A 71135-nucleotide genomic window follows, 5' to 3' on the forward strand; every position below is an offset into this window, starting at 1 on the left:
TGAATTTTTTAAGTATGAAATTATGCATTTTCTTGTAACATTGATGTAACTTTTAATATTTTTCTTTATTTTCATAAGAATTTACTATAATGTTTTTTCCTATATTGAAAAAAAGTTTAAAACCGGTACAAAATGGAAGGTCATATAACTCTAGAAATATATTAAATTACAGGAAGAAGGAAAAGTCAATTAGAAAAAAAAATATTAAATCCTTTTCATAAAAATAATAAATAAATAAATTACATCATCCCGAACCATAAAGGAATACAGAAACGAACAGCTCGACAACTCGAAACACTTTTTTCTTCTTCTTCTCTTTCCTCCTTCAATTCCTCTGACTGTCTCAGTTCGCAGAGATTCACTCTTAAACGAACTCCAAAATCTCAATCTTTATGTCGTTTTAGTCCCCACGATGCGCCAATTCCTTCACTCCCCATCGCCATCGCCCGCAGCTAGTCCTCAGCCTCAACCCCACGTCAGCAGCCGCTTCCCCCACCCTCTCGCCGCCGCCTCCGCCACCACCGCCTTCTCTCTCCTCCTCTTCCTCCTAGTCTGCTTCCGTAAAATCACCCGGAAGCGGACTGCCCCGGAATCCGACTCCAAGCCCCCCCACCGGTACGCCTACTCCGTCCTCCGCCGAGCGACCGACTCGTTCTCTTCGACGCGCCGACTCGGCCAAGGCGGCTCCGGGTCCGTGTTCTTCGGCACAATCCCACACACCCACCAAGACGTCGCCGTCAAGCTCATGGACTCCGGGTCGCTCCAGAGCGAGCGCGAGTTCCAGAACGAGCTCCTTTTAGCTTCCAAGCTCGATTCACCGCTCGTTGTCTCGGTGCTCGGATTCTCCTCCGACCCCAAACGGCGGTGTATGGTGCTGGTTTACGAGTTTATGAGGAACGGGAATTTGCAGGACGCGCTGCTGAAGAGGAAGTGCCCCGAATTGATGGAGTGGAGGAAAAGATTCTCAATTGCCATTGACGTAGCGAAAGGGCTGAGATATCTTCATGGGTTGGACCCGCCGTTAATCCACGGTGATGTGAAGCCGAGTAATGTGCTGCTGGACGGCGGCTTCGCTGCCAAGGTCGCCGATTTCGGGCTGGCGAGGCTGAAATCGGAGAATCAGGTAGTGATTGAGATTGATGACGCGCCGAAGAAGGAGGAGCTGGAGAGCAATGGCGGGTGCGACTATGGGTCCGTGGTGGAGGAAACTGAGAGTGTGATGACATCTGGGTTTGATGATTTGAACGTGGGTGTTGATCAGTCACCGGAGGATTTAGCGAAGGGTCCTGTTTCGGTTTCACCGGAGACTTCGGTGACACCGCCGTCCCCGGTGTCTCCAGAGGGGAATTTGGAGGAGGGTGGGAAGCAGAGGGTGAATAGGGATTGGTGGTGGAGGCAGGACAGTGGGGTGAAGGACTATGTGATGGAGTGGATTGGGAATGAGATTGGGGCTGATAGGCCGGTTGGAACTACTGCTTCCGGTTCAAGTAGCGAAATGGTTGGGAAATTTGAGAAGAAGAAGAAGAAGAAGAAGAATACGAAGAAGAGGTTGGAATGGTGGGTGTCAATGGACGAGGAAAAGAAGGCGAAGAATTCTAACAAGGAGAGGAAAGGGCCTGCCAGGGAATGGTGGAAGGAAGAGTACTGCGATGAGCTTGCCAAGAAGAAGAAAAAGAAAGATAAGAAGCAATCAAAAGGAATGAGCTTTGATGAGAATGAAGACAATCGGTGGGCACACGACGAGGAATTGTATGCGGAGAGTAAGAAGAAGATCAAGAAGAGGAGTAGGAGCAAGAGTTGGGGGAGTGTGAGTAGTATTGATTGGTGGTTGGACGGAATGCGGCATAATACTAGCCATGATTCCGGGGAAATTCCAATGGGTGGCGCCATGAGTAGTACTCCGAGCATGAGAGGCACAGTTTGTTATGTTGCCCCTGAATACGGCGACGGTGGTGATCCGTCTGAGACGTGGGATGTTTACAGTTTTGGAATTTTTTTATTGGTTCTTATCGCCGGAAGGCGCCCACTTGAGGTCACAAATTCACCACTATCCGAGTTCCAAAGGGCGAATCTGTTATCGTGGGCGCGCCATCTTGCCCGTGCGGGGAAGCTTGTTGATCTTGTTGATAAGTCCATTCAGTTCTTGGATCAAGAACAAGCGATCCTTTGCATTACCGTAGCATTGGTTTGCTTGCAGAAAGTGCCTTCTCGCCGCCCTTCAATGAAGGAGGTTGTGGGGATGCTGACTGGTGAGTTGGAACCACCCAAATTACCGCGTGAATTATCCATTTCGGCTAAGTCACGCTTCCCATTTAAGTCTCATACACATGTTCGGTGAGTTTCTAATGTATGATTTTGTGTTTCTATCATTAACATTAGCTGGTATACTGCCATAGATCATTGCTTCATCATTTTTTGTGGATGATTTATGTGCTGAAAGAAAGGAAAAGGAACAGTTTTTACTTGTATTAACTTATGATTTTATCAATGAATTTGAATTATTGGAATTTCTTTCATTTGCTCATCTTTTACTGCTATGGCCTACAAATCAAAATGTTTTTGATTTCATATGTAATCATAATTTGGTGTAAAGATAGAAACATCGTCACTTTGTCACATTCCTCTTGCACTGACTTAGGAACTCTGAGTACACTTTTTCCGGCCCGTGCTTTTAGCAATGAGGATGGAAACACTGTCACTTTGTCACATTCCTCTTGCACTGACTTAGGAATTCCGAGCTTACTTTTTCGGAGGTGCACCGTGCTCTTAGCAATGAGGCCAGCCCTACTCATTTGAATCAGTTTCCTAGAAATTGAACTGCTAGGAGTTTACTTTTTTGGAGGATGGAAACAGCATCACTTTGTCACATTCCTCTTGCACTTAGGAATTCCGAATTTACTTTTTTCGAAGGCGGCCCATGCTTTTAGCAACGAGGCCGGCCCTACTCATTTGAATCAGTTTCTTAGAAAACTGTTGCTTGATGAAATTTCTTTAGTTGACCCCTCCCCCATTAAAAAAAAGGAAAGTAAAAAAAAAGAAAGCAACTTACTTTTTATCATCATTTGAAATTTTGGCAAGGGTACTTGTGATTCCTGTCTCCAGCTTTCTGTAGGTTGACCATGCCTTTTACGAACATTCCATTTTTCACCTTGGTACTTGGCAATGATAGGGAGGGAAAATTTTTGGATAAACCAGGGTATTGGAAAAAGGGCGACACAAATTTTATGATGCCATAATGTAGTTTTGCTCTGTTCCTAAGATGATTGCAATAGGTATTTTTGCGCGCAGCTCCATCAGTTGTGCAGATAAAGATTTCTAACTTAAACCATAAATCTGAAGTTTGCTGTCTCTGTGTTTCGAGACCATGTTCTTTTCATTTAATTACCAATGTGTTCTTGTCGATGATATTCCTTTAGCTCGACTGTCTGGGTTAAAACCTTGAATGTGATATTTTAACGTGTAAAGACTTTTCGGTGAAATTCCTTCGTCTACAACCAATTTATTCCAGGTTGAGTTTTGTTACAAGCAGAAGAGATTATTATAGCTTGTGACTCGGTTGTGCCATGCTGGTATATTTTTATGTTCTCTTGTACATGTTACCGGCTTTGTCGCACATGATACTTGCAGTTGTAGACAACTCCTTGCAGAAACAGTTCAGTAATCTTCCCATGGCCCTTGTACAGATCATTGATAAGGCCATGGCCATCTCTTTGGAGAGGGTTAAAGGTTCAAAAGTCAAAAAATGACATGATTTGTCTAAAAACTTATCTTTCAACTGATGGATGGGCTATAATTATGTGGAGTCCACCAGATTATTATTTGGTCAAAGGGCATCAGGCTGGCTAAATGTAGCCCTCCTCTTAGCCATTTTTAGGTGCTTAACTCATCAGTTACAATAATTTATTCAATTTAACAATTATATTTGAAAACATCTAAATGTAGTTTAATTAAATTAACCAATAAATAAGTATAAACTTAAAACTAATAAGTTATTGAGTGAGATATGTTTAGCCCCCTTCGGTTGAAAATGGTATATGAGTATGGTCTGACATTGTTTATTTAAAAATAATTTTTTACAAGGTTATAATTCTGGACGGGGTTATATCTAGCCCTTTCAGTTGGAGATGGCCTAACATTTCACATGCTACAGCCTTGGAAGAAACATTGATGCTAACAGTTTTAGGAGACCGTTAATTAACTTAATTTTGTGCTGCTCGATAAGGAATTGTTCTCGCGTTTCATCTCTATTTTATATGCAGATTAGTTTCTGTCACTACGGAACAGACTGGTGTTCTAATGCTCCGTTTTGTAATTTTTTTTTTTCCGAGTGATCCCGATTTTTTGGTGACTTCTGATGTGTGGTGAAATATGTGGGAAGGGGTTCTGAGTCGAGCAGATTTGGAGAGTTCTCGTTGTCTTTCAACCATGACGAGATTTCGGAGTAGGCTTTCTCGAATGTATCATATATCGACTGATCTGAGGTGCTTTGAGAAGCTAAAATAACAGTGGAGCTGCGCGGTGGCATTCAATGTTAGCCAAGGAAGCTTTGGGGAGGACTTGCTGATGACTCGCCTCGAACGACCGATGTGTATGCTGGAAGCAATGAACTTTTCTAGCATTGCAACTCTTTCGGCTGATGACTGAATGGAAGCCCATTGAATGGATTGGGCCCGAAGTTGGCAATTCAAATAGGGGCTAATGGGCCCATTGCATGTTTGATTTTGTAGATGGTGATGATGGGTCCTTCATACTTGTAAACAGCATGTCCCTTAACATACCTTAACTTATAGAGACTGAGTTAGGGATTTTTTTTTTTTTTTGTTTGGTTGAACAAACAATATTATCTACACTAAATGGGAAGGAGGTGGGTTTAGCCTTACATTGAGCTAACAATAATGTGATTCAAATTCGCCTTTAGAGAGAATCGAGCCTAAAACTTCTCACTTACGAGTGAAGAGGAATACCACTAGACCATAATATTCGACTCGAACCTAAGACCTATCACTTACAATTCATTACTTAGTCGACTCGATAATTCTTTGATTTGTTTAATCAAAATATTATTAAAAATTTAGACAATCAAGTGGCGTTCTAGGATTCATACAACCAAGCGTAGTGGCGTTCTAAGTTTCATACTGTGCACAATGGTATTCTAGCATTCATACCTAATGGAAAACTTGGCGTAAAATTGAGTGCAGTGACGTTTTAGGTTTTATACAGTTGATCCCACATGGTGGATAAGGATTGGTGGTTGTTGTATTATTAAAAATTCATGAATAATGCTAGGTAAACCAAATTTTTAAACCAAATTTTCAAACCACATGATGTGTCACCAATAGAAAATAAGTACATTAATCAATACTTAAGTAATAATTCAATCATCAGCAAACGCATCTTGTAGGTTACAAAATTTGGTCTCCCTAACATTACCCAAAATTTATACAATCAAGTGTACTAGAGGAGAAAATTTGTGTGCACAAATTACTTTCAACATGTAAATATTACATAAAAATAGCTCTGTGATATATTATGAATTGAAAGTTAAGATCAGCATGTTTGGAATTTATATTCGGTTGAAACAAAAATGGCATACAATAATCATTACTTTGAGATAATCTTAGAGACATGTCCAGCATCCATATGCAAAACTGGCTACGACCTTGCATATATACATACAGATGAGACTGTGCGAAAGACGTGCGATAATCTTAGATATGTCAAATGGAGAATATTTGAGCACGCAAAACATAGTTAAACTCAAAATTACATATACATACATATACACGCTCAAAGTGAAGTTCTTCTACAATGACCTTTGCATCCCCTCCATACCTTTATCTTGTAAAAAAAAGTTCAAAAAGCTTCATCAATCACATAGGTTTTGTTTGCCTTCCATATTCTTGTAGAGATAATTGAAACAATATCGGTAAGTACTTAAACCAAATAACACAAGGTTACCTGTAAGAATTTACGTTTGCATCATCACCGAATCTCAAAAGAGAAAATTAGAGCATTTTCCCTAAGCTTTGACCCAATTGAAATTTTGAGCTAAAACACCGTAAATTTTAGTCCCTAAATTTTGTCTCAATGTGGAGCAATGGTCATTTTTTGTAACACCAGTATAACTTATGTTCAAAATAAAAGGGTTTTAGAGGGGGTGAGGGGTAAATATAAGGAATGGAAGTTCTAATAATGGTCCAAAATGATCATTGCTCCGCATTGTGACAAGTTTAAAGAATCAATCCTTACGGAATTTTAGTTTGAGAACCGAATCTCCAATTGGGTCAAGTCTAGGGACTAATGCTCCAATTTTCATCTTTCTCGGGAACAAAAATAAGATTGGAGCACCATACTGAGGAGTCCAAGGCCAAAATGAAGGAACACAAGTTTTTAGTTACCTGGATATTCATCTAGATGGTGGAAGCACTTCGGCTAGTTTCTGTTCCAGCGCAGAAAGATCGATACTCTCCAGATCATTCACCTAAGATGTATGCAGTAAGAAGGATTGTAGTAATTTTAACGAACACGGCAATTTCAAACATTCTTATACACAAAACCCCAAACAATATATTGACCAATAAATTAGGAGAACTTGATAAAGTACCTCGGACTGGATCGTATGAAGGAGTCTGTCATCTACTTTGGAGGAAACACAGCTCACAACACAAAGCCCTTGTTCAAGAAGCACTTCCAAAACCCTAGAAATAGAGAAGGGTAACCCTTCCTCTCCAGATCTGAAGCCGATGGTAGTACCGATCACGATTTGCACCCCACCGGAACATGGGTCGACTTTGAAACAGCTCAGCAATCCCCTATAGGAACTTTCACCACCATGGTCATCAGAACTAGTACTAGAGCTACTTAGATTGGAAACCTTCTTCAGTTCAGCTCTCTTGGAGTCTAACCTCCTGATTCTGTTCTGGATGTGCTTTATATAATTCACAGCCTCGTTCGTGTGGTCAGATATCGAACGCTTTCCCTGCTTTCGAAAAGAATATATGTAAGTAACCCTAGTCATCGTTCTTGCAGCTAGCCACATGTTTTTTGTGTCTCTGTGTGCGTGCGTGTGTGTGTGTGTGTGTGAGTGAGAGAGAGAGAGAGAGAGAGAGTACACCTTGATAAATTCAGGAGGAAGTAGGGATCTAAGTGAAGCATGTAGGGTACCCATTTCTTTCCGTCTTTGCCTTTCATTTTCCCTATGCATCAACGTTTTGTTCTTCTTGTTATGATCATTAGAATTGTGATCATCATCCATCATATAGTCCAAAGTAACCCCTAATTTCTCAAGCCGGCCTTTTCCCCTGTCGCCATACCCACGAACTCTATGATCTTCTGAAATTGTGTGATCTTGGTGATGATGAGGATTAGATGAAATCTGGAAGACCAGCTTCTTGCTTTGGTGTAAAGGAAACATCACCAAAAATTCAGATACATTGAACAGTCTTTTTTCTATGAATTTTGCAATGGAGGATTAAAGAACTAGATATGATCAATCTTTGATGGGCCTAACTAAGATGCCAAAGATTCCTTTCTTTCTAGTTTGACACTCACTCTTCAGATACAAGATGACTGAGTACAGGTGAGAAAGAAGAAGTGACCTCACCGGCCCCTTTAAAAATTTTAAATTATGCTCGTTGGCACTGTTCTTATGCACAAAAGTAAATTGCATTCACATTTGGTGGATGTCATACCAAAATCACACATATTATAAAGGGACACTTTGGATGCGGTCCTTACCTATCAATGTTTTTTTACTGAAACTTTGATGGTTTTTAACTTTTGATCGAAGTCCTTGACATTAATGTAATAATGTATTTTTATGTAGGTTATTATATTTTTAAATTAAAAATAAAATTTGTAGTTATTTATACTAATGAGATTTTAAATGAAACCCATATTTTATGGGATTAAAAATATTAAACATGAATTATACTTTCCAATATAGGCCTAATTGGATAAATGGTCCCCGTGGTCATAAGGTATTCGGATGATAGCCCCTGTGGTAAAAAAATTCGGATTTAAACCCCTGTGGTCTAAGTCTGTTAGGATTTAAACCCCTGTGGTCTAAATCTGTTAGGATTTAAACCTTTCTGTTAAATAATGCTGATGTGGCTGCCACGTGGCTGCCAAATGGCTGCCACGTGGCAAAATAATAATTTTTAATTTTTTTTTAAAAAAAACCTGAATTAAAAAAAAAAAAAAAAAAAAAAAAAAAAAAAAAAAAAAACAAACAAACCGGATCTGCAAGAAGAAGAAGGAAGAGGGAGAGGGAGGAGGGCGCGAGGAGACGGCTCCGGCGAGGGGGGAGCTAGTCTCCGGCGGGAAGAAGAAGAACAAGAAGAAGAAGAAGAAGAAGAAGAAGAAGAAGAAGAAGAAGAAGTCGCGCAGGGAGACCGGCGGGAAGAAGAAGAAGAAGGAAGAAGGAGAGGGAGGAGGGTCGCGCGGGGAGAGGGCTCCGTCGGGGGGGGGGAGCTGGTCTCCGGCGGGAAGAAGAAGAAGAAGAAGGAGAAGAAGTCCGGCGGGGTGGGGGAACGGGCGGAGGGCGGAGGGCGGGGGGGATTTTCTGGGTTTCTGCGTTTTTTTTTTTTTTTTTTTTTTTTTTTTTAATTCAGGTATTTTAAAAATTATTATTTTTGCCACGTGGCATATATGTGGCAACCACGTCAGCATTATTTAACCGAAGGGCATAAATCCTAACAGACTTAGACCACAGGGGTTTAAATCCGAATTTTTTTACCACAGGGGCTATCATCCGAATACCTGTTGACCACGGGGACCATTTATCCGATTAGGCCTTCCAATATATTGTGTGTGTGTGTGTGTACATATATACATGGGTACGTTTATCAAAACTAACCAAAAAATTATTGTACCAAAGCATGGGTACATTTTTCAAAAGCACAAAAAAAAAAGCCTTAATAATATTATTAAATTTCTTCTATTAAACTTGACATGGATACATTCTCAAATCAACGAAATAGAATGTATCTATATAAGGTTTAAAAATGGATTAGAGAAAAGATTGAATGAAATTTATATAAAAAAATGAGTACATTTTAAATTAAAAAAGGGTACATTTTTAACAAAATGGTATATTTAAGAATGGATACATATAAGATTAAAAAATTGAATTTTTTTTATAAAAAATTAATGGGTACAATCTTATTCTAATTTATTTATTTTATTTGGGAAATGTTTGAATTGAAAATTAATTAGGAGTTTAATAAGGGTGTGAATATTAAAACTCTAAATCATTTTCTTTTTTTATAAAAATTATGTAACTTACATGTAATTCATTAATATATTAATCCTAGGAACTTTGATCAAAATCTAAAAACTAATAAGGTCTTAATCAATGAACATTAGAAACTAGGGATCGGAAACTAATTTTTCCTATTATAAAAATGTGTTACTTGATGAGTGATCATTATATCTTAGTTATTAATATTATTATTTTTAATTAGAAGAATTTTAATTGATCCATTCTTTTTGGAAGATAAGTAATTAAGTATGTAATACAATGTATAATTTATTAATTAAGTAATTAAGTACGTAATTTAATTATTAAATGAGGATAATATTGTACATGAATGCACTTGAACAGTACTTGGGGAAAGGTAGCAAATAATACAGCATAACGTCCAACAGTATCAAGAAGAAGATCTCCTTGGGCTCTACTTTATGAGTTGGCCGAAGGAGTTGTTGATACCGTGCATTTTGAAACAAAATTATTTTTATTGATGGTCCAAGAAACAGCTAAGCTGCTTCCCTAATTCTTTTTCCTGACAAAATCAAGCATCAAATCTACTATAATATGTATTTTTAGTGGTTATAATTGCGAGCTATAGATACTTATGTTATGTGAGGGAATAATCGTTATGAACCACTTAGGTTGCGATTACTGCTAATCAATTATTATTAATTTGTCCTTAACAAGTACATTGTACAAGAAATTGTACACGAAAATCTTTACTAACCTTATCAGGAGGCAGACAAGCAAAGGTTTAAATAATTTTGCTTCGAGCTCACTAGGACTAAATACTTTTTAGGTTTGAAAGCTGCGTACACAAGGATAGTTCATAGAGAGAACTAATTAAAAGAACAAAACTTTGGAAGTTCATTGTCATTAATTTATTGGTTTCTAAACAATGACTACTATTTGGTTATGGGCAACCAAGGTATTAAATATCGGTAATATCGGAAAGGGTAAACTGTCGGTTTACCCCCTGAACTTTTAACTCACTTTCGATTTCCCCCCTGAACTTTTCTATTGGAAAATTAAGGACTCAAACTAATTTTTTTAGCCAATTTGCCCCCTACCGTTAGTTTTTCATATATTTCATCCATATTTCCGTTAAGTGAGACCATGTGCATACCATGTGAGGATAGTTAAGTCATTTCACTCTAAAAAATGATTAAAAACTGAAAATAAATAATAAAAAAAAATTTCCCTCTATTTTTTCCCGCTAATTCATATCCTCAATTTTATTTTTCCCTCTCATTTCTATGCATGAGAAATGACATATGGTGTTATTGTCTTCATACGTAGCTAAGTTAATCTTTTTCTTGAAGCATGTACTACCATTTTTATTTTCTCTAACAAATTAATAATTTGACAAATGCTCATGGTGTTATTGTCTCCAAAGCAGTACATTAATATAAGAAACATGTCCATAAAAAAGACTAGGGTTTCTTATATTAATGCACTGCTTTGGAGACAATAGCACCATTAGCATTTGTCAAATTATTAATTTGTTAGAGAAAATAAAAATGGTAGACAATAACACCATATGTCATTTCTCATGCATAGGAATGAGAGGGAAAAATAAAATCGAGGATAGGAATTAGCGGGAAAAAATAGAGGGAAAGTTTTGTTTTTTTTTTATTTTCAGTTTTTTAATCATTTTTAAGAGTGAAATGACTTAACTACCCTCACATGTTGTGCACATGGTCTCACTTAACAGAAATATGGATGGAATATATGAAAAACTAACGGTAGGGGGCAAATTGGCTAAAAAAATTAGTTTGAGTCCTTAATTTTCCAATAGAAAAGTTCAGGGGGGAAATCGAAAGTGAGGTGAAAGTTCAGGGGGTAAACCGACAGTTTACTCATATGGGAAATATCGGTAGTTCGAAAACACGGAAATATCGATGGAAATATCGGGATAATATCGATATCGATAAAAATTACATGGAAACCACGGAAATTGTAAGAAAAACTTGGAAATTTTTATTGAAACTTTGCAGGATGTTTATTTAGTCAATTATCTATTAGTTTATCACAAAAAATTGGAAGGAAATGCATTGCATGATGGATTTAACATTATCAAATTGATTATATAGCGAGCTGACAAACATTGTGAGTGTAGAAAATATGTAGTAATTAATGAAAGAAGTCTAAACACACCATAATCATTTATATATAATGAATTAGTACAATATTTTACACTTTAGTACCACATAGAGTTCCTATGAGGTTCAAATTTTTCACTATCTTCATCATCTCTATGTGTAGAGTGAGTGTATTGTGAAGAGTAGTTATCAAATGATAAATCCCCAAAATAGTTTTGCATGTAATTGTTAACATGACACCCATATGGATCCGAGATTGGTTGAGGTTGTCCATAAGCAAAATCATTTGAAGATTGAGTCTGGGATTGTTTCCATGAGTCGCTCGATTCCATTCCAACAGGAATGGGATATGAAGGGTAGGGAAATGGTTGGTTATGAGTCACCTCTGCAACACACACACACACACACACACACGATGCAACACGCACACACGCACACACGCACACGCAACAAGCACACACGCACACGCACACACACATACCTTTCTGGATCCTTCTCTCTCTCCCTCGGTCTCTCCGTCTCCTTCACACGCACACGCAACAAGCAGAGAACACAGAGCCTTCCGTCTCCGTCTCTCCCTCGGTCTCTCCGTCTCCTTCTCTCCCTCGGTCCGGTCTCTCTGTAGTCCGTCGCTGGGTCACCTCATCACCTCAGTCTCTCTCGAATCTCGATCTTGATCTGGATCCTTCCCTCAGTCTCTCGAACTCGATCCTTCTCCGGTTCTCCCCCCAATCTCTTCTCTGCAACTCCGCCGAGTTGCTTGGGGCCTTTTTACGGTATCTCTACACCCTGGGGAACGTGATTTTGCTGTTGTTCAGCTCATACCCACCACCTGTGGTTTCCTCCTCCCTTTCTCACCTCCCGGCGGCGGCGACAACGACGAATATTGCGATAATATCACTAATATCGATAATATCGCGATATTAGCGATATTATCGCGATATTTTAAAGATATTTTAATTTTACTCAAAAAAATATCGGCCGGTCAAAAAAAACGATATTATCGGCGAAATATCACCGATAATATCGATTTTTAAGACATTGTGGGCAACACATACATAATTGGGTCAGCTAAGTGCCTAATAGGCTACAAATGATTACAGCTTAGTTATAGGCAACATGCCATGATTAATGGTCAATTAAGCAGGCTGGGTTTTCTCCATGTCTCCACCATGGGCAATCAAATGATCAAAATTTTAGAAAAAAATTAGTATAGTTCTCACTACGTCATATGATATTGTCTATTCACTTAATTAAAACAAGTAAACTTGTTTATTAATTTACTATATTCTAATTAAGTTATGGAATATCAATAATCCCTATATATTTTAATACTTGAGTTACTAATACTTAGTAATGGTGTGATTTTTGCTCTCAATCGTTTCTATAAGAGGGAGAAATTTTTCATTGTGCTTGAGTATAGGTGGTACAACATGTGTCATTATATAAGTTTAAAAAAAATCATTTTTTAAGTTATTAACTTTTTCGACAAGTTGATGGGATGAGAATGAGGATCATCTTCAGATTCTCTTTGGGATGAGAATAAGACGGTACTGTTTGCTTTAAGTTTATCATCAAATCATAGTTACCTTACCAAACTATGGATTATCCAATAAATAAAGAGTACTGTTATCATCACACACTAATTTTTAATTTTCATATTTCTCTTAATTTTTAGCTGTTGTATCGACTAAATTGAAAATAATCAATAATAAAAAATTAATAAGTCGATGTAAAAGATACAAAGAATTGTGTGAATAACACTATACTAAACAAAACATGTCTTTTTTTTATATACATCATGTGTTACCATCTAGGGCCAAGGTAATGCTTGTACATATCACATCTGCATTGCTTTTTGTAGAAAATAAAAATATAAACAGAGAAAGAGGAGAGAGAGTGATAGACTTTATGAACTTACAAATATTGAGATGGAAAATGCTTAGGGCTGGTTTGATATTGCTGTGCTTTGAAAAAAAGCTGCTGTGAGAATAAGCGGCTGTGCTGTGAGAATAAGCGGCTGTGAAATAAAGCCAGTAGAGTGTTTGGTAAACTTTTTTGTGAAAGTGCTTTTGGAAAAAAAAGCAGGATGATAGTGTGTCTTTTCATTAAAGGAGCACTGTAGCTCCGTGTGCTTTGAAAAAACTGGCTTTTTTTCAAAGCAGCAAATAGCAGCTTCAGCTTTTCCTTTGATTTTCAGCTTATTCTCACAGCAGCTTCCAAAATAAGCCATTTTTTTTTCAGTTTACCAAACACAAAAATGACCCTCAGCTTTTTTTCACAGTGGCTTTTTTTAAAATCACCTCAATCCCAAACGGGGCCTTAGTCACGTGACCTAGTACACACTATATATCCCTACCAAAGTAAGCTTTAGTGTCCCGTATTGCAATCCCTAATCCCTCAACTTGAAATGGGTCCTGATCATGATGTCCTCAATATAAATTCAATCCGATGTCCCACGTTCATATGGTTTCGATTACTTGGAAGATTCCCCGGTATGGTCACAATTGGGCACCATGTTGTGAGCAAATTAAAAGCAAATCGTTAGCTACTATCAAGCAAATATTGTCATTTAAAATGTCCGTGAAATACTCAGTACTACGATCTAGTATTATTCATCTTCACTTGTAAGTAAGAGATCTTATATTCGAATTTTATAGATGGCGAATTCGATACCAAATTAGATTGTCCATAGTGTGGCTTAGCCGAACTTCTCCTTCCTTTAGTGTAAAGTATATCGTTGTACTAAAAAAAATTGTCCATGAAATACTGTATATTATTTAATCCTCAAACATGGATTATTTATTGTGGATATGAACAAATGGAGATATTAGAGCATTCCAAATGGTAGATGCAAAATGTCTTGAAAGTAACATTTTATATTTTTTTTTGCCGGAAAACTCTCTAATGAAGAAGATGTAAATTATTCATCTTTATCGGCAGATGTAAATAAAAATTATATTTACACTTTTTTTACACCATTAGGAGGTGGATTCGCTAATCAAAGAGAAAAATAAATGAGATTAAATATACATTTTTCTCATTGGAGTTGAACTTATATATTAAGGTACCGTTTGGTACGCAGACAGGACAGAACGGGACGGGACGGGACGGGACGGAACAGGACGGAACGGATGATGTAAATATTGAAAAAGATAAGGAGAAATTTTGTCATAAAATGTTATAAATTTGTGTTCCATGGATGTGGAACGGGTCGTTCCAGGGGGAAGAGGTGGAACGAAAAATCAGCCAAATTTCGTCTCATGGGACAACCCGTTCCACAGTTTTTAGGCCCACCAAACGTGGGACGGAACGGCTCGTCCCGTTCCGTCCCGTCCCGTCCCACGTACCAAACGGTACCTAAGCATCTCCAAAGTGAGATATAAATGTGATTATTTTTCATCTCAAATTTGTAAATCTTCATTGAAGACAATGTCACATATAAAAAAACAGTTGAGATTTCCGTTATAAATACATATCAATCATCATAATTGAGGCGCTACCCTTCTTACACTATTTTTAAGAAAGAAAAATTAGGTTCCAATCTTTGGTTAGCAATGCTGGATGAATTAATTTTATTGATTTTTAGTTTTTGATCAAAATCACTAGACTTTGTTCACATCATTTTTTTTACTATTGATGTATTTCCATGTTTGGTATTTTATTTTTGGGAAAATTAGGTTTATATCCTTCTTTTTGTTACTCCATTGATTAAAATCCTATTCATTTTCAATTTTTGATCAAGGTCATTGGGTATTAATAACATCATTAATTATTTGAATAATAAAATATTTTTATTTTTAAATATATTCATTTAGTGTTAAAAATGTTACAATTAGTATATTTATATTTATGACTAAATTTTTTATCATATATTTTTATTTTTAGTTTGTTACTATTTTTAATTGCAAATATTTTTAATTTGTACCAATTTTCTTTTCATTTTTAATTTGTACCCATACATTAGTTTCTTTTTGTGCCCAATTTTTTAAAGTTTTATTTGTATTTATACTTGTGTGTATACCGTCATGTGACATTGTATATTTAATCAATGATAGAAAAATTACATATGGTATATTTATGTTTTATGCCTAAACTTTGTATCATATATTTATTGTAACATCCCACATCGCCCAGGGAGTGATCCTTAAATGTATATTCTCATCCCTACCTAGCACGAGGCCTTTTGGGAGCTCACTGGCTTCAGGTTCCGTAGGAACTCCGAAGTTAAGCGAGAAGGAAGCCAGGTCACTCCCAGGATGGGTGACCCACTGGGAAGTTGCTCATGAGTTCCCAAAAACAAAACCGTGAGGGAATGGTAAGCCCAAAGCGGACAATATCGTGCTACGGTGGTGGAGCGGGCCTGTGAAGTGATCCGCCTCGGGCCGGGATGTGACAATTGGTATCAAAGCCAATCCCTAGCCGGAAGTGTGCCGACGAGGACGTCGGGCCCCTAAAGGGGGTGGATTGTAACATCCCACACCGCCCAGGGGAGTGATCCTTAAATGTATATTCTCATCCCTACCTAGCACAAGGCCTTTTGGGAGCTCACTGGCTTTGGGTTCCGTAGGAACTCCGAAGTTAAGCGAGAATGAGGCCAAAGCACTCCCAGGATGGGTGACCCACTGGGAAGTTGCTCGTGAGTTCCCAAAAACAAAACCGTGAGGGAATGGTAAGCCCAAAGCGGACAATATCGTGCTACGGTGGTGGAGCGGGCCCGGGATGTGGTGGACCCGGGCCGGGATATGACAATTGGTATCAAAGCCATTCCATGGCCGGAAGTGTGCCGACGAGGACGTCATGCCCCTAAGGGGGGTGGATTGTAACATCCCACATCGCCCAGAGAAGTGATCCTTAAATGTATATTCCCATCCTTACCTAGCACGAGGCCTTTTGGGAGCTCACTGGCTTTGGGTTCCGTAGGAATTCCGAAGTTAAGCGAGAAGGAGGCCAGAACACTCCCATGATGGGTGACCCACTGGGAAGTTGCTCGTGAGTTCCCAAAAACAAAATCGTGAGGGAATGGTAAGCCCAAAGCGGACAATATCGCGCTACGGTGGTGGAACGGGCCCGGGATGTGGTGTACGCGGGCGGGGATGTGACAATTGGTATCAAAGCCAATCTCTGGCTGGAAGTGTGCCGACGAGGACGTCGGGCCCCTAAGGGGGGTGGATTGTAACATCCCACATCGCCCAGGGAAGTGATCCTTAAATGTATATTCCCATCCCTACCTAGCACGAGGCCTTTTGGGAGCTCACTGGCTTCGGGTTCCGTAGGAACTTCGAAGTTAAGCGAGAAGAAGGCCAGAGTACTCTCAGGATGGGTGACCCACTAGGAAGTTGCTCGTGAGTTCCCAAAAACAAAACCGTGAGGGAATGGTAAGCCCAAAGCGGACAATATCATGCTACGGTGGTGGAGCGGGCCCGGGAAGTGATCCGCCTCGGGCTGAGATGTGACATTTATATTTTTAGTTTGTACCCACTTTTAATTTGCAACATTTTTTTAAAATTTGTAGTATTTTCTTTTTAGTTTTATTTTGTACCCATGTATTAATTTCTTTTAGCACCTATATTTTTAAAAAATTCATTTGTACTCATAATTTTTTAATCTTTTATCTGTACCCTAAGTTATTTATAATGTACCCATTCTTCTTTATTAATGTACCACTTTGTTATATGTGAAATGTACCTATTTTTTTGTAAAATGTACCAATTTTTTTAACACTATGGATACATTTTTTGCTATTTATTATTTCTTATTTTTATATAGTTTTTATCTATTTATTAAATCAAAATGTTTGAATTTTTTTATTGTAGCCGTTTCTAATAGTATTATAATGAGGGATTTTAAATTTATAGGATTATAAATCTCATAAAATATCAAACAACTAATGTCAAAACTATAAAACTATAAATATTAATAGTAATATAATGAGGTGTACAAAGTCAAGGGACTTTAATCAAACATTGAATAATATTAAGGTTTTAATTAAAGAATGTCAAGGATTAGGGACCGCATACAAGGTATTCCTTTATTTTTTAACTTCAAAATTTTAATTTCATGTTCAAATAAAAAACTAGTTTATTTTCAAATTTATTCGTTGAAAAACAATTGGTATCCAAAGCTAGGTAGTAGGTATTCATGTCTCTCTCTCCCTCCCTCTCTCTCTTGTTTCTCTCCCTACACAAACAACATACATTCATAGTATTGTGTAATGCGTATAATAGTTTTTCGCTTGTAGCTTATGTACCCATAAGCCTTTTCAGAATCTGCCCATATTAAATTGCGGAATTAATTTTAAATTTCATAAATTGTTAGATTTAATTGTTTTAAATGATATTAAAAAAAAAGTTTGAAATGTATGGTGTATTAAGAGTTGGGGACTTAAGTAAAAGAAATTAGAACATGGAAGATTTTAGTCTAAAGTTTGAATTGATTAGGAACCGCTTTCAAAGTGTCCCTTTTAAGAATCAGATAATCACTTCTAATTAATCTTTAACCTTAATCTATCTGCACTTTCTTTCACTGATCGGCAACTGCCTAGCTACTTAGCAGTTGTTGGTTAGGATAATAGTCTTGATTTATTTATACTCTCACATTTGTATGTGTTGCAGCTGCAAGTGCTATATATACTAGTATATTATGACTGATGATCATCAACGCTTGCCCTCTTCTTTGTGTTTGCACTTGTTAGCTAGGCTGACTATAATAAGCATTTTTTTTAGTACATCGATATTTTTACACGAAGGGGAAGGGGAGTTCGGCTAAGACACATAATAGGCAGCCTAATTTAGTATCGAATTCGTCATCCACAAGATTCGAACTTAAGACCTCTCACTTCCAAGTGAAGAGGAATACCACCATAACGTAGTATTGAGTGACAATTATAATAAGCATATTATTAAACTTAAACAGATTTTTATTGCAGACTTGTACCTTATTAGGTCAAATCGGGTCGAAAGGGCAAAAAAGAGAATGAAAGAAAACTATCAAATTGCTAGTTGGTAGAGATATAAATATAATATGTAAAACCCACGAGTCCCATGATCCAAATATTATAATTGATTTCGTGTAACTTGTAACCCTTACCAACCATCAACCAAATAATTAACAGTCAAGGTCAACTTGGGCATGTATAATACCTAACTGACAAATTAAAACTACTTCAATCCTGCCGTTTAATTAGACGTTTTCATACTAGCGAATCATCGTACGTAGCTTGAGCCTTGAGGCAATGACAATATCATCATGCAAGTGATCCATTACATGGGCCTTATAAATTGGTTTTCAAGTTTCAATGCCTTAACAATGTAGATTTTAGGTCATGTACTCTCACGCTTTGGAAACATCTATAAGGAAACAACTTTTGTTTTTCTTTCTATTTAAACAACAAATTTAACAGCATTGTCATCATAAGGACAATTGAAGTGAATCTAAGGTAAGTTTAATCATCTTCGGTTGGGTATTAACTTTCGCTCATTTTGTCCGAAATTTCTATGATGCTCTAAAAGCATCTTATATTCCAAACTTTTTACTACTAAATTCTTTATAAGAAAATAAAAACAAAAAAACAACTAAGATCTAATTGCCAAAAATCCTAAACTATAAAGTACTCTTGTGCACAGTAGAATTTTCGCATTTTGTAAAGCAAAGAAGAATTTTGATTAGGTTAAATAAATAAATAAAGTAAAAGAAACAAACTGGAGGGGGCATAGTGGAGAAAAGTTGTGGGTGGCTGGGTTGCAACTTGCAATGTTAATTTCAACACAATCACAGTGCCCAACAAACGACTTTTTAAAATAGAGAGGCCATTAGCGAGGGCTGGGAAGAGAATTTTTGGGTGAATTTTTTATTCGAAGATCTAAAACCCTAACTAACAGATAAACTACTTTGCCTTCTTTACCACTCTCAGAAACAGAAAAAAAAAAAAAAAAAAAAAAAAAACCCTTGAAGAGCGTTTTGAGTATTCTAATATACAATGTTTTCTTCACAGCAAAGAAATATGAGAGTTGGTCTTCCGTATTTCATCTATTTATTCCTTCGACCAAAATAGAATCTCAGAAGATCTGATCTTGTCATATGTACGCTGCTTCAATGGATGTCGGTATGTTCAATAACCTTAATACAGGAGGCCAGCGGAGAAAATCATCATTAGCGCCGACTTCGGATGGTGCGAAAAATCAAGATAAGCCAAACGATGATGATGAGAAAAAGAAGATGATGCATAGAGAAATTGAAAAGAAAAGAAGGCAAGAAATGGCCAACCTTTATGGATCACTTAGATCCGTACTTCCTCTTGAATTTATCAAGGTAAAGATCGAACCTTAAATGTTTCTTTTACTTGATTTCTCCCTACTCAGCATATTTTCCACCAAAAATTATTTCTTGCTTATTAAATGGCCGGTTTTTAGGGAAAAAGATCGGTAATTGTGCATTGCTTTGTAAATTTTTTCTTGGGTTTTCATAATTTTGTCAAAGTTTAGGGCTTTATCCTCGACCATAATCGTGTTGTTGGAATATGTTAGGGAAAGCGTTCGCTAGCGGATCATATGAACGAGGCAGTGAATTATATAAAACACCTGCAAAAGAGGATCAAAATATTTGGTGCCAAGAGAGATGAGCTAAAGATGGGGTCCTCGTCCAATTTGAGTGCTAGGAATCTTGACCATGGGAGCATTGGTAGCTCATCAACTTCAACAAGTACCCTAGTTGCAGTCCACCCTTGCTTGGCCGGCGTTGAGATTGTAGTCAGTACTGACGGATCTGCGGAGCAGTTTTTTCTCCTATCAAGAATGCTGAAAATACTGCTTGGACAAGGACTCAGTGTAATCAGCTGTGCTACTGCCCAAGTTAACAAAAGGCTTGTCTACACCATCCAATCTGAGGTAGTACATCAGCTTAACTAGTTATCTGATCAATTCAAGATTACTTCATTCTTCTTCATGTGTAATTTCACAGGTTAGCGATCCAACATGCATAGACTTTTCTGGTTTGCAGCAGATTCTGACTGAAGCCTGTTATCATTGACTACATTTTTCAAGTAACAACAAATATGTGTAGTTAATTAGCTGCGTTTTCTACCTGGACATTTCCATATGGTTCGAAGAGTGTCTATTAGTTTGTAGGTTTTCTTCATGGGAGAGACTCGTAGTGAAACTGATTAACTGAATTTTGCTTTGTTTAATTTATGTCTCATACTTCACCTTACGTACTGTAATTATGGGTCATAAAATCTTTGAGCTTTTGGAAGTTAGGATCATGTGTTATATTGAAAGCCATATTTTGGATGAAAAAATTATATCAATTGGGTGCTGTTGATGCTGAATCTGTTTCAAGGATAGTTTCTTCTACGCAAATTGTTTTCTCAAGTTGTACTAATGATGTTGAAGGTAGCATATCTCTTCTCGTATCACGTAAGAGGCAAAAAAATTGCTCATAAGTGTTAACTATATTACTCATGGTTTAGTCAGAGATTAATGTATAATTCCTTACAAATAAAATGTTGCTTTGGAAAGTTACATTCAGGCCAATTGAAGAGACTTATGAAGTGATATGAAGTTGTGAATCTTACAAATTGATTATGCATGGAGTATTACTATTTTTCGAGTGGGAAATAGTTATTTGGGTATATTGAATAGATCATTTTGCTAATAAGTGTGTGATGTTTTTACCATAGGTTTTTATAGAGTTGTGGAATGATTAAAAGTCTCAGATGTTATTAGTATTTTAAAAAAAAAAGTCTCAAATGTTTTTCTAACAAATTGACACAATTAAACTCTTAAAATTGATCGGTGGGATCAAATCATCATTTTATACATGTGTTTCAGTTTAACAGTATAACTTCATGATATACACATGGGCTACTATTAGATTTAAAATTATTAATAATTTTTTGTTCAATGGGATAACAACAAAAGATATTAGCGACAATCTATCATCTGCATGTCTCATAGAACTGTTTTGCCTTCAATTTGTCCTCACTAATAGAAGAAGGATAATTGAAGCATCAAATGAAGAGCTAAGCCAAGAACAATTCATATACACCACTAATCCTGATTTCCAGATGGAATGGATTTATTTTTGTCTTATGTTTTTCTAGCAGACAGGACCCAAAATCTCTGAGTTCTCAACATGTCAAAAAGCTGAAAAATTGCTACTTAAACAACAAGTCAACAGACCAATCCCAGTAACAAATTATAAAGACCCACCCTAACTTCACTATTAACTCAACATTAATTTGCTAACTTAAACAGATGAACCTCCCGAACAAACAAGAAAGCAATTTAATTTTGACAAAATAATATTTTTAGCTTATTCACTAGAAGGAATAAGCTCTTTATCCCAAACTAGCTACAATTATCTGTTTTGATTCGATATCTTGTATGCCTGGTGTAATAGCAGGCAATAAAAAATAAGCTTATTTGTAGCTACGCCTACTTTGCTCCTTGTAATCCAAGAGTCGTCACTTTACTCATTGAAACTCAAAATTCGCTTCACTTTGCCCCCTTGAAACTCTTTTTTTGTTCTTATTTGCCCCCTAAAACTTGAAAGTCGTCTCTATAAAACTCAAAATGCGCTCCATATTGCCATAGTTATGTTAGCTAGTGTCTTGTATGGTTTCATTTGGGTGAGCCAAGCTAATCAATTTCTGTTTTATTTTTTTCATCTCTTTAATTTCTTTTAAACTTAATATTCTCTTATTGTTGAATGTTGACACATACTGGAGATTTATACTCAAATGTATTCCACATGTGGCATAATCTTATTGGGTGTTGGGTCTCATATATGTTTTAAGAGACGACTTATAAGTTTTAGAGAGAAGAGAGAGTCCACAAATCAAAGTTGAAAGAATTTTGAGTTTCAAAGAGTAAAATGATGACTTTTAAGTTACAAAAGGCCAAGTGAGATTAAAATGGAGTTCTAATAGGTGTAACTAGAAATAAGCCTAATGTCATATTAGAATTTCATATAATCCATTTTTACGCAAGTTTTTTCTTTTCAAAATGTTGCATGACATTTTATGAAATAAAAATGTATTAGATATGCATGACAACCGACTGTGACATTCGTCATGTAGATACAATTATAAATGTATAGCAACGTTGTAAATTTTGTTAACATAAGAGATAGAAGTAAATTAGACTATTCCTGGGCGTCGACCTCCACCGCTGCCCATAAATAATCTTTTTCAGAGAGGAAAGCTACAAACCATACAGCGAAGCTAATCTTGGGTCTTATCCACATTGCTTTCATTTAGGATTTGGCTAACAACTTTATGCATATATATTGCTTTAGAAGTAATTTTAAAGCAAAGTTTAGTTCAACTTATAAGGACTGGCCAAAAATAAAAGAGGAATATAGTATTTATCATATCTTTGCCTTGATACTGTAGCCATTGCGGCTCTACATATCCTCGATTTAATATTGCCTAATAATATCCGTATCTTGGTTATAATATGACAACCATCCTTATAGGAACACGTGCTAAAATTTTCAACAACAATTAATTAACAAATTAACGGTGGCTCAACAAGTTTAAATTAATGCAATTTTATAGTAATTTACTAGTGAGTACGTAGTGTGCACCTTCATGTATGTATTGTGCATTGTTGCCAACTCCTGGACAGAGTGATAATTCAATTCAAAATGTACTCCTAGTATGATTCAGGAAATAGAGGATTGAGATATGTATATTATATGTACACACACACACACTAGGGCCCTGGCCCTTGAACGCATCTTTATTGTTTAGTTAACCCTAGCTTGATGACCTGATGAATAATTGCAGACTTAGTCGCCGGTGTGCTCGGCATGCGTTAGCGGCTGTCGTAGGTCATGTTGCAGGGTTGTGCTGCCCTGGTAGATCAACCTTTGTTGCTTAGTAAAAGGTTACTGATCAGAAATACATCAACACATGCCCTAATGGAACTAAACATGGCGACAGCAAATAAGAATTGACGAAGACTTTAGGCTTTATCTTATTGTTGCCAATTGCCATCGGTAATAATTGAAGAGGACTTGACCTTTTTTTTTGGCTTTTTGCGTTCAAACAAATAACAGTTTTTTTGTTTGGAGTTGTTTTCGATAGGGTACTTCTCAATATACTTGGGTACTTAAAGTCGCACAAAATCTCAACGTGAAATTTCTAAGCAAAAGGGTTTTTTTTTTAGTGGAATTTCATCTTACAGAAACATTTTCAGACGGTCCTTAAGATCCTGGGGTTAGTTTTTATTTCTTATGAGACCTTAAATTTCGGTTTAATAGGCTTTTGTTATAACTACTATTTGGTAATATTAAAAATTGATGTTATACGTTATTGAGGTTTTTTAAAGAGGAAGATTAATTTGAACTCAAGACGCTTTGAACCACAAGTAATCCACCACTTAATTACAATGTAATTTTTGTCTTTAAACACTTTGGAGTTTTTTCAAAATAAATTGACACTTAAAGCGCGTTTGGTACGTTGAAAGGAATTGATGAGAAATCATTTCCTATGTCTTTCCCTGAGGGAAGGGAAACGCAAAGTTTCTTTCCTATGTTTGGTAAAGATGGGAAACTAAGTAGGAAATACCAAATTTTTACATATGATAGTCATTTTTGGAATTGGATCATCTCCAGATCCTCTCCCTAGGGATCATAGGAATCAACGCACATGAACCGTTGATCAAAAATCGTGCGGCCACAATTTTTTTATGCAAAACAAGACTGCTTTATTTTAAAAAATATAAAAAGCATTTAATTGGGACTGCACGATTTTTTATCAACGGTCTGTGTGCATTGATCTCTAGGATCCCCAGGGAAGGGATCCGGCGAGGATCTAAATCCGTCATTTTCATAATCTATGAGGACATATTTGTCATAAAATTTATTCATATTTTAATGGAAAGCACATGACAGGAACGAAACAACGTATATGATACCTTTGAAGACTAAAAGGCAAGGCTCTTGTGTCTTTACAGTATTTAGAGCATCTTCAAGAGTCTTTAAAACAATATTACCTTAACTATTTTAGTATAAAAAAAAAACTAACGAAACCTTGCTCCAAAGAGACTCTTTAAGAGTATTTCCCGCATTTTAGTTAATTTTTGCTACACTATAGCGAGTGAACAGTATCGAAAAATTCCTTTAGCTTGTCTTTTACTTTTCATCTCCAACACACTATTTAACGAACTTCGAATATTTTATTACCAATCATTTCAAAAAGAAAATATCCAATCTACTCATTTTCTGGAACCATCTTCTCTCTTTTCCTTTCTCTTTTGCTCACAGATCCGAATTTTAATAATTTTTTAATGAGCTACTAAGTTCACCTCAGTATCTTATCTACCCACCTACTTAAAAATAATAATTTTATTAACAAATTTATCCTTGTATAAAATGACTTTCAAAGATCTAAAGACCAACCAATTATATATTGACACCTAATAATAGTTATATTGACAAATCATAAATGAAAAAAGGAAAAAAAAAAGAAAAATGTTTGAGGCAATGAACAAGGCAGCTTTGGTAGATACATCTGCTTCGATCGAGTCATTGACGGAGAAGAAGAGACCGAAAATTTAGCAGAGGAGATGAGTATGTCGAAGAACAAGATCGTGGGAAACGACGGCTCTAACATTGTCCAGAAGCGAGTGGAATTGTCGAACAGGAAGCTTACAAATCTTTTGTCGGGAGAAGTACATTGTTGTTACAGTTCATAAACAAATTCAACATTTCAGTTAGAGTTCTACCCAGTTGTTATAATTCCTAGTGAGATAAAAATGTTGAGAATTGCAACCAGGATAGTTTTGGAACATCTATAAATTAATATAGCTATGTTCTGAACCTTATGGGATTTAATATAAAATAATAATAATATCATAAACCTTTCATCCTCCACACTTTGAACTTCGATCGTATTTGTTTTGGAACAATTTGGAAACGATAGAGATGGGTACCCGAGCGGTCTTCGAAACATGGTAGTGCTGCGAAGGTTGGCAACCGAGGAGAGGCGTTGGATGTTGGGGGCGGTGATATTTGGAGTTGTTGGGTAATTTTGTTAGGATATTTATTTTTGACAGCCAGGGTTATTTTGGAAATAACGGTGGGTGGGTAAAGATTTGTTTTGTTTTTTCATTTTTTATAGTGAGTGTAAATATAAGGTGGGTGAGAAGAGAAGATAAGATATTGAGGTGGACATAGCACCACTCTTTTTTAATAATTGACTTATGAACTATTGCTCTATAAATTTAAAGAGTAAATGTTCATTTTAATAGAAACTCTTTTATAGAGTGTGTTGGAGATGGATTTTTTACATTTGACTATTTAAAATAGAGTTTTATTGATTTTATAACTACTCTTCGAGATGCTCTGAAGAGCGCTTTAAACTAACATGATGAATAATCACTCCATAAACTTGTAAAGGAGGAGGGAGAATTTTATATTAAACACTCCAATTATTCAGCTCTTTCTCTCTCCTTTAAAGACATCTCTCGTGAAAAACAACTAAAATATTAAAGATTTGTAAAAATTAAGGTCCTGAATGGGGCCTATGTGCCAGTCGGTCGGCAAATAGGGCCTTGTGCTTAGGAGACTAAGCGAAGCCTAGGCAGAGACTTAGACATTTGTAATTATATTTATTATATAATATATAAAAAAGTATCACTTAATACTACAGTCTAGTGATATTCCTCTTCACTTATAAATGAGAGGTTTTACAATGTATTAAAAGCAAAAAATGCATTTCTTCAAAAATAAAAATAAAATAAATAAATAAAACAAACAAACAAACAAAATGAAAGTTATCTATTTTTATGTCTAAGTGAAAATGGTTACCCTAAGCCATTTTCTTAAATAAAAGAAATAAGCAAGCAAATGTCACAAAACCACCCAGCGCACTTAGACCCACCTAAGCATGCCTAGTCTAGCCGGGAAGGCGGTTGCCTAGACGAGTTTAGGCATCTTTTTTTTTTTTTTAACATTTTTTAAACGTAAAGAGATTAATCGTGATGGTCAATCGACTAGCGCCTAAATAGAGCATTTAGATCATTGCACAATGTCGTTGGAGTTAAGTTAAATTGACTAGTTAAGATAAACCTTTTTTATTTTTTTGGGTAAAAACTAGTTAAGATAATTTTGTGACACTTTTTACCAGCTAATTTAACAAAAGTTAGGTTCTTTTGTCTTAACTCATACATGTTATTTCTTAAGAAAATCGTAAACCTGAAATATTACATGTTATGTTTTAACTCATTATTTTTATATTTTGTGATGGAACAAGAAAATTCCTATTTAAGTTTTCTCCTTATGTTTTGCCCATAAAAGGAAGTTCTTTTCCCTAAATAAAACACGTTTTCTCCCAATATGTGGAGGTTTGGTAGCCCGTGGTCTGAACTCATCCGATGTTCGGTGCACCGCCTACCGACTTTCGACACGGTGGCCCACCAAATGTGAAAATGAATGGGCCATAATTGGCTCAAAACTAAAGTGAAAACAGTGTACTCCACACAAAAAATATAATATGCAAGCTCTATTATGCGGTTCCGAACCTTGAATGCCACGTTTGCCCCTCCTCACTAGATTAAGGAATGATATATCGAATAAGCCCCTCCAGTCCAAGCGAAATCACTCTTTGCCCTACCAATCGTATCCCTAGCTAGTCACATAAACAACCTTAAAACTTTGGAGCTCTCAGGCGAATCATTCAGTCTTGGTTCAATGTTTCCTAATTCATATCATCATGATCAAAGCAAAGATTTGGTATTCCAGAATTCCTTTATTGATGATTCCCACCATAATGATATGATGCAAGTACAAGATCTAATGCGGGGTCATGAGGTTTTTCCAGAGGAGAAGAATCCATCCCGTAATAAGATAATGCGAAAAGGCAAGCAGCAGCAGCAACAACAACATATGATATTATCACCTAATTCCAGTAATACTGGAGAAAATAATAGTGATGGTAAGACTGAAAGGAAGATCGTGCGTAGGGACAACGAACGCCAAAGAAGACAGCTTATGGCAGTTCTTAATTCATCACTTCGATCCCTCCTCCCCTGTGAATTGATCAAGGTTAAGAATCGAGATCAACCTCTGTATATTTACTCATATTCTTTTTCTGTAATTTTCTTTTGTGGGCTGAGTTTTAATTTCTTGATTTAGATGATTAATGATTTTTTTAAGGTTTTGTCCTGGGGTTAAAAGGATATATTGCATTTTGTTTTAATTTCTTGATATAGATGATTAGTAATGTTTCTAGGGTTTTTGCGTTGGGGTTACAGGGAAAACGTTCAATCACCGAGCACATGAATGAGGCCGTCAATTATATAAATCACACGAAGGCGAAGATTGAAGAACTGAATGCCAAGAAGGAAAAGATTAAAAAGTTGTATGAATGTGATTCTAAAGATTTTGGTCTCGAAAATGAAAGTTCGGGTCACGATTTTCTTAAGTACTCTATCATGGTTCGCCCAACCTGTTTGGGGGCAGTGGAGGTTGTGATAAGTAGCAGCTGCGGCGAGGAGGAAGGGTTGCCTCTTTCGGGAGTGCTCAAAGTATTGCTTGCGGAAGGCCTTAGTGTTGTTGGGTGTGCTTCCACCAGAGTAAATGAAAGTTCGTTTCACAACATTCAGTGTGAGGTGTTTTCTCGTTCCTTTTGATTACAATTAGATTAGGACTTATCTTCAAAGATATGTCTGGTACATATTTAGACATAGATTTAATCTTAATTACCATCTGATTAATCATGATATGAGAACAGATGAAAGAAATTTCACAGTGCGTTTTCTTCAATCCACAGGTTGGCAACGATTTGGCATGTCTGGATTTGTCTGAGTTGCAACTGAAATTAAATAACTATTGCAATTCTGGGTGACCAAAGATCTTCAATTACCAGGGAAGTATATATATAATTTTTCCTTCGCAATGTTGATTCCCCTTGATTACAGCAAAACCCTGGATGATTTGGTTGTATTTGTGATTTGTGTAACCTGTTGCTGAAATTTCTGATGTTTCACTCTTAATATGTATGCAATTCTTAATTTCTTTTAAGACAAACGATTTCAAGGTCTATTTAGAAAACGCAAAACTTTCTGGAACGTGATTTCCATGAAATTAGTTAAGCTTTTATCTAGAACCTTGCAAGTACATTTATATACTGTGAGCTCATTAGTTCATGCAATAACAGAAAGTAGTACTCATAGCAATTAATAGTCTTCCTTTTGATTCTTGTTGATATACAAAATCTTGTTGACTTTGAAACAACGTAAAATGAGGTGTGACCTTCACAAGGTTGCTTTGGTCCTCAAGTGATGATAATATGTAAGGAGATAGAGATAGGGTAGCAAATACAAGATGTATGTAGTTCACCCTAAGTTTGGTTATGTCCATGAAGGTAGATGAGTTCTCATTAATAAGGTAGAGTTTACATGTTTCGAAGGTTTAAGCAAATTATCACTAGTAAATTATAATAATAGATTAAGTAGAATAATGTCATTGGATTACTTGTGGGACAATGATCTCCTTTTATAGTTGAAGAGTCTCATGTTGTCATCTGTGGTTGATGTGGGACTCTAGGAGTTTTATTCTGGCGTTGACATGTGTCGTGTTGTGATTGGTTTCTTGATTGGAAAGTAACTCACGGGCTTCGGCAGGGGTCCCTCAACATGAATCCTTAAATAAGTCTTCAGAAGTACAAAGTTGACAAATTCTCAATAATTTTGAAGTTTATGAAGTATGATACAAACAATTCTCATATTTGTCAGCCTCGTTATTTATTTTATCACCTCACTGTCGAAATCTTTACTAAGTTATAGCCGAATTGATACACTATAAAGATTATGGACAGATGGTATTAAGTTAATTGCTGCTGCACAAAGTTATATAATTCATGCACAATTTCATTGCTTGTATATAAAATTTTAGACCATTGATCTTAAGCTAACATAACAAAATAAATTTCGTGACTTATTTTAGTAGGTATTGTTTAATTAAATTGCTCGATCCATCCCATACGTTAGAATCCATCATATAAAGTTGGATAGGGTTGTGAGTTATTTGATGATTTTTCTTTTTCCTTGTGATTATATCTATTGTAAGCAAATCATAGTTGGATAAAGTTGTTGGCAAGACTGCTGCATAAATTCTAGAATTCATGCAAAAATTTCGTTACTTGTATATAAAATTTTAGACCATTCATGATCTTAAGCTAACACATGACAAACCAAACTATCGCGACTGGCCAGTAGATGTTCTCTAAGATCTTGTGCATGGATTATTGTTTAATTAAATTGCTGGATCCATCTCATACGTTAGAATCCATCATATAAAGTTGTATACGGGTTGTGATTTATTTGATGATTTTCTTTTTCCTTGTGAATCACAATGAAATTTCATTGTTTCTTATAGAACAAAATGTTCGTTTATTTCTTTGAACTCAATTAGATGTCTCAAATATTTAGATTTGACTAATATTTTGCAAGGATGATTCAAAAGGTGTAACTTGAAAATAGACCGTTCGGATTGTTAAAGGACGACGCGGTGTGAATATATATATATATGGTTTTATTTGTATTGACATGGACAAATATTCTAGGACATGACCTATGCACAATACAGTCTCAACTTCCAACATATGATCGTAACATATCCAAACTACCATGCATGTGTATTTGTTTTCACATTAAGATGGGATAGTTTCAGCTAGATTGCATACGTTCAAAATGAAAATTACTTTCGTTAACCACATCTTCTCAACTATTTTGTTCAAATTGGACCGCATGGCTCATTTCATGATTTTCCAGCAGCTGGTGAGTTTACTGCCGTATTTCTATATACTTTCTTCTATTACGACCAAGATGTTAGAAATACCCTTGCAAAGGTCATGATTTACGATTATAATGCTGATCTTGTAAGCTGAAAATTATTTATTTCGCAAGACTGCTAATTCTTCACAATTGAGAAAAAAAAATTAATTTATTATTTGAATGATGAACATAGTTGAAGTTGATTTTGAAGTTCCAATAAATCCCGATTAAAAAAATTTGAGAATAAAATTGAGTAAAACGAAGTAGTTTTTTTTTTTTTTTTTTTTTAAGCTACAATGATTTGAATATGTTTGAAATACAGCATATCAAACAATTAAACAACTCAATTTTTACTTCACTCAAGCGATCATCTAATTTGTAAGCCTCCCACCAATGACATAAACAAAGAGCTCCACATGATGATGATGGTGGATACTTCAGTATATATGATGTTTGACACAAAAGTAAAATACTTGATCAACCAGAAGATCAAACTCATTATTTCTCATGTGATGCAGTTTTGGTTACATGCTTGAACTAATGTCATTGCGTTCACAATCTTTTAATCTTTCTTTTACAATACTTGTGACTAATTAATTGTGACCTAATTGTGACCCACAATAAAGATATCATAAACATAGGTGAAATATAAATTCAAAATATTATATTTCTTCTAACTTATTTGCTTCACTCAAACGATCACGGTCATTGTAGTATTCGTTATGATCGTCATAATGTATAGTTACATAATAGCCCCCCGAAAAACACTAACTAGTCAAGATTGGAAAGTAAACAATTGAATGATCATTTTTTTAAACAAATAACCATATTCAATGATTGAGAGTGGAATAAGTACAACCTTGAAGATATGGTGCTTATATGAGTCTCAATAAGAACTTTGCCGAAAATTTCAACTCGATTGAAGAGAAAAAGAACGTCCACACATTAACTTGAAAGCTATCCTTAGTTATAGAGAGAAAGCAATACAAATCACTATAAGTTATCTTCAGTGAAAATGTCGGTGATTAAGTTTTGGTGGTTCCTCGAACCACGCCTCCTGTTGACGGCCGATTACTGCTCTTGCTAGCCTATGTGCCCATTGACCAAACTATATCCAGAAAGCTAACAATTCTTTTTCCTCTATTTATGATGTCTCTGTACAATTTTTGAATTCGTTATTTCTTTAGATCTTTGCCTTTGAACAATCCCATAAACTCGTGCTGTCGTGCCCCAGCCCATATTGTACCAATGACCTTAGAGCCTGCGTAAACCCAATAAGTTTTCAGATTAAAGGCCCAATTCTAGACTAAAGGTCCAATATACCTAATTATGAATAAACTATATCCTTTCACAGCTGCTAGTTTTATGCATGTAACTTGTAACTTGGTCGAAAACCCAGGTGGCGTGACAGTTACCATATTTAATAAGAAATGTTGAGGACTTAAGAGCTCACATTTAGTTATTAAATTGGGCTTGGGACGGCTGATAGCCTGATGTACACGACAAATTGATAGTTGGTGAGATCTCATTCCTCTATTTAAAGTTAACACTAAGATGAAATTTCTCAATTTAACCCTCATTAGAACGTCATTGATAATATGTACCATTAATTAAGCAACGAAATTCCCATTCTCTGCGAGAGAAGGTGAAACAGGATAGTCTCATAAATATTTTATCCCAACCATGGGTCAAACAATTAAAAGACAAATAATATGAGACCATGGACTGAATTCCTTCCCTAATATCACATTTATATAGTATCTAGTTTACTAATCAGTAAACAAAATAAGATAAATGAATTGAAAAGGAATTAATTTGAGAAGGAGTTGGAATTGGATGGAATCAGAATCAAAATCCTTTGGAAACGGTTTACTAAATTTTTTAAGAAATGGAATAGGAATAATATTGAACCATATAAGTTGTTTACTAATTCATATGAATCAAAATAGAAATCAATGTGACTACTAAAATACCCCTAGTTAATAGTCTATTTTATATGCTAATTTTTTTACTTATTTATATTTTTGGTAAAACTTTATTTTATTTTATTTTAACTTTGTGAGAATTTTTTTAATTATTTTATTTTATTTTTGCCAAGAGAACAAAATTGGGTGTTGGGGTAATATGAAGAGCAATCTTGAAATTTTAGAAATAAATGAGGGTATAACGGGGAGAAAAAATTCCTTCTGATTCCCCAATAACACAGAATTCAACCCTCACCAAATTGTAGGGAATCAGTTGGATTCCAAAATATGCATGATTCCTCAAATTTTGATTCCTAAATATTTGGTAAACACCAGAGTTTTCTGTAATCGAAATTCAATTCTATTTTTTTGTTTCGATGACCCTTACATAAACGCACTGTAAATGTATTTGTGATCATTTAGTTTGAAGAACCCCAACTGCTATTGCAAAATGTGCGACTAATGTCTTTCTTAATTATTGTTTGCTCTTTTTTCTTTTCTTTTTTTATGTGAGGCATTTTTTTCTTAAACTTGAGTTGAAAAATCCAACAAGATTTTTATCTTTTTTGTTTTTTTGTTTTTTGTTTAATAAAATTGTCAGGCAACATAAGACACATCAATTGAGCAAGGGTAATGCTAGGAATACATTAGTTTCTAAAATTTTATCTACAAATTTAACCTCTCTATTGTTATCCTTTTAAAAAAAATTAAATCATGACCTTCATCTCATGCTCTTGGATCTAAAAGAAAAGAAAGAGGTGCCATCAGGTTTAAGGTCATTGGCATTAGCTTAATCAAGTATAATCTAGAGTGTTGATGTGTTCACTATTCAATTAAATATGTTAATTACAGTTATCACACACAGGTCTGAGGTGACCCGTTCTTAGCTGGTTTAATTAGCCCGAATATTTTTTTTATTACAAAAAACAACCCTAATTCATTTGTGCTGCGTCATAACTTTGAAAGGTTAGGATTGATGGTTACAGAGCCTACTTCACCGCCGGTGATGGAGCTGCTTTCAACTGTACAAAAAAAGGTACAAATCACCAAAAAATAGTATACTGGTGTTTAATTAAATTTTACACCACCACCTCCTTCAAAATATAAATATTTATATCACATACTAAAACTGTACGAAATAACTTTTTTATAAGAAAGTCTATTAATCAGAAGATTAAAAATGTGACATATGTCCAACAAAAAACTACAGGTTGGGCAAAAGCTAACAATACTAGAGTACATGAGCACGGAGACTGCTGGTGAACAGCCAAAGATTTGTTCTCGCCATTGAACACCAAAGTTCCTTGACTTCCAAGGCTGCTATCTTTTGTCTTCACCATATAAGACTCCTTCCTTTTGCTTCAAAGTTTCCGAAATATTTTGCCTTCTTCTTGCTTGGACCATCAAGCTTTTGTTTTCTTCTCCATCCCTCAGTCACAGTCCATAATTATTAATCAACTACCCTCCATATATACCAGTTATTAAGACTTGTTTTTTCTTTCCAAGAACCAAAATGCCCTTGAACTGCTTTTGTTGTGCCACCGAAGAAGATCGAGAACCAGCTGAGACCAGGTAAACTTGATGTAATCTAATTATAGCCTGATCTATGTTTATTGGTGATTAATTATATATCTTTACTCGCTACTACTTTTCATGTATTTATTAGTTCTGGGGTTTGCTTGTTCAATTAATTAGTAGGGTTCACAAGAACAGGGATTACCCGTGGGAAGTATATTCTCTCAAGGAGCTTCTTCATGCAACGAACAGCTTCCACCATGATAACAAAATTGGAGAAGGAGGGTTTGGAAGTGTTTATTGGGGTCGAACAAGTAAAGGCGTCGAGGCAAGGCAATCATGTCCATCTTTTTCCCTTGATTTTTCGATTCTTCCGATCATCACCAGCTAGCAAGCTGCATGATCAATTAATTTATAATTTTTACAACAAAGTATTTTCTTCTTCTTTTTTCAATTGGTTGGTTTTAGTAGTCACACTTAATTTTGTCACATATATTTATGGTTCAGATTGCTGTGAAACGATTAAAGACAATGAGTCCAAAGGCAGAGATGGAGTTTGCAGTGGAAGTTGAAATACTTGGAAGGGTGAGACACAGAAATCTGTTAGGCCTGCGGGGATTTTATGCCGGAGGTGATGAAAGGCTCATAGTGTACGATTTTATGCCTAATCATAGCTTGATCACCCATTTACATGGCCAACTTGCAGCAGATTGTCTTCTTGATTGGTCAACAAGACTGAGCATCGCCATTGGATCAGCTGAAGGTTTATCGTAAGTTATATAAAAGCTAATTAATAGTTAATTTGCTCCACAAAATCCGTTATTAAATATAAAAGTAAACCCTTGATTGTGTCATCTTATTCTGGGTGTTCCTTAAGTAAACCCTCGATTGTGTCACCTTATTATGTATGTTCCTATCTTTGCTAAATGAATCATTCAGATAAGTACTCCTCCAAAATTCAAAAGTGGGGAAATGAGCTCATCCCCAAGGGGGGTAATCAAGTATTATATATCCTTCTTAATTAATATACAAATATAGGTGTGAAAGATGCTTTTGCCTACCTAAGCTTTAATTCATTGATAATAAGATATAGCTAGATAACATTTCTATGAGCTTCAAATTGTTTTGAATTATGAGATTCATTGGAAGTCTGTTAACATCCTTAAAAAGGACGTCAAGATCTAATTGTCATCAATTAAACTTGATGGTTGGATTCTAATTTTGGTCCATCCACTTTAGTAGGTACGGGATCATTGAGTTATGAACACATAGATTGCTATTGTAGGGATACTAACGTATTCATGTGTATGTTCATAACTTAGGAATACAAATTAAGTTTAATAATAATTAAATCTTATACATCGATGATAATCTAATTATTTCGTAATTCATATGAAATACTTTTCTGTATGATTTAGCATTTTTCAATTTTCTTCGTCGTTTGCATTGTTAAGGTACCTGCACCATGAGGCCAATCCTCATATAATTCACAGGGACATAAAGGCCAGTAATGTGCTTCTAGATTCTGAATTCGAAGCAAAAGTTGCTGATTTCGGATTTGCAAAGCTGATTCCGGACGGTGTAACTCATCTGACCACTAGGGTAAAGGGAACTCTTGGATATCTAGCTCCTGAATATGCCATGTGGGGGAAGGTTTCTGAGAGTTGTGATGTTTATAGCTTTGGGATTTTGCTCCTAGAAATAATTAGTGGAAAAAAGCCGATAGAAAAGCTACCAGGAGGAGTGAAACGTGATATTGTTCAATGGGTCACCCCTTATGTCCAAAAGGGTGCATTTAATCAAATTGCTGATCCAAGGTTGAAGGGCAAGTTTGATAAAGTACAAGTGAAATCGACGGTCCTGATTGCTATGAAATGCACCGATAATAGCCCCGACAATCGTCCCACCATGATAGAGGTGGTGGATTGGCTTAAGGGAGGTATAGGAAGAAGGAAAAAGGAGATCACAAAAGTGGAGGACACTGAGGATGATGAAGGCAGCGAAGGTTACGATGAGAGCCAACCCTGAGGGTGTGCAACATGTGCCACCGCATAGGGCTCCTGATTCGTAAGGACCCCTAAATTTTCATTATATGTATACAGATGCATATAAAACAATTAGATGCAAAAGACAATCTTATCTATGGTACTAGTGCAAGCGGTTTAGCTCTTCTTTCTTATAGCCTATGTGCTGGGTTCAAATCCCAGTGACATTGTTTTGTTATATTTTAAGCTTTTGCAAATTTGTAAACAGGAGATAACAAAAAGACATCCAACGTGTATCGAACTCAGGACCTTTGAAGGTAAGAAAAAACACATGGCTTATCAAACAACTTATTTTTGTTGCAGTAACTTGTAATATTTTAGTTTTATAGATGAAAAAATTTAAAAAAAATAATAATAAAGAAATATAACATTAAAAAAAATGAAGGGTCTTCATCTAAGTTTTGCACAGGACCCCTCAATACTCAGGGCCGGCAGATAACATTGATGCTCAGCATGAAGTTTATGGTGTGGAGCTATCCGATGCAAGAGAGAATATTACAAGGGCAAGACCACAAAGAAGATAACTTCAAAAATCTTCATCTTTTTATTTTGTGAGGTTGGAATGTATATTTTTGGCCTTTGCTTTTTGTTTGCATGCGAAATCGAAATATTGTATTTTTCATAACCTTAATTAATTAGTTTACTGTTGTCAGGCATCAGTCTTGTATCAGAAAAATGAACCAGAAGTCTATAATTTATAGAGAGCTTTAATGAAAAGGGCTTGAGCTAACTTTTATTTAATGAAAAACCACCCTAAACTATTATTTAATAAAAATGGCTTAAATTTTAATCATAAGGACACAAAACTTTTATCTCAGACCCTATAAAAACTAAAACACACGGGCTCACCAAAAAGCCCAAACGGTATAACAATTAATATTCCAAAATTGCCCCTAACGGAGCCTAACCCAGGCCTGTTAGCCAAAAGGAGATCCGAAGGAAGACCATTGGAACCGGAAGGCTGAGGTATCAGCGCAGTGTGCCTCAAAGATTCAAGAGCTGTTTCAGAGACGGTAATAATCAAATAATTTTTTGGGAGATTTTTATGGTCTTGCTCTGTTTGTTTGTTCTTCATTTGTTTTCTTCGGTTTGAGTTTTGTGCTTGAATTCGTTTTCATATTGGGAATTTTGTTTTGAATAGGTACCGAAGCTGCACCAAGGAATAAGGAAGCAGCCGCAAATGCTTAAGTCTTCTCAGCAGTCATTTTGATTGCAATTTGGGTACTCAACTACAGCTTTAGAAAGCGATTATGATTCTGCACAAGTTCTGTATGAAGCTGTTTTTTTTTTTTTTTTTTTAACCTTAAATATTAATTGCTTTTTTGTGTTGGTGAGACTAATGTCAGTTGCCTTTCATAATTCGTAATGCTTTGGTGATGTGCAATGTCTTTGAATTTATAATGAGTCAGCTAATATTTATTATTCCAATTTTTCTCTCTATTGTAAATTTTAATGCCTATTGTGCCCTTCAAATCTCCACAAGGTTGTAATTCAATATTTTTTTTGTATGGAAGGCTGCTCATTGAACTTATATATGCATATTTACATTATATCATGTTTTTCTCCTCGATGTCTACCAAATTAATGGCTTAAGTGGACTTCTTCAATGAAGGCAGCAATAGCCTCTTCATTCTTTTCCTCCATGTCTGCCAAATCAATCCTATAGGTTCCCAACATCCAGCAACATTCATTAGGCTCCATGTCTTTGTTCTTCGTCCAATTATATACCCCTTGAAGGCTACATTATAAAATTAGATATCCAATTATTTTACGGGATATTGATAGAATTGAACACTGATTATTTCTTGAACTGAATATAGGTATTATCACTATTTCGTAAACTTAACACGGGCACTATCCCTTTTTTTTTAAACTGAACATGGTTACTAACACTATTTCTTAAACTTAACACTAGTAATATCATTATTTCTTAAATTTAAGACTAACTATTTCTTAAACTGACACATATACTAACACTATTTCTTAACTTAACACGAGTACTATTACTATTTCTTAAACTAAACACTAACTATTTCTTAAATTGAACACATGTATTATTACTATTTCTTAAATACTTCTTACCTTTTTTTTGTTTTTGCTAAAAAAATTATAATGAGAATGTCAACAACAATTTAATTGAAGTTAAATCACATCGTTGAATATGATAAATGTAAACTTTCTCACATTATAGAAAATGACAATTATAAATGACACTAATACTATCATTACTTCTTGAACTGAACACTGACTATTTCGTAAACTGAACATTGACTATTTCTTAAACTGAACGCTAGTACTATTACTATTTCGTAAACTAAACACTAACTATTTCTTAAACCGAACACCTTGTAAACTAAACACTTATTATTTCTTAAACCTTACACTAATACTATCACTATTTCGTAAACTAAATAGACTATTTATTAAACCAAGTAATTATACTATCACTATTTCGTAAACTAAGCACTGACTATTTTTCAAACCAAACACTAGTATTATCACTGTTTCGTAAACTAGTACTGTCACTATTTCGTAAACTAAGCATTGACCATTTTTCAAACCAAACACTAGTATTATCACTGTTTCGTAAACTAGTACTGTCACTATTTCGTAAATTAAGCACTGACTATTTCTTAAACCAAAAACTAACTATTTCGTAAACTAAACACTGACTATTTCTTAAAATCGAATACTAGCACTATCGCTATTTTGTAAACTAAACGCTAACTAGTGCGTTGTTTTTGTTCTGTTTCAGAAAAGTGAGTTATTTTGATATAGTTTCAGAAATAGTGTTTATTTTGTTCCCTTTCAGAAATAGTGTGCGTTGTTTTTGTTCAGTTTCAGATAAAACGTGGGTAATTTTGTTATAGTTTCAGGAATTGTATGGGTTATTTTGGTTCAGTTTCAGAAATAATGTTCGTTATTTTGTTATAGTTTCAGAAACAATGTTTATTTTGTTCCATTTCAGAAATATTGTGAGTTATTTTGCTATAGTTCCAAAAATAGTGTAGGTTATTATGATTCTATTTCAGAAATAGTATGAGTTATTTTGTTCCCTTCAAGAAATAGTATTTATTTTGGTTCTATATAAACGAGCAACATGCGGCAGGACTGCGAGAATTATTTGTTTGATCTCTATCCTTTTACAAGCAACTTAATCTGGTGAACGTCTAATCACCCCTTAGTGAAGTATACAAATCATTGCCCTTAGTGTTGTTATTTTGGTTCTGTTTCAGAAATAGTGAGTTATTTTGGATATGTTTTAGAAATAGTGTGTGTTATTTTGCTGTAGTTCTAGAAATAATGTGGGTTATTTTGGTTCAGTTTTTAGAAATAATATGGGTAATTTTGCTATAATTCCAAAAATAGTATGAGTTTTTTAGCTTAGTTTCAGAAATAGTGTTTGTATTGAAGCTGAAACGTATTTGCCCTTTAATCATAGATAGGAGCTGGAAGAAGGCATCCCTGAAACCTCAGGAAAAACCATCACTTACATGTCAAGCAATTGCATTTGTGATGTATAGTATAAGATAATGGTTATAAAGAAAGACCTGACACTTCACGGCAACTAGCAGCGGCCAACAAAGGAGATGGGGTGGTCAAATATGCGCTCAGATACAACCTTTCTTAAGCAAAATTCAAAGTTCTTAGTAGTACTTTTCATATATTAGATCCCTCATAAGATTTTCTTATCCCCTTCTGGTTTCTTACTGATTAAATTAATAAAATCCTCCATGTCGTAATTTGATTAGTTAACCAGAAATGCAATTCTCTTCAAATTAGATGTAAATAAGAAAGACAGCAACTAATTCCTAAACTAACCCACCCAAAAGGAAAAAGCCATTCATAAATCTCAAAAAAATGGCACTCCTCCATCAAACCTCTTTGTTGTACTTTCAACAATCAGGGGAGCATCAAACCTGCACTCAGTAACTTTAAATGAAAAAAGAAAAATATTTCCTCACTCAAGAATTTCAATGCCGAAAATTCAGTAACAAAAACAAACACAGCAGCTCCAGCTTCCCGGTCGCCGTCGTCTTCACCTTCATCATTATTCGATTGCAGAAATTCAATAACAAAAACAGAACTGTAAATTGAAATCAGAAATGAAATTGCAACAAACAAATCTTTTAAACAAGAAACCGATCGAACGAGAAAGATAGCGTGTTATATTGATCACAAGAGAAACTGAGCTCCAGAGGCTCGATGCTGAGACGCTCACCCGTGCTATCGGATTCGATCGATTCAGTTGATTCGAAAAATGGAATTCGAATTGAAAATGAAAAGCAGGTTGGGTGGAGAGATCGAAAGAGGGAGAGAGAGAGAGAGAGATTCAATCAATCCAATTGCAACAATGGAGGAAGTGGAATTGAATTGGAAGTAAAAATAGTAGCAGAGAATAGATGGAGAGATCAAGAAATGGAAAGAGTTAATGAACGGGCAGAGCTTAGCATCAGGGGTAAAATAGGGAACTCAATGTTTGGGCCATTTTGATTAGACTAGTTTAGTGTTGGGCTTTGTCCTAACTATTAAATAAAGTTTTTACATGGCTTTTGATTAACTTTTAAAGTTTTCAAGCCATTTTCATTAGTTTTCCTTAATTTATAAGTACTATTCCTTTTTGGTTCATCTGTTTGTCTTGCTAGTTTGTAACATTTTAATATAAGTTTGCTTTAATTTTTTTTTAAGAAAACTTTGACTGTTTGAGAAATTCCTTGAATTAGGTGTATGTTCTCCATGTGGATTTATGTTTTTTTGTTAGAAAATATTAGGTAGATTAAAAATAAACCAATCTTTAAATATTAAAAATTCAAAAATACAAATAAAATGATGCATGAAATTAAAAGATTTTAATTATCACTAATATTTATAGAAAAAAAAATGTAAAATGAGTATAAAAAAATAAAAGGGAAAGAAAAGGTAATACTGAACTTAACTTGATAGCATGTTGATTTTTTGGACTGATTTTTTAAATCTAAATGTCTCTTTTATTTATTTAGGTTTGGAAGTTTGCTATACTTCCGATCGACGAATGTTTACCTGCCCTAATTTCAAATTTTTCTTGGTTGGAATATTAGGTGTGTTATTTTTTCAAATTGGAAAATTGAAAAATGAAAGCAACGTCATCTTATTATTAATCATGATGACCTTAATTAATAACATAAAATATGTCATTGCATGTTGAAAGAAGCATGTAATTGATTATATTTGTTACTCCACCGGACGCGTTGGTGTTTTATATGAAACAACAAATGAGTGGCGCCATTTGAATAAATCTTAAAATCGTTCCAAAATTGATGAAGACAAAAAGCTACTTCATTTTAATATATTTTAAATATTTTATTATAACAATTCAAAACCAACCTTATTTTTATTAAGGAAAACTAATGAAAATGGCTTAAAAACTTTGAGTTTTAACGATAAAGACAAAATAAATGGTAAAATGAATAGTACCAAGATTGAATTTTTAGTATAAAAATTTGATTTTTCGTTAAAAAGTACCTGAAGTTTTTCGTTTAAATTCCTTATTTTTTAAGACAACCTTCTTTCTCTTCATGTCCTTGCTTAAAGTTCACTCTTGAGTTTTATTATTTTTAATATTTAACTGGTCAAAAGTTAATTTGTAAATTTAAAGATTTACTGTTCCTTTTTCCTGTAAATTTAAAGATTTACCATTCATTTTGTATAATAAAGATTCTTTTATAAAATCGGTTGGAGATATTTTCTTAAATTTAACTTTTTAAAATAGAATTTTAATTATTTTACAACATCTTTTAGAGATGCTCAGAGGATGATGACATGTGGCATTTCTCAAGATTACATAAGGCTGACACTTGTTAGCTATTACGATAGGACCTGGATTGTCTGCTCTTCCCTATCCCCTTCTATTTATGTGGTCACGTTTAAGCCACGTCAACATTTTATATAGATTGTTTTTATAGAAATAATAAGACAAAAAACAATAGGAATATAAAATGTTGACGTGGCTGAACCGTGACCACAGAAATAGGAGGTGATGGGAAGGGTTTGGAATAGGGAGGGCAGACAATCCGGGTCCATTACGATACACTTAGACAGGAAAAGTAACCAAAAAGACAAATATTAGAGATGCATATTAGACACTCTTTTTCTGTGTGGATACCCCTGATTATATTTTTTACTTAATTCCGTTCTTGATTTATTCAAAGGCTGGAAACAAACATATTTATGCAGAAATATAAAAAAAAAAGTGCAAATAACACTTCTCTTAGACCAAACCCAATTATGGGCTAAAGGCCAAATTACCCCTTTATTTACCTCCAACCCAAGCCAAATCTTTGGGCTAAAAGCTAAACCCAAGCCAAATTCCCCCCAAGATTTAGCTCACATGCGCATGGACTAGCCCAAGCCTAGCCCAATCTCGGTTTGATCACGCGCCTAACTCACCCCATGCGGGCAGACGCCTTCAGCGCCTGACTGGGTGGGACCCACTGTCAGGGTCGTTGTCTGCCACCATCATGAGCCCAACGACTCTTTTGTTCATCCGAAGATTGACATTTTTGGACCGTTGGTTGATCCAACGGTCCATATTCAAATTTTGTTTTAAAAAAAAATGTTATTTTAAAATACATTGAATCTAATGGTTGAGATCGAATATAATCAAATGTAACGGTAAAAAAAACGATCTAAAGGCCCAAATTTAAATACAACGGCTAAAATAATTAAAATAAAATATTTAACTCAAAATAATTAAAAAAAATGTTTCATGCGTTTCATGTGTTTTGTCTGTGTTTCGTGTGTGTCATGTGTTTCACATGTGTTATGTGTGTGCTTCTTCTCTATCATGTGTTTTGTATGTCATTCACATGCGTTTTGTATGTGCTTCACATGTGTTATGTGTGTCTTGTGTGTGTTTTTATGTATTTTGTGTTTATACATCTTTATCATGATTTTCATATTCTTCCGTAGTGTTTGAGTTTCATGTATCGATTTAGTGATTTTTCAGTATTTATTGGAATTTAAATATTTTTAGATTAATTGCAATCCACCACGGACACTGTGCCCGTTAGTATTCTGGATGTGATAAAAAGTCTAATTTTCTACCACGGGCTATGCCCGTTGTCAACTGCAATATGACCACAGATTGTACCCGTGGTAGATTGAGATCTAACACCACGTGCTATGACCGTTGTCGATTACTCATTAACCACAGCTAATGCCCGTGATAAATGGCAATCCACCACGGACACTATGCCCGTTAGTATTCTGGATGTGATAAAAAGTCTCATTTTCTACCACGGGCTATGCCCGTTGTCAACTGCAATATAACCACGGATTGTACCCATGGTAGATTGAGATCTAACACCACGTGCTATGACCGTTGTCGATTACTAATTAACCACAGCTAATGCCCGTTATAAATTATTTTCCAAAATTTTAAAAAAAATCATTTAACAAATATATATATATATATATATATTTGTATTGATATATTTTAGTATAGAATAACCAACAAAATTGCAGATTTGCTACAATATAATAAGCACATAAAAAATACTTGATAATATTATAACATAATTTAAAAATACTTGAGTTTCCAAATGAATACATAAACGGAAGTCATAAAGTATTATCCATGTAGTGCCTAATGAATACATAAACGGAAATCATAAAGTACTATCTATGTAGTGTCAAAGTATTTAAGGCTTGCTCTTCACTCCACATCCCCCAGTACTGCTGGCCTTGCATCCTTTGGTACAGGTAAACATTTGTTCTAGTGAAATAATGTACTTGCAAGGAATTGATATTTTTATCTAGTAAAATAAAAATTAATAGAGAAGGGAAGAGGAGATCACGTCATATTTCAAAAATAATCTTCAACTTGCCCTGTTCTAACTTGAGCAATAATCTTGACAGTACTCAAGCTTGGGCAAAAGGAAAACAGCTACTTGTTGAACCACCTATCAAAGTTAGTTATAAATATGTAGTTAATTGGTCCAAGAAACTTGACAAAGGCATATAAAAAGAGAAAAATCGTTGAATCTTATATTACCTGCCATGAACAAAGAAACAATTTGGTATAAGAACCTGATAGGAATCTCATTCCACAAAACTTCAATTCGAGCCTAAACAACTGAAAGCAAAAAAAATCTCAAGATACATACTTGCATCCAAATCATCCACCGTCATTAACAAAACAACAACCTATATCTTCATTCAGCTAAGATAAAGCAAAAACTTAGATGCCCCGAAATTAACTGGCTGCTCGGTGCTGGCTGGACTGTTTTTAAAAAAACCGTCAATTTGGAACATGCTAAAACCAAGTTTGGTACCAAAAGATTTCAAACTTGACTTGTTTGTAAATAGCAGCTTTCATCCCCATGAACCTGAAGCATTACAATAAAACACAACTTATTAACCATTTGACATTGGCTTATAGAAAGTTAATAACTTTTCGCAACATTACAAAACCGAAAATTGTAGTACCTTTCAGATATGGGAATCACGAATTTCTTCCCTCTTTCTTCTTCATACGCATCCAACATCACTGCAAACTCTCTAATTATTCTCTTATCCTCGCTTTCTGTAATCTAAACTCAAGTAAATTCCAGTGCTGAAAAGCATGCCAAAATAACAAAAAAAATGGTAAGTAAAAAAGCTTCCACTGCAATGTATTGCCAATTAAATTTCCAATTGGGTAAATATATGTAGGGTTCTAAGTTCTAACTGCCAAGAAAGCGTGAGGTCTGAAATGGGATTTACGGAAGTTACACAGTTTGAGGGAAACTGTTTTGTATGGAACGTGGTGCAGTTTTCTCCAGCCTTTTCCACGTTTGAATTTCTTTTTTTTTTTTGTCATTTTTTTTGTTTTATTTACACAAATGCCCATGGAACATTTAGATTCATTATTTACATCAATAGTATTTTTTTTTTGTTTTAGGGGCTTTTGGTGTCCAGTTCTTTTTGCTGCTCCATGACACAATCCTCGTAACATGGGGTTTGATTTTGGGGCGTGAAATACAATTTTTTTATTGAATTGGAAGAACAAAACAGTAAAAACATACTTCTCAACTCAAAATTATATATTTACGATGATGATGTGAAAAGTGTGTGCCTTTGGATGGATGTGTGAGAGAGCGAAACGCTGGAAGATAAATTTGCAAGTTGTAAGCCACAAGAATGCATACACATCTCCAAGTTCGATGATCAATGATAATTTAAATGCTTATTCATAACAAGAAAACGAAATCAAAAGATATAGGATAAAAGAAACCTGCGTGATGTAGAGAGGTTGCCACAGATTGAGGGAGAGACAACCAGAGAGATGACCAAAGAAAATAAAAATTCAGAATACAAACTGTGCACTGTAAATTGGAGTCAGCAGCACATTGGAAAAGATATAGAATATAAACATTATAATTCCCCCGATGTGGATTCAAGCACGAGAGTAAAAAAACAAAACTACAACGAATATATTACCTGTCAGTATTTGATGTTCGGAAAAGCACACGACGTACTCCTCTAGGAATATTTAAAGCCTTCATAACCTCAGCTGATAAATGTCATCGTTTCAGAAAAATCAGAATATTGATCCGAGACCAGCCGGCGGAGATGGAAGAGATGGAGAAACAAAAGGATTGACGTTTTCTTTTTAGGGCTTTCGTCCAGTTTCACGCGACGGGAAATAATTGGTATTTTAGATTTTAATATCCTCCTAAATATTAAAAAAAAAAAAAAAAACATCCACCACGGGCCGATGCCGTGGTGAATTTTCAAAAGGCTGTGTGGTTGTTTGAAGTAACCACAACGAGTATATCGCGTGGTGGTTTTGATATTTCATCACGGGATTAAAAACCGTTGTAGATTATTTACTTTTAACAACGGGCCAGAATTTGACCGTGGTGAATTAATGTTATCTACCACGAGCCACATTTAACCGTGGTAATTGAATAGTTTCTACCACGAGCTGTTGATGCCCGTGATGGAATTGATGTGGTAAATATGCTGTTATGTACTAGTGCATATTCAAATTTTGTTTTAAAAAAAAATGTTATTTTAAAATACATTGAATCTAATGGTTGAGATCGAATATAATCAAATGTAACGGTAAAAAAAAAACGATCTAACGGCCTAAATTTAAATACAACGGCTAAAATAATTAAAATAAAATATTTAACTCAAAATAATTAAAAAAAATGTTTCATGCGTTTCATGTGTTTTGTCTGTGTTTCGTGCGTGTCATGTGTTTCACATGTGTTATGTGTGTGCTTCTTCTCTATCATGTGTTTTGTATGTCATTCACATACGTTTTGTATGTGCTTCACATGTGTTATGTGTGTCTTGTGTGTGTTTTTATGTATTTTGTGTTTATACATCTTTATCATGATTTTCATATTCTTCCGTAGTGTTTGAGTTTCATGTATCGATTTAGTGATTTTTCAGTATTTATTGGAATTTAAATATTTTTAGATTAAAATGTTCATAAAATTAATTTACAATAGTCTACATAATTTTTTTTTAAGTTAATTTAAGAAAAAAAATTAGCCTAAGTTCATTCTTTAATAATCTAAGATTAAAATTTTAGATCATAAGGGTTGGAGCAGAAAAACTATTTCTGGGCTAAAAACTAAATTTTCCAGGCTAAAAATTTTGTATTTTAACCCAAATATTGGAGATGATCTTAACATAGACTTTGTCTATTCGTAAAAAACAAAAAAAAATAAAATAAAAAATACAGAGACTCTCCGCAAAGATAATAAGCGTTGTGTAGTTGCTCCACTCTGGGCATCATATATGTGGGCTTAATTGCAACATGACCGATAAGGCTCCACAATCTACTGTTGTAATTTCTAATTTGAGCATTTTATTCTCTTAAAAGCTCGTTTGACAATATTTTTGAAATGATTGAAAATATTTTGACAAAAAACGTTTTCAGTTTTTTTAAAGCATTTTTTCAAACGAGTTTTTAAGTTTTCTTTTCTAATCATCTACTGCAAGAGATATAAAAAAAAAGAAATTAACCATTGATCACATTTAAGAATGTGTATATATAATAAGCATGGTAAAGCTCGACATGATCTCAATACTTTCAAACTTGGAAAGGTATCCTCTATTTGAAATTTTAAATTACTGTTTAATCTTGACTTTTGTTTTAGTTAGTAAATCAAACAATCAGTTTCAAGAGGAGACCATATAATTTCTATGTCGATCTTCATCACAACAATGAATAGTCAATACAAAAAACGCGTGTCGGTAAGAATCAATATGTTTAATCATGTGATTAAGAAAAAGGGGAATAATAATATAAATATAAATGTTGGATCTATATGCTAACTTAACGACAAAAGAGAGTGGACTTTCACGTTAAAATCGGCCTTGTCTCAACTCTATGTTTTATATGCACAGTCAATTGACAATAGAGAGATCATTTAGGAAGAAGCCAGTAAAAAAAAATGGAAGTGGTAACAGCTTTTTCACCGTCCCAAATCCCAAAGAAAACATGTTTTGTAGTTAAAAGAGTTGAAACCTAGTAAACCTACAGGCCAAGTAGGATAGATGGGACCCTCTAAGAATTTGGTGAAGGAAGGAACGGGTTGAGATCCTTGTCAACGAATTCCAAAATTCAGATCGTTCAAGAAAAGGAGAAAGATTCTGGAGAGAAAGAGAGATTCGGGTTGTTTAAGAGCTTGATTTTCTGTGAAGTAAACCAACAAAATGAGTCAATGGAAGTTGCAAAATTTAATATGATTGATCTAAATTTTTGGATCCATCAGCTCCAGACACAAAGATTTTGAGACGATCTCAATTCGGAAGGAAGCTTTGCTTGTTGGACTGATATTATCGATCATACGACACGTGAAATGTAGCTATTTAGTTATATAGCTATAGCTATATAGGAATAGCTAGGGCAGTGAATTTGATCAGGACTGATCCAAGTACATATTCACACAGAAAAGCACTGCTTCTGTTAAAACCAAGAACACACAATATAATGCTTGTGAAGGCATTTGCTTCGTGTACCCTTGGAAAGGAACATTTAAATGAGCTGGAGACTGATAAGCCTGGATGAAAAGGAAGTACGTAGCCGGCCTAGCTATGGGTTAGGGTGCTTGAAGTAGGGGGCCTCGGAAGGTTTCTCCAATGCCATTTACGTACTGGTCATTTGTGGTTTCTAGGGTTAACGGCTTGAGAAATTTAAAAGATACCAGCAAGGTAAAATAGTGATCATGTCTGCAGTGATTTATATGAAACTTTCATTATTATTTTTTGTTTGTTTAGAATTAGGTTTATATAGAAAATTTTCTTGTATCTTATTTTAGTCAATAGAATAAGATTAAAGTTTGTAGTCAGTTTAATTCGTCTTCTTTTCTTGTCTTTTAAATTGTTAACAACCACAAAGTAATTAATCATGTAAGGATATAGAAGGGATCAAGAGCTCGTTTTGAAGTGCTTTTAAAATAACTAGAAGCGTTTTTGGTAAAACTAATTTTGGGTTCCAAAAGCACTTTAAGTGCTCTTTATAAGAAGTACCAGATATGTGATTCTTCCAGGAAGTACTTAAAGTGCTTTATAAAATTCACTTGGATTTTTACTAAAAATTAGTTTCAAAAACATTTTCATCAAAAGCGTATTAAATCGTTTTAAAAACATATTCAAACGAGCCCCAACTTATCAGTTATGGTGATCCATGGCTTCACTATGGTTGCCGGGTTGCAGCCTTATTGTGCACGAGACACAGATCGAAGAGCAATAATCACGAGAGGCAAGAGGGTCAAAACCCTACGGTTCATGTTAATTCGGTGACTATCATATTCATGCGTGCATGTAATTTCACTGTGCTCCACGCTGCAGAAATTGATGTAATACTACTCTGATGATATATGGTACGTAACTCGAAGGCAGAAGTTTTTAGCAATGTATGGGCAGCTGAATTTGAGGAAGTTTTAGCATGGTGAAGTAGTCCTACATTTTCAAACTTGAAAATTGTTCCTCCGTCGGTTCTTTTTCAGTATATTGGTTGTTGCAACGGCAATTTCAAGATCCTCTTATGTATGAGCTAATTGTGTGAATATAATTTATTAAAACGACAATCATGCAGCAGAATCACATGCCTTGTGGTGCGTGGTGTGTGCTCAGCTAGCTAGCTGTGCAGCTATTGACATTGTTATCATTTGTCCGGTTTCAGTGATAACTAGGGGCAGAGGTTTAAATTTTAAACTAAATATTGTAAATGAAATGATGAGGTTTTTGATTATTAGATTATTAATTAAGTATTAATAAATATGCTTATTTTTTTAATGATATATTATTTAGTTAAGAATTTTGGTCATCCTTGCATTATCCAACTATAACTACATATGAGTTAGGATTGGTAACACTCTTTTTTAAACCCATAATTTGATACCCATTTTCTAGACCTACTTAGTAATGTATTAATGACCCTGATCACTTGTATTTTAATTCATCATTCATAAATTATCTTCGCAAAAAACCAAAAAATTCAAGACCAATAAAACATTCATTTGTAGTGAAGGAAATAAACGAATACAGTTCAACAAAGAAACACTAAAATGACCATCATTTTTTAATCCAACAGTCATATGGTTTCTGATTTAGGTGATTTTTTATAAACATGATTTTCTAGAGAATACCTAAAAGACATACAATTTAGACCGTTGAATACATTACAAAGTGAGTTAGGAGTCCTACAAAATGTGGATAAAAAATGTGTGTCCCCAATCCGGTAAATACAAATCAAATGACAGGGAAATAATATTAGTGTATTGCTTTTCTCCTTCTTCATACCAATATATACATATATATATATATATGTGTGTTTATTTATGAATAGTGATTTACTTTTAATTTATTTAATTTAAAAGGGGTGTGCAATGAGAGAAAAATGTGTCATTTCTCTTGCTAAAACGATGAGTTTTGAGATTTCGTCAATATGTCACTCATCAATTCTAAATCGATAGTATCGTTAATATTCTGTCCATGTCTAATCATTCTTTAATTTTAGGGAACTTTAATGAAAAGCTCCCAGTAATGTTCATTTTAACGAAAAATCATATTTTTACATTAAAAAGTCAATCATGATACTATTCACTTTACATTTTATTTTGTCCTTATTGTTAAAATCAAAGTTTTTAAACCATTTTTATTAGTTTTCCTATTAATTTTAAGCATTTCATCCATTGAAATTGTAAAATCCTGTTTTCTAACTGATTTCTCAAAAATAAAAGGGAATTTTTTCATTTCCTTTCTTTGCTGAGGGATCTATATATCTTTGGTGAGGGATCTCACTGGCGGAGCCAGGTTTAGGGCTGCCTTGAGCTGTAGCCAAGGTAACTTTCGGTGAAAAATAAAATTTTACATGTAATTTTGATTGATTTTCGGATGTAGCCCACCAAATATTTAGTCACTAATCTGAATTCTCTAAGTTTAACTATATAAAATTATACAATACAGTTTTCAAACCATCTCTTTTTCTTACATCATTTTTCTCATCGCTTCTTGTACATGTACAAGTTTGGATTTGTTTAATTTTAACACGGATTTGTTTAATTACAAAAAAATTTTGGCTCACCTTGTGAATTTTTTAAAGCTAGCTGATATTATGAAAAATACGGCATCAAGTTTTTTTATTTATAAAGATTAAAATTTTTAAGCTAGCCCACCCGATAAAAAATTCCTAACTCCGCCATTGAGGGATATATACATAATAATTCACAATCAACAACAACAGCAACAATAAAGCATTTTTCCCACTAAGTGGGGGTAAACTATATGAATTTTAGAACGTCATTGCGCTCAATTATGCGGCATGTCTTCCATTAGATCAAAGTACTCTAAGTCTTTTTTTTAGAGTCTCTTCCAAAATCTTCCTCTACCCCTTCAACCATGAACCTTTGTCTCGTAATCGCATCTTCTAACCGGAGCATTAGTAGACCTTCGTTTCACATGTCCAAACCACTGTAATCAATTTTCTCTCATATTTCCTTCAATTTCGGATACTCCTTCTTTACCTCGGATATCCTCATTCTGATCTTATCATTTCTCATATGCCCACACATCCAACGAAGCATTCTCATATCCGCTACACCCATTTTATGTATATATTGATATTTCACAGCCTAACATTTCGTGTCATAAAACATTACCGACCTGTCCTATAAAATTATTTAGCCAGGGCATTTCCACAAAAGCCCAAGCATAGAGGAGAGAAAAATTGAGAGCATGCCCCTCCCCATTTGCAACAAATAAATGAATAAATTATGATTTCTCTCTTTCTTGTGGGCTATAGTAATGTCCTGTATATTCAGTTGGATAATTGTACACAGGCTGTACTGTTTGTTTAATTAACTCATGGTTGCATTTATTAGAAACTGATCAAAAGCATTCTCTTTAAATACAAAACGCTTAATAACTGATATAATAGAAATATAGTTAAAGAGACAGTATTGTAATTGGGTTATATGGTTATCTAAGAGATTGTATAGCTATCATTTCCTTAAGTTCAATTGTATACATTTTCTCTAATCAATCAATACAATTTCTCTTGTTTTCTCTCTACCAATTATTTCTCTTCCTCTGTACCAATTTCATCTTTTGCAATGTAGTTAACAACGCTAAGGTTGGTGATGGGACTTGGATCCGGTGATTATTTCTCAATTTGTTGTTTTTAGTGACGAAATCTAGTTGTGGTGCTCTTCTAGTTGCGAGTTTGTAACTTTCGTGTTACGATGTCTTGGTTGAATTGGTCATTCGGTCATTTTCTCTAGCATTGCTACCTTGGTGGTTGCTGGCAAGACGTTCGTGGCAACAGCAGGGGCAAGAGCTACTCTCTGCGTTTGGAGAATAGGGGTTAGGGTTTTAATTTTAGGAAAACTAATGAAAAGGGTTTGAAAACTTTGAGTTTTAATGATAAGGACAAAATAAAGGGTAAAGTGAATAGTACCAGGATTGACTCTTTAGTGTAAAAATGTGGTTTTTCGTTAAAGTGAACAGTACCGGGTGCTTTTCGTTAAAATTCCCTTTAATTTTTGTTTGTTGCTTATTCGGCTGGGTTGTTGTGTTTATGGTTTCTACCCAATGTATTTTGGGTTATTCTGCCTTTCTTTGAGTTAGCTTATAACCTTTTTTTTCTACTTAATGAAATGTTACTTTTCGACCAAACAAAAAAAATACAAAACACAAAGGAAATTAGCTTCTGCAAAAAGCACTTTCGAAGAGAATTCCTTTTATGACAATCGACATATATCCCAACGGAAAAACAATGTATGAATTCTTAGTTTGCTTGAAATAAAAAATAATTTTGGCCCCATATCTTGGATCACAATGATTATAATGCAGGCTCAACTCAAAACGCAATCTTTAAGTTGTCACGTAGGCATACTATGAAATGGTAGCTAGTTGTCCATATATATGAATTTGCCAAAACAAGATGGGTAAGCAGCAAGCACGCGAATGTTTCACCATAAAAAGTTATACGACTTTATAGATAAACCACTGAGCAAGAATGATCATGGGAATATTTAGAAGAAAAGAGAAAATAGAAAAGAAGACAAGGCATCGAAATATATATAGCAAAAGCAAACCTCTCGCATTCCTGAAGGAGTACAAATATTTAATCAAGGGTAATGAAATGAATAGAAAAGACCGAGGAGATCGTAGCCATAGGGTATCATATGTTTTGAAAATTTAGGAGTTGTGGGTAGTGGCTAGTGATTAGTCTGTCTCTTTGGACCCAAACAAAAAAGTCTGTCTGTTAAACACTAATTGCTGCCAAAATGGCAGCTCTGCGCCGGCCTGCTGCTGGTGCTTCATACTTCAGTACTTGCCGGTTGCCAGCCCCGTCCTTCACTACTACGTATTATTTTGATATAATAATGGAATATGATCTCGTGGGGAGAGACATATAAAACAATTAGGATGAGTTTGTTACGCCGAACTATCTAGAACTGGATTAGTTTCAGGGATTAAGTTGGACTGGCTTAGACTAGACTAAGTTTGACTAACTTAATGAAACGTTTGGTGCAGTGTCGGAATAAGAAGCAGGAGAATGAAAATAGTATTGTCATTAGTTTATTAGTGTTTGCTCGGACTGACACTAAATTATTGTTTTATTTTAATTTCTTTTCTATTAAACATATTATCATAATTAAAATGATTATGAGAGTGATAATAAAAAATATGAACCAAAATTTGAGCCAACGAAATAAATACATGATTCAAGAGTAGCATCAAATTGTAGGGTCAAGAGCAAGAAGAGATCCACTAGAAGGAATTACACCATCCTCACAGCCCAAAATCAAAAGAAAAATGAAAAGCAAAATAAGAAACTACTAGCTTGCAAAGCAATGCTAAAGTACTAGATTGCTTTCAAAATTGAAGTCAAAATTTTCACATTTGCTTATTCTGGTTTTGCTTCAATTTTTACAAATCAACAATATGTTGTGAAATTTGTGCAGTTGCTGGCTGGGGAAGCTCGCTCAGTCAGCATTTTCTTCCTTAATTGCAACTTGTTTTCCCTTTGCGCTTTGTGCCGTTCTTCGTTTGGCCTGGTTTGGCGTACACATTTTGCTCTTACGATATGAAACATTGGAGCAATCTTACTTGATAAGGTATTATTAAGGCCTGCCTTCTTCAAGACCTTCCTGATATTTTTCTGATTAATTTGGAAGTGAGAAGTACAAAGAGAATGAACAATAGATCTCAGTATGGGCTTCGCGCAGGTTATTGGCTGAGCACTACATATCAGCAAATTTGGCAATTGAATGTTCAGTCATTTCCAAACCAATTAACTTTCAGTTGAAGAATCAACATTTCCAAACCAATTAACTTTCAGTTGAAGAATCAATCTCTGCTATGAATATACACAAAGTAAAAGAACAAAAAGAAAAGAACCAATAAATGCTCTGTGTATCATAATAAGCATACTAATTTGAGACGAATCATCATGGGACAACTATAAAGGAGATGCCTTGTATTTCCCAAAACAAAAATAGAACCAATGAATGCTTCGTGTATCATAATAAGCATACTAATTTAAGACGAATCATCATGGGACATCTACAAAGGAGATGCCTTGTATTTCCTAAAACAAAAATATCCCAATACCACCAAAGAACCTGTATCCTTATATGGACACCTCGACTTAGATGAACTTGATTTAAAAAAAAAGTTCACATCAAAGATGCACAATTAATTAGGATCACTTTGATCTACTCCTCTCCTTTATCAAGTTTAGATCAGAACGAAAATCCCAAGCCAACTGGAGAAGATGAGAGGTATAGCAGCAAAGAAGTAGCACCTACTAGTTCTTATATGTAATTAAACATTTACCCACCTACTTGAAAACATTATGATAATGCTAATATTTCATCAAACACCTACTGGGCACTTTCCAAAGCAACCTTTTGCACATACCCATTAATCAAAAGATTGAATTCACAGTCATAAAGATGACAATATTTCACTCATTTGGTAATGAATTTCTTTCTCATTGGTCATGAATTCACAATTATAGCATAACAAAATCAAATTCAATTTGAAAATTGAAAATTGTATGCTAAAAAACAGAAGCTCTCACTAGGTTTCGGCAATGGCGGCAATGTAACATCCCACATCGACCAACGGATAGGGGGTGATGTGCCTTATATGTACATGCCCACCTCCTATAGCAAGAGACCTTTTGGGAACTCACTAGTTTCGGATTCCATCAGAACTCTGAAGTTAAGCGAGTTTAGGCGAGAGCAATCTTAGGATGGGTGACCCCCTGGGAAGTTCTCGTGCCGAAACCCAAAAATAAAACAGTAAGGGCGTGGCCCAAAGCGGACAATATCGTGCTATGGCGGAGCCGGTTTGGGATGTGACAAAATGGTATCAGAGCCAAGTTGCCATTCTGTGCGAGTGTGCTAACGAGGACGTCGGGCCCCTGAAGGGGGTGGATTGTAACATCCCACATTGACCAATGGAGAGAAGGTGATGTGCCTTATATGTACATGTCCACCTCCTATAGCACGAGGACTCTTGAGAACTTACTGGCTTCGGATTCCATCGGAACTCTGAAGTTAAGCGAGTTCGAGCGAGAGCAATCCTAGGATAGGTGACCCCCTAGGAAGTTCTCGTGCCGAAACCTAAAACTGTGAAGGCGTGGCCCAAAGCGAACAATATTATGCTACGCTGGAGCCGGTCTGGGATGTGATAAGGGGACTTGAGGAGCTCGTACTGGTTCAGACACGACAGGGAATGAGTATCAGGGTTTAGCAGCAGTCGAGCCGGAAAGGCAGAGATTGCTTTGCAAATGCTCAAGAGCCGTGAGCTAAGATTGCGGTGGAGAATTGTGGAGCTGGTGTGCGGTGCTTGAAGTTTCTTCAGGAGCTTCAAAGCCACAACCATGACGATTTTGTTGAGAGAAAGAGAGTGAAATTGAACAAGAAGAAGGGAAGGGAGTCAGTGAACTCTTTATCAGTTTTTGTTCAAGATCTGGGTTTAGCTTTTAGGTGGGATGGTGAAGGTGAAGGCCTAAATGAGAGGGTGTGAAGTCGTGAAGGAGAAGGGAGATGGCGAAGGTGCGAAGGAGAAGAAGACGGATGGATCAGCTGCGAAAGAGGACGGGACTAGGAGTCCACTCAAAATCGAGAGCTCTCGCTAAGAACGGCTAGTGAGGCGTTCAGTTAAGGTGAGTCCCCTTTAGTCTCATTAACTCATGTCTGTGTAAATAACAAACACCAGACTGCACTATCATTTAGTCTTGTCCAGTCCAAGGAATGCTAGTGAAGGCAAACAAGCATACCCTTAGGGTTTTCATTTGGGTTTAAGCAGAAGAAGAAATTACACCACATCAAGCTTATAATTGAATGATCTAACAGAGCATTTTCTATGTGTGTTGCGGCATGAGAGAAAATGTTAGAGTTTCCATTTGATGTCAATGCATAAATGTGTTAGGAATAGGGCAATGAGTGTTGCAATTGTAGTTGCCTATTGATGCGGGGGAAGATAAAATATTCATGTATTGAACTATATGTTGAACTTGATACAATTTTTTTTAAATCTCACGGTAGGAGGTAATTTTATTAATATGCAAAAAAAAAGTTATCCTAGTGACGGAAACATAAACTGTACTCTTCATAATTCAATGGGAAAGAGGAGGGAGGAATCTGAATGCAAAGAATGAAACGTCTCTAAGGGTGGAACTTCATGCCAATCAAATGAGGACGAAAGCAATCCCAAATTGGCTAACTTGTTGGCGACCACCTCCATGCCAAACAAGAAAACAATGTGCTGCAGCTGGGAAAGAGAACTTTTCCAATGATTTCGAATTGGCCAAGGAGAAGAAAGAGTCTGACGAAAAACAAGATATCACACTAGAAGAAGTCACAAACGACAACATGAACTAACTCCACAACAAAAACGACAACATGAAGCTTCTCCACCAAGGAAATAACTCGCATAATCTTATAAAATCCCACTACAAGCTGCAGGACGCGGGTTAGCCGTAGCAAGCCCATCCGATACACTTTGACTCAAGAATACATAATAAGATGCCGAAGAACGGGAACAGTGGAATGAGTTTTATACAACTCAGTCAATATCGCAAGAGAGACTAAAAGTTCCTTATCTAAAACATTGCGGACGTGAACCGCAGACAGAAAGCTCCAACATGTCTAATCCAATCGAAGTAAAACGACAAAGATGTAAAAAATAAAAATAAAAACCTTGTTTTCAAACTTTACAATCATTTCAAATACTCATCATCAATAAAAAAATTAAAAAGAAAACTGATTCGAAGTTGATCAATTCTTACTACTCTTTTTACTTACATTATTAAAATAAAAAAACATCTTATTAAAGAGTGAAAAGCAAATATACGTGATAAAAATGATAGCCATACCGATTGGGAAGCAAAAATGGTGAGATCGTTGATGAAAGTAGGACAAACGACGATTGGACTGGGAACTCCATGTAAGAATATGAGTATAAGTATGAATCTATGAACTTAGTTATTGGTCTTGAGATTGAATGGGAAGTTTTATTGCGAATGGATTTTGTAATCCATATCACACTGGACTACTATTTAAGGGATTAGTTTCTTATAAGGATTCTAATAGGGGAATCCTTATGGGATATGACAAAGATTATATTGTGTATATATAGTGGTCTTTGCTCTCACAGTTGATATGCTCGATCATCGAACTAAGACCTATTATTAGTTAGAGCAAACTGATTACTGGAGAGAGGAGAAGGTGCACTGCTTGTTTGCTGCAGAATCTGGAATTACTGCTTCTTCAAGTTCGTTTGCAGGTAAGTTTCTTCTCTGTGCTACAGGCTTATGAATTGGGTTTGTGTTTTGATCACTGTGATTCATAATTACATGTTTTTGGTATATGTTTATTCTAACACTCCATACCGATTGGGAACCAAAAATGATTCCCTTGGGTTAGGTCTAGGAGAAGGAAAGTACGATTAGCTACAACAGCCCTTATGCCTCGCCAACATATTAGAAAAACATCCATTACTAAACCTGAATAATAGCAAGCGAAAAGATTTTAACACATCATTTCTTACCTTATACACATTTCTTTAGTTTCATAGCTGTTAGGTTGAATATTTAAAGTAAAATTCGTGGTCAAGATTAATAGAAGTACAAGAAAAAAAATGATGCGTTGAAATCTCTACCTAGTAACAGAACTGTTACAACATTTTCTATAATGCAGCCATCTGCTGGTAATGCCACATTGAATTATAGCATTAAGGGAAGATCCATGGACCATATTGTTTGCACGTGCATGTGAAAACAAAGAGTTTGATGCAATATGAGTTAATATAATTAAGGGAGTTTTAACGAAACACTTCTAGTACTGTTCACTTACGAAAATGACATTTTTACTCTAAAAAGTCACTCATGATACTATTCACTTATAATACATTTTTGTCATTTTGATTAAAACTAAAAGTTTTCAAACTATTTTCATTAGTTTTCCTTATAATTAATTTTAAAAAATTGGTTCTCTTTTTTTTTTTTTTTTTTTCTTGACGCTTTTGCTAATGTACTGATTCATGACAAATTGAGTTATAGAAAAATTACAATTCAAATGTCTTCCTAGTTACTTATTGTTGAACCGAAAGGCGTACGTCTTAATTATCAATGAATTAAAATTAGGAGACAATTAGAGTTTGATTCTCTTCAGTCGGAAAAGATCCATATTTATGATCCGTAATAAATATGGACTTATGTATCAAATTTCTTACGATTCGGCAAAAGAAGTTATGCTTATATTCGAACGAGTGCTTGATCGCCACATCCATGATGGTGGTCATGTCAGAATGTGATATTGAATTTGAGGGCATCATCTGAACACACTTTGATATTTCAAATGGCATAAATAAGTTGTGCACCACCCTCGGACGCATTTGCTCCTCCTCTACGACATTATTGACGAGAATAGTGACTTTGTATGAGTTTATAAGTAAGTTGGATTATTTTCAATATTGTCAATCGGTTTTATGAAAGAACATCAACTTCATTCATGGTATTAGAGCATGTTGTGTCATGTGTGAAGCTGAACGGCTACACGTGCTCTACATCACCGTGGTTGTATTATCTATGTGTTTGGCTTGAAAATATGAGATGAGGGATCTTGCATGAGCTTATAAGTATGTTGATTTAATGTCCATATTATCAACCGAAAATTTGATACTACCCCTTGAAACTATATTTTCTTCTACTAAAACCCATCTCATTTTGTTTTCTTGAATAAAGCCAATTGATTAGCCTCCAACTAAACAAATTCTTTAATTAAGTTTAACTTTTCAAATTGTTTATTTTTCGAATGCCTAAACTACCCTATTAATACTTGGATATGATTTTTTGATCAGTTACTTGTTATATCTATTTAATTAATTTTATATATTTTACAAAATAATTCATGCTATTCATTGTATTAACTTTCAAATTGTTATAACGTGCCGATTGAAAAATAATAATACTAATTTCATAGTTTTGTGCATTAAATATAAAAGTTAATTTTACCTACCAACACAACAATAAACCTAAAACAGCTTTAACTAATACTCCAATCGCTAATACACAAAACAAAAGCTATATGTTCCGTGCAATTTTTACTCACAAAATAGTCTAATTTACCTATTCCATCAAACCAAAATTTAAAGGGTCTAATTTACTTCCAAAATAGTCTAATTTACCTACATGATTTATGTGCATTAGATTAAAAGTTTATTTAATTGCCTACAAGCACAAACCCACAACATTCGAACATTATCTAATATCACTATTTTTTTTTGGAATAGATAAATTAATTTAAATGTAGGTAAATTAGTATATGTAGGTAATTACATGGTTCAAAATTCAAGTAAATTAGTATAATATTTTATAAGTGGGTAAATTAATTTGTATGTAGGTAATTACAAGATATATTTTTTTTTAATTTGGTAAATTAATTTATATATGTTGCTAATATTTGTGATACAAGAAAGGTAAAATATCCATATGGATTTAATTGCTCATAATAATTAGGATGAGTAATAATGTCACATCCCAGTCTCGATTATGCCGTAGCACGATATTGTCAACTTTGGGCTTACCATTCCCTCACGGATTTGTTTCTGGGAATTTAGACGAGAACTTCCCAGTGGTTTACCCATCCTAGGACTGCTCTCGCCCAAACTCACTAAACTTAGCGCAGACTCGAGGTGAGTGGGTCTTTTCCTATTTGTAGTATATATATGATTGATAGTTTCCACAAATGCTTTTAAATTGATTTATGCATTTTATGCCATGTCTTATGCATATTTTAAAATACTATGATATGGTTGAGTTTTAGATTGCATCATGGCATATCCATATGCATATTACCTACATATAATTGTTGTGAATGCTTTGAAATGCTAAGGTGAACATGGGACGCGCATGTAAGGTTTTGTGGTGGATTGAAATGGTTGAATCAATTTGGCATGCATATGTTCATATAGTGCTCATCATTGCTACACCCAGGTGCTAGTGCTCAACCTAAACCAGGCTAGTCTTTCACGTGTCGTTCACTTCAACACCGCACGCTCGCCTTGGATCCAAGTACGTGTTAGCCCTGTCGTACAGATTGCATTAGGCAATTCCGACTCGTATGTGACAATGAATATCGCTAGCTTTCACGTGATCGTAGCATTAGAGCGTATATTATTACACCTAGCCCTGTCGTACAGGTCACATTAGGTGACTCCGACTGACATGCTAGTATAGATTACTGAGCACATGATCATATCTATATTACTGTTGAGCTATTCTGGACCTACAATTAGCATGCATTTAATTTTCATACTTATACTTAGTATAATATTTTGGAAACTATACATGTTTTACGGCGAGTGATTATAATGTTTTCGAAAAGGTTTTTATAAAACATTATTTTCAAGCTCATTCACCCTTGTTTTTCTCCCCTCCAGGTTTTAGTAGCAGAGTTTTCATACCGACGAGGATTATTGGCAAATCTTGGTGCAGACAATTACCGTCGATGGTATAATTCTCACCCTATTTTATTGTATTGTACTTCTGCTCTATCATCACTTGTGAAATGGGTACATTCCCGCTCACCGCACACTCTTGTATTATGTCACATCCCAGTTCAAATCCGATGTAGCACGATATTGTCCAATTTGGGTTTACCATTCCCTCACGGTTTTGTTTATGGGAACTTATGGGAACTTCCCAGTAGGTCACCCATCCTAGGATTGCTTTCGCCCAAACTTGCTTAACTTCGGAGTTCCGATGGAATCCGAATCTAGTGAGTTCCCAAAAGGCCTTGTGTTATTGGGAGGGGAGCATGTACATATAAGACACATCACCCCATCTCCGTTGGTCGATGTGGGACAGTCACCCATCCTAGGATTGCTCTTGCCTAAACTTGCTTAACTTCGGAGTTCCAATGGAATCTGAATCCAGTGAGTTCCCAAAAGGCCTTGTGTTATTGGGAGGGAAACATGTACATATAAGGCACATCACCCCATCTCCGTTGGTCGATGTGGGATATCACAATCCACCCCACTTAAGGGGAACCCGGGGTCATCACCTTATTTTACTGTACTGTACTTATGCTCTGTCATCACTTGTGAAATGGATTCATTCTCGCTCACCGCATACTCTTGTATTCTGTCACATCCTAGTTTGACTCTGTTGTAGCACGATATTGTTCGCTTTGGGCTTACCATTCCCTCACGGTTTTGTTTATGGGAACTCACAAGAACTTCCCAGTAGGTCACACATCCAAGGATTGATCTCGCCCAAACTCGCTAACTTCGGAGTTCCGATGGAATCCGAATCCATTGAGTTCCCAAAAGGCCTTGTGTTATAGGGAGGGTAGCATGTACATATAATGCACATCACCCCTTTTCCCCCCTCTCCGTTGGTCGATGTGGGATCTCATAATCCACCCCACTTAAGGGGAACCCGAGTTCCTCGTCGGCACATCCGCACCGAACGGCAAAATGACTCTGATACCATTATGTCACATCCCAATTCGACTCCGTCATAGCATGATATTGTACGCTTTGGGCTTACCATTCCATCACAGTTTTGTTTTTGGGAACTCAGACGAGAACTTCCTAGTGGGTCACCCATCCTATGATTGCTCTCGCCCGAACTTACTTAACTTCGGAGTTTCGATGGAACCCGAAGCCAATGAGTTCCCAAAAGGTCTCATGCTATAGAGAGGGGATCATGTACATATAAGGCACATTAACCCATTCCATTGGTCAATGTGGGATCTTACAATCCTAATCAAAGAGAAAAATGGCGTTTATTCTGGCGGATCTTCCGGATCGAGTTACGTAGAGTTGTGGGCTCGACTCCGCCGTAGCACGATATTGTCCGCTTTGGGTTTACCATTCCCTCACGGATTTGTTTCTAGGAATTCAGATGAGAACTTCCCAGTGGGTCACCCATCCTAGGATCTCTCTTGCTCGAAACTCACTTAACTTCGGAGTTCTGATGGAATCCGAAACCAGTGAGTTCCCAAAAACAAATTTGTGAGGGAATGGAAAGCCCAAAGCAGACAATATCGTGCTACGGCGGAGTCTAGCTAGGATGTGACGAATAACATTTATTGACCAAATTAGGATTTTGTGGCATAAGTTGTAATGTATTGTAATAGTTGGTCATATATTTGTCTACATGGCAGTCTATTTGAAATTTGAAATTTGGGTTTTATTTGAATGTTTAAATTTAGGTGGGCTTTTATTTGAAAAATAGGAGTTTCAAGGGACTATATCTAAAGAATCCTTTAATATTGTTAATCGGTTTTATGATGAAACCTTAACTTTATTCATGGCATCAGAGCATATTGTCTTATGTATGAAATTCAACGGTTACACGTGCTTTACATCACCGCGGTTATATTGTCTACGTGTTTTGCTTGAAAATATGAGATGAGAGAACTTGCATGAGCTTATTTATAAGTAAGTTGGTTTAATGTTCATATTATCAATTGATTTTATGGCGTAACCTCAATTTTCTTCTTGCATAACGCCACAAGTACCCAATATTTAACTTACAATCTTAATTACGCATGCTTCTTATTGTTCACTAGTAAAAAATATTAAGGAAACCATTATGAGTCAAGATTTAAAGGCAAATGTTAGACTCTTCGAAAAGAAAAACATACTTACAAGAAAAATAATATTGTCGTTGTATCTTAAATTAGTTTTAAATTGTTCTGTGTTTTAAATTTTTTGCATAACTCAATGCATGCAATGCAAACTAATCTTAACGAAAGTGGTCGTGACTTTTATCAACAAATAAAAGCCATGCACACATATTACTTCGTTTCGATGTAAATGATAAAGAGCTGAAAAACGTGCAAGCTGCAAAAGCTTTATGCAGGCATTATTGGAGTAAATAAACAAGAAGTAAAAAGGAGCATCTATCTTGGTATACGAATTCATATAAGTTGGATCAAAAAATGAAAAAAAGAAAAGAAGCTTTAGATATCCATTTTTCACTAATTTGAATTGTGTTTCAATCAAAAGGAAAGCAAATGATTAAGTAGGGCAGAAAACCTGTACTGAAATGCAAGTAAGCTACTGCACAAAGGGGCCTAAAATATTTATATATTTTGAATAAATTGGAGTGAGAGAAGTGGAAAAAAAAAAAAAAAGCGTTGAAAATAGTCATGCGAATCACTCACTGGAGCAGACCCATCTATTCGTCCGGTCCCCATCGTTCTGTACCAAAAAAATGCCGTCCCTTTGTTCTCTCTCCACTCACTCCCTCACCCTGCGCGGGAAAACGTGGAACTCTGTCTACAGGACAATTTATATGGGGTATGTGGCAATCAATTAAGAATATATATAGATGTATAAAAACTTACATATATTCTTATTTTGTTAACACAAAACAGTCTTATTTTTTAATTATACTCCCTAAAATTTAATTTTAATCTCAGTTTACCACTTATGACTCAAAAGTTGCCCCTTAAAACATGTGGGAGCAAACTAGTTAATAAGACTATATCACATGTGCAATGTCTTGAATTATAAATCTCTATTATGTCTTAACATTCAACAATTAAAAAAAAAAATCGAGTTTTATAGAGTAAAATGTCTAATTTAACAGAAAATATTATAAATCTACACTCTGCATTAACATCGCACGTAACGGAACTAACAAAATCAAAGCAATATAGAGCAAGTTTTGAGTTTTATAGAGTAAATGACGACTTTTGAATTTCTGAAAGTAAAATTGAGTTATATGGAGCAAAATGAAGCAAATTTAGAATTTCAAAGAGTAAAATGACAACTTTAAAGTTATAGAAGACAAAATGGAACAAAATCGAATTTTATAGCTGAAAATTTATTCATTTCATATAACTCTTTCTCATTTTTATATGTTTCTCTAAAATCAAAACACATTAAAATCGGTTTGCAAAAAAGCAGATGTTAAGTTCTTATATCTTCTTATTCTTGAAAAAAAATGTTCTTATATCGGAACCGCGTTTTTCAGCGGTAGTACAATCATAACCCCCTTTACTCCTCTTCTCTCTCACACAAGCTATACAAATGTGACAAATCAAAATTACCGTTTCAAGGGCTGTCTTAATTAAGTGATTAATTAGACTGAAGGGTCCTATTCAACCGCAGTTCCACAACCACGACTTTTTCAATCTGCTGCTTTTTTTCTGCTGTTGCTTTTAACTGGCCTAGACTGAAGGGTCTTATACGGCTGCAACCTAAGTGCTCGAGTCCAAAAAGCATTGGTCAGAACTCCAAACCCTAACTCAAACATTCAAAAATCCCAAGCCCTATATTATACATTATTGCACTTAACGGGCTAGATATGCTCTGAAGAATTTCGAAAAATATAACAAATAAATCTGAGCCACTTATACTTTACACTGCCAATTTTTGTGATCAGATTTCAACTTTTAACTACAAATTAAAACAAAGACGAGAGCTTTATAGTGGAATAACAAAACCAAACCAGTTCCACTCCTCCAAAACTTGTTCTTCCTTGTTCTAGTTCTTCTCCAAGGCTTCTGTTTACCTTAAGTCCTTTTCTTTTTGGGCCCATTTGAAAATTGAAATGGGTGACAAAAAAGGAGAAACAACCAAGAAAAACCCACAACAACCTCAGCAGCAGCAGCAGCAGCAACAGATTTCACCTTCTCCCAACGACCAACAACCGCCGCCAACGGCTGTTAATATCAGTGGAGCTGCAGCTGCAGCTGGTGTCTCCTTCAATATTCCTCCTCCTTTGTTTGTCCCTACCGGTACTCCAACAACCTCATCGTCATCTCCCTTCGATCAGCATCAATTTGAGGCAGCTGTGAATCCAAAGAGGCCAAGATTTACAAGTACAACCGGACAATGGAAACTTCTTCCTTCTCCATCTTCCCAACAGAAACAACCCCAAATACCAATTCTACCCTCAGAATCAAACCCATCTCGATCTCCAAATCCAAAAAATACTCAATTATCTCAACCCCATGTCTCCACCACCGGAGCAGCCTCCTCCTCCGACACCGCCTCGTCGTGGCCGCCGCACTCTCCTCTACCGTCTCTATCAGCAACATCAGGGCACGACACAAACAAGACAGAGGAAGGAGACCCTCAAAACCCGGTTCACCACCACCAGCAGTTCAGAAAAGGAAAGTATGTGAGTCCGGTTTGGAAACCAAACGAGATGCTATGGCTGGCTAGGGGATGGAGGATTCAGTACCAAGGTGGGGCAGCCCGTGGATCTTCGGATCATGGGTCGGGCTCATCTTCAAGAGCAGAGCAGTTACAAACAGAGACAGGCGGCGCCACCACCACTACTCACACCAGAAACAAAACGAGGGCTGACAAGGACAGGGAAGTCGCCGACTTCCTTCAGAAGCATGGCGTCAACAGGGACGCGAAAACGGCGGGAACCAAGTGGGATAACATGCTGGGAGAGTTTAGAAAGGTTTATGAATGGGAGAGAGGTTCCGAGAGAGAACAAGTTGGAAAGAGTTACTTTAGGCTTTCACCGTACGAGAGAAAGCTTCATAGGTTGCCTGCTTCTTTTGATGAGGAGGTTTTCGAGGAGCTCTCGCAGTTCATGGGGTCGAGGATGAGGACTCCTCAGAGCAGATTAGGGTCGGTTGGGGACGACAGTCGATCGGCTCTTGTTATGACAAGAAGTCTTCCCCAACCGCCTTCGTTCAAAGAAGACGACTTCCCTCTCTCAGGTATATAGAGGAGTGCTGAACCGCTAACTGATTATATATAAATGCCCACAGCACAAGTTGTATACAATTCTTTATTTTATGATCAATATCCATTATCTCTAAACAATGGAGGTTACTAGCTAGTTAATATAACAAGTTAATTAAGTTGTGTCATTTTGTTTAACTTTTAGTTTCGGTTTGATATCTATATAATATCTATATATATGCTGTTATTATACGCAGGTAGGGGAAAGCAACTAATGATCATGAGCGGTGGAGGGGAACCGTTTTACCACGGAGGAAGAGGGACCTTGCTAGGGTTTCCTCATCATGATCAGTCTTCCCTAGACTTTGCAACTGTCCTCTCTTCATCTTCTTCCAAGGAGCTCCGTCGAATCGGAAAGATTCGAATGACGTGGGAAGAATCGGTGAGTCTGTGGGCGGAAGAAGGGGAGCACCACAGAGGGAGACTGAGGCTACAAGGCTCGAGCTTCTTGAATGCCGACGAGCTCACTTTCTTTGATGATTCCATGGTTGCTTGCACCATGGAAGCCTTCGAAGATGGCCCCTTTCGAGGCTTCTCCGTTGACCGATTTGTGTCCGGACAACAAGTCAAAGTCTTTGGTAGAAGAAGACCTTCATCCGCTACTTCTGGTAAAAACGAGCTTCTCTATATTTGATGTAGTACCATGTCACAAAATCTAGGTTAATTATAATTCCACATCTAACACTACATTGTTTAACAATGTTATTAGGGTTCAATGAAAAAGTCCAGCTTCCCTTGCCAGAATCCTCATCAAGATGTAAGCCCTAAAACCAATTTGGATTTATTTGGCAATGTTGTGTTAACATTCTTTTGTCCAATTTTATGCTACATATCGATTTGATTAAAGGTTCTGTTATGATCTATACAATATTTGCATGTGTATTTGTTGCAGCAATGCCTCCATTTGAATTTCAAGACCCAACGGAGTACTACGTGGGGTGTCTTCGAGTCCCACCGCCATCACTTCCTACATTATCCGAGCTTCAATGGTACGTACAAGAGCCACCGCCGGAGGAACTCCGTTTCCCACTCCGAAAAGACTTGTACCGCGACTTACCACAAGGGAAAGAGATCTTCTTCACCACCTCAACCGAATTGCTAGACTGTAGAGCCATCACATACGATATTCTAAGCCCCATAATCCGAACCAATCCAAGTCTTAGTGCTGCCACTGCCACAAGTAGAGACTCCTTCATTCCCATTTGGGACGACTGCATCAACCGAATCGTCTCCAAATTTTGTTCAGTGGAAATGGTCTTCATCCGCAAGCCTAACGCTTCATCCCCAACTGAACCATTACAGGATCAATGGCCGAACGTGACAGGCTTCGTTCGAAATTTCTGTCTATGGAGAGGGGAAGAAGCCGATAATTTAAGAGATGACCGGGACATTAATCCGTCAAGCTCAATAGTTGAGAAACTTTTGTGGACTTACATGGATCTTCCTTACATATTAGGGTACTACGCAATCGGTCATGTTGTAACCTTCTGTGCATTGAGTCGGGTTCAAGATCGAATAATTCGCACTGATTTAGGAACCGTTGATCTGTCATCGACCTCTGAGAGACTGAAAGCCCTAGTCCCATGTTTCAGGATTGCAAGCCTATTGCCATTGCTAGCGGATCGATGCTTCAACATTAGTAGTAATTGCAATGGTGGTTCTTACAAAATGCCACCTTATAGCGATTTCGAGAGGATCGACATGGGGAGCGGAAGCGCAATTGAAATGACGCCAACCACAGTGACTCGATTTTACAGTAACATTCGGAAGGCGACCGCCGTAAAGGAAATCTACGATTTTCTCGACCAGAGAATTCCCCATGCAGAGTACATCCACAGATCGTTGGAGAAAGGTTGGGCTTTGGTGTTTAAGCCTAGAGGGTGCAAGTTCAAGCCTACAAATTGCGACCAGCTCGTTGAGGCTCTCATGTACGTGACAAAAGCGCTAGTGGCATTGCACGACTTGTCGTTTATGCATAGGGATATATGTTGGGAGAAAGTGATGAGGAATGAGAGGGACAACGAGTGGTTTGTTTGCGGGTTCGAGGAGGCTGTCGGGGCTCCGCAGATATACCCACACAGTGTGGGGATGGCTGGAGATGCGGTGGCGCGTGGGAGGCACGCGCCGGAGATGGAGAGAGGGTTGCATGGGGTGAAGGTGGACGTGTGGGGAGTAGGGAATCTGGTGAGGAGTTGCGGGTTGACAGGTGTGCCGAAGTTGCTGAGGGAGCTCCAAAACCGGTGTTTGGATCAGAACCCGGAGAAGAGGCCAACTGCAGCCGACTGTTACCACCACCTGCTGCAGCTGCAGTCGTCTCTGTAGTCAGTCACAGCTGGTGGGGTTTTGATGTGACTCCGACCCTCCTCTCTTAATTTCTCTCTCTCTCTCTAAAATACATTGGTAACAAATTAATTGGAGTTTGTTTTCAGTTTTTATGTGTTGTCTTTATGGAGAAGGGTTGTGTTTTGGTTGGTTGGTTTGTTTTTATTTTGATACCTTAAGAAAGAAGAAAGGGTTTTGTTTCTAGGTTTGCGTGGGTGGTGATATGGCGGCGGTTGCAGAGGCTGCCACTGGCCGGTGCCTGCTTCGACGGTTAGTTCCATCAAATCACAGGGTCAGAAATGCAGTTTGGGGAACACTGAAAGCTGATGCACGATGGGTATCCCTTCACATACTTTCAGAGTTTGTTTGAGGGTTTTGATTGGTACGTACGTCTGGGAATGGCTAGGTAGGATTATTAGGGTTATATAGGAAAAGGCACTGTTTTGTTTGGACGTGGTGTGGACAATACATCTTCTTTAAAGTGTTTAATCTTAAACCTAGATTGCAAAATTTTCAGTTCCCCAATTACTCTATTTTTCTTTCCTTAATTTCATTGATGCTATTTCATTTATCTATTATAGGAAGTTTTAACGAAACACTCTTCACTTTTAACGAAAATTACATTTTTATTCTAAAAAGTTACTCATGACACTATTCACTTGCATTTTTTTGTATTTTTTATTAAAATTCAAAGTTTTAAAGTCATTTTCATTAGTTTTTCTTATATAACATTTTCCGAAGGGTATTAATTAGACAAATTAACTCATTTGCTGACACATCTTTAGTATAAGTGGATTTTACAAACTAAAATTAATTTTAATTTTTTTTTCTTTTGCAAAATCTACATGTAATAGAGTGATAATTTTGTACGTGTAAATTGCAGTATTAATGAGAGAATTTTTTTTTTCCAAGGTATTAGCGATTTTCACTAATGTAGTCTTAATTTCTCTTACACTCGTTTACTTATTTTTGTCCTCGTCTCCTCTGGTTTATTCAATTCAAATCTTAAAATTTAAAAACTGTACTAAGAGACAATAGGGCCGAAAATTACTTTTCATAATTATATGAACAGTGACATATTATGTGATTTGCTCTGCTAAAGTATATATTCCTCAAATAGATGGTCAATTAGAGGGAATTATTCAGATCTTAAAAAATATACTTTGTTCATGCGTTTCGAACTTTAAGGACAGCTGGGAAAATCATTTGCCTTTGATACCGAATTAGAACAAAATCTCGAGGTAGTACTACTGCCCAGCATTTGTGCAAAATAGTATGGTATCATGGTATGTTAGTGTTGGAATTTATTAGGTTCATTTAGGAAATTAATTAGAGATTTGATTTGATTTTGTAGTAGAGTATTTTTGGCATTTACGCATTAAGGTTTCTTAGGTTTATTGCTCTATAAATAGAGCTTGTAATTTAGTTTGAGAATTATGCTAGTCATAATGTAGTCTATTAGGGTTTTGTAGCCGTTCCAGCATTCTCATTTGTTTAATAATTATCTTATTATTTTGTTAGTCTTGTTCGTTGCGCACTCTGATGTTCAACTTGGTATCAGAGCATATTCGATCCTTCAGGGTTATGTTCTTGGTGGTATCAATTTTTTTTTTCAGTCGTCGAATATCAGTTTGGTTGTAGGTTGTTTTGTCTTTGTACCTAGATTAGGGTTTTGTCGTTGAAAAAAAAAAACACAAAAATTGTTCGTTCGTTGTTGCAGTAAAGATTTAGGAATCTTGTCCGTTTACTCCCAACGTTTGGTTGCTAGAATTTGTTGCTTGTTGGAATTGGTTGTTCGCTTGAATTGCTTGCTTGATTGATCGCTTGAACCGCTTGCCTTGTCGTGTCCGCTTAACGGAACTTGTCTTGTCGTGTCCGTCTAACGGAGCTTGTCTTGTCGTGTTCGCCTAACGGAGCTTGCATCTACATCTGCTTGTTGGCAACCTCATGACGTGTACCGTCATTAGTTTGATGGGGGTGGGGGTGTTGGAATTTATTAGGTTTATTTAGGAAATTAATTAGAGATTTGATTTGATTTGATTTTGTAGTAGGGTATTTTTGGCATTTACGCATTAGGGTTTCTTAGGTTTATTGCTCTATAAATAAAGCTTGTAATTTAGTTTGAGAATTATGTTAGTCACAATGTAGCCTCTTAGGGTTTTGTAGTCGTTCCGGCATTCTCATTTGTTTAATAATATTCTTATTATTTTGTTAGTCTTGTTCGTTGCGCATTCTGATATTCAACTGTTAGGGACATATCTAGCAAAAGCATTGATTTAGTCGTCTTATTGCAAGTTCATTATTCTGATTTTCTATTCCCAAATGATTCATCAGATGCACCTCAATTCTTCATTGAATAGCTATTAAAATTAAGTAAATACCACATTTGGTCATGTCATATGTTTGATTTGTCTTCTGTATGTTTTTTAAAGAAAGGTAATGGAAAAAAAATAGTGATTAAATATAAAATTATTATCAAAAGTGGAGAAAGTTGAGATTCTATTGTAAAACTAATTAGTAGTATATGGGGTAACTCAACTATTTATAAGCTATTACAAGTTTTCTTCTTTTACTGATGTGAAACTTTTTTACTTTGACATTCTCAAACACCTTCTCACATGTAGTTGATTTTTCAACCAAATTATATGAACAACACAAATTGAATGACGCGAAACACGTGTGATCGTCACTCTGATACCATGAAAAAACTTAAAATTTCACTGTAAAACGAATTTTACAAGTTTTCGACCAATTACTAGGAGGAATTTCACATAATGCTCTCCAGTAACCTTTCAGCTTATAATACCAAAATATTAATCCATCAAAACGCAATATTTGTTAAAAGTAATATGGAAGCATGGCCGCTGTAGTCTAGCTACAGAATGAGTATATTACGTATGTTTCACTAGTGGGAGAACCTCTCTAACATGTTAAGAAAATGCAAAACCTAATTGCTCTACCCTTGCGGGGCAATGTGTCTCCACTTTGGCTTCATTGCCCCAATATAAACCCAACTATGGTAAACATTCGAATATGCAAGTAGTAATGAGTCCTTAACATCTGGGTATTTTGCTCTTACGAAAAATACATGCACCACACACTTTTTGTGGTTTTTGACCATTTTGCAACATAGTTTTATCAGCCAATAACGATGTTTGAGTCACACAGCTCGAAGATTGTGTCTCTTTTGGTCGGCAGTCGCACACACGCAGCTTGAATAATATGTTTTTGTAACACTATCTTACACCAAGGGCGCGTTTAATCAAATTGAGAGGAAATGAATTGAGGAGAAATTGGATTGGGGAGGAATTGAAATGAGGTGGAATCAGAATTAGATTCATGTTGAAGTTGTTTACTAAAACTGTCTGGAATCAGAGTAGGAATGATGTTAAGTCCATATAAATTGTTTGCTAATTCACTTCAATCGG

The 71135-nt window shown here is 35.7% G+C and overlaps 6 protein-coding genes and 1 long non-coding RNA gene across 12 annotated transcripts; 6 read left to right on the plus strand and 1 right to left on the minus strand.

The window, feature by feature from the left end:
• Nucleotides 1–261: 261 nt before the first annotated feature.
• LOC126629445 (receptor-like serine/threonine-protein kinase At4g25390) lies at nt 262–2507 on the plus strand. The gene has a single exon (XM_050299481.1). It carries the CDS (start codon nt 413–415, stop codon nt 2336–2338), a length of 1926 nt encoding a protein of 641 aa, XP_050155438.1. The 5' UTR covers nt 262–412; the 3' UTR covers nt 2339–2507.
• A 2994-nt stretch (nt 2508–5501) lies between these two features.
• Nucleotides 5502–7597, minus strand: LOC126629448 (transcription factor bHLH36-like). 5 transcript variants are annotated; one of them, XR_007625763.1, is made up of 5 exons: nt 7115–7597; nt 6605–6979; nt 6399–6481; nt 5778–5832; nt 5502–5684 (listed from the first exon to the last, which is right to left on the minus strand). XR_007625763.1 is itself a non-coding variant. In XM_050299486.1 (4 exons), the coding sequence occupies exons 1-3, from the start codon at nt 7412–7414 to the stop codon at nt 6407–6409; spliced, it is 750 nt and encodes a 249-aa protein (XP_050155443.1). In that variant the 5' UTR covers nt 7415–7597; the 3' UTR covers nt 5502–5832; nt 6399–6406. The 5 variants fall into 5 exon arrangements, 2 of the variants coding, with proteins under 2 accessions (XP_050155443.1, XP_050155442.1); XR_007625762.1 differs by having other exon boundaries at nt 5502–5659; nt 5778–5838; nt 7115–7596; XR_007625761.1 differs by having other exon boundaries at nt 5778–5838; nt 7115–7596.
• Nucleotides 7598–18689: 11092 nt separating this feature from the next.
• LOC126629449 (transcription factor bHLH120-like) lies at nt 18690–20815 on the plus strand. The gene is made up of 4 exons (XM_050299487.1): nt 18690–18790; nt 19346–19662; nt 19878–20237; nt 20311–20815. Exons 2-4 carry the CDS (start codon nt 19432–19434, stop codon nt 20377–20379), a joined length of 660 nt encoding a protein of 219 aa, XP_050155444.1. The 5' UTR covers nt 18690–18790; nt 19346–19431; the 3' UTR covers nt 20380–20815.
• A 6056-nt stretch (nt 20816–26871) lies between these two features.
• Nucleotides 26872–28399, plus strand: LOC126629447 (transcription factor bHLH118-like). The gene is made up of 3 exons (XM_050299484.1): nt 26872–27402; nt 27612–27968; nt 28130–28399. Exons 1-3 carry the CDS (start codon nt 27049–27051, stop codon nt 28202–28204), a joined length of 786 nt encoding a protein of 261 aa, XP_050155441.1. The 5' UTR covers nt 26872–27048; the 3' UTR covers nt 28205–28399.
• Nucleotides 28400–33386: 4987 nt separating this feature from the next.
• On the plus strand, nt 33387–35949 carry LOC126629446 (PTI1-like tyrosine-protein kinase At3g15890). 2 transcript variants are annotated; one of them, XM_050299482.1, is made up of 4 exons: nt 33387–33670; nt 33794–33941; nt 34121–34383; nt 35068–35949. In XM_050299482.1, the coding sequence occupies exons 1-4, from the start codon at nt 33612–33614 to the stop codon at nt 35639–35641; spliced, it is 1044 nt and encodes a 347-aa protein (XP_050155439.1). In that variant the 5' UTR covers nt 33387–33611; the 3' UTR covers nt 35642–35949. The 2 variants fall into 2 exon arrangements, with proteins under 2 accessions (XP_050155439.1, XP_050155440.1); XM_050299483.1 differs by having other exon boundaries at nt 33797–33941.
• Nucleotides 35950–36529: 580 nt separating this feature from the next.
• LOC126627909 (uncharacterized) lies at nt 36530–37213 on the plus strand. Its single transcript, XR_007625173.1, has 2 exons — nt 36530–36671; nt 36800–37213. It is a non-coding gene; the product is annotated as an uncharacterized LOC126627909 (long non-coding RNA).
• A 26846-nt stretch (nt 37214–64059) lies between these two features.
• Nucleotides 64060–68196, plus strand: LOC126627665 (uncharacterized). Its single transcript, XM_050297178.1, has 4 exons — nt 64060–65360; nt 65583–65993; nt 66095–66142; nt 66278–68196. The coding sequence occupies exons 1-4, from the start codon at nt 64232–64234 to the stop codon at nt 67705–67707; spliced, it is 3018 nt and encodes a 1005-aa protein (XP_050153135.1). The 5' UTR covers nt 64060–64231; the 3' UTR covers nt 67708–68196.
• The last annotated feature ends 2939 nt before the right edge of the window (nt 68197–71135 follow it).

Source organism: Malus sylvestris, chromosome 7 (genome assembly GCF_916048215.2).
Source record: "Malus sylvestris chromosome 7, drMalSylv7.2, whole genome shotgun sequence".
NCBI lineage: Eukaryota > Viridiplantae > Streptophyta > Magnoliopsida > Rosales > Rosaceae > Malus > Malus sylvestris.

What these genes read in the sequence shown, in the direction of transcription:
- LOC126629447 (XM_050299484.1), top strand. Translation starts at nt 27,049, where the DNA reads ATGTTTCCTAATTCATATCATCATGATCAAAGCAAAGATTTGGTATTC. An exon ending in TCCCCTGTGAATTGATCAAG is followed by an intron (nt 27,403 to 27,611) that starts GTTAAGAATCGA and finishes TTGGGGTTACAG; the next exon opens with GGAAAACGTTCAATCACCGA. An exon ending in TTCACAACATTCAGTGTGAG is followed by an intron (nt 27,969 to 28,129) that starts GTGTTTTCTCGT and finishes TTCAATCCACAG; the next exon opens with GTTGGCAACGATTTGGCATG.
- LOC126629448 (XM_050299486.1), bottom strand. Translation starts at nt 7,414, where the DNA reads ATGTTTCCTTTACACCAAAGCAAGAAGCTGGTCTTCCAGATTTCATCT. An exon ending in TTCCTCCTGAATTTATCAAG is followed by an intron (nt 6,980 to 7,114) that starts GTGTACTCTCTC and finishes TTTCGAAAGCAG; the next exon opens with GGAAAGCGTTCGATATCTGA. An exon ending in TTCATACGATCCAGTCCGAG is followed by an intron (nt 6,482 to 6,604) that starts GTACTTTATCAA and finishes CATACATCTTAG; the next exon opens with GTGAATGATCTGGAGAGTAT.
- LOC126629445 (XM_050299481.1), top strand. Translation starts at nt 413, where the DNA reads ATGCGCCAATTCCTTCACTCCCCATCGCCATCGCCCGCAGCTAGTCCT.
- LOC126627665 (XM_050297178.1), top strand. Translation starts at nt 64,232, where the DNA reads ATGGGTGACAAAAAAGGAGAAACAACCAAGAAAAACCCACAACAACCT. An exon ending in AGACGACTTCCCTCTCTCAG is followed by an intron (nt 65,361 to 65,582) that starts GTATATAGAGGA and finishes TATTATACGCAG; the next exon opens with GTAGGGGAAAGCAACTAATG. An exon ending in ACCTTCATCCGCTACTTCTG is followed by an intron (nt 65,994 to 66,094) that starts GTAAAAACGAGC and finishes CAATGTTATTAG; the next exon opens with GGTTCAATGAAAAAGTCCAG.
- LOC126629446 (XM_050299482.1), top strand. Translation starts at nt 33,612, where the DNA reads ATGCCCTTGAACTGCTTTTGTTGTGCCACCGAAGAAGATCGAGAACCA. An exon ending in GAACAAGTAAAGGCGTCGAG is followed by an intron (nt 33,942 to 34,120) that starts GCAAGGCAATCA and finishes TTTATGGTTCAG; the next exon opens with ATTGCTGTGAAACGATTAAA. An exon ending in GGATCAGCTGAAGGTTTATC is followed by an intron (nt 34,384 to 35,067) that starts GTAAGTTATATA and finishes TGCATTGTTAAG; the next exon opens with GTACCTGCACCATGAGGCCA.
- LOC126629449 (XM_050299487.1), top strand. Translation starts at nt 19,432, where the DNA reads ATGTACGCTGCTTCAATGGATGTCGGTATGTTCAATAACCTTAATACA. An exon ending in TTCCTCTTGAATTTATCAAG is followed by an intron (nt 19,663 to 19,877) that starts GTAAAGATCGAA and finishes GGAATATGTTAG; the next exon opens with GGAAAGCGTTCGCTAGCGGA. An exon ending in TCTACACCATCCAATCTGAG is followed by an intron (nt 20,238 to 20,310) that starts GTAGTACATCAG and finishes GTAATTTCACAG; the next exon opens with GTTAGCGATCCAACATGCAT.